A 57,291-nucleotide genomic window follows, 5' to 3' on the forward strand; every position below is an offset into this window, starting at 1 on the left:
CAGGAAAAACCCTCCTATTTAAAAATTTTTTAAATTTAAATTTAATTTCTAAAGTTATTTTTAATTAATTTTTATTTAATTAATTTAATGAAATATGATTAATAAATAAATAAATGATGATTGGTTTTTATAACTAAATTAAATTAAATTTAAAATGTTTAAACATAAATGGATGCTATTTTTGGTTAAAACTTTTTTGAATCTATTGACGCTATTAATGGCCCTGGCAGCAAGGTGGGCACCCACCTGCTGACCATTATGGCTCCTTGTCATCCTCCACTGGCCACATAATCTAGGTTTGAAGCCAGGATCTCTGCCATTCTCCACAGAGCTAAATAGTAGTTCTAGAGACTGGAGTTTAGAAACTTGTCTTTTCCACCTTTTCCTTTCCCCCTCAATGTGATCCTAATTCTATCCTCATGGGATGTGGTATCCTCTCATTCCAGGTACTCAGGGTAGCAGTGAATTATTTTATAGGCCCTAGAGGGGACTTTCCTCATCTCTAAAATGGGCATAATAAGGCACTTATCTCCCAGACTTGTTGTTAAGATTAAATGAGATTCTCTTTCTAACGAGCTCATTAGCACATGCAATACCTGGCACACAGTAGGTGCTATATAAATATTAACCATTATTATTATGAGCCAACATTTAAGCAAATTAAAAAATGCAACTCAGTAGTAGTACAGAGATAAGTTAATATTGTTTTTATAATTTCTCCTTTAGCTCAAGTATTGATTAATCTTTTTGAAAATTACAAGTGGATCCATAACTCTAATTCTTATTACTTTATTGTATTCATCAATCAAAACAAGCATTTAGTGCTGACTTCAATGAGCTCCGTACTCTGCTAGAAGCAGCGGCTACGAGCACAGAAATGAAATTCTCCGCTTTCCAGGCATCCATTAAAGGTAAATGCAGTTTATACAATTTCTACTTTTCTAAATTTCCCTGGAGCTTCTCCACACACGGAAATATGGTGAATTTCTATGAACACTTTAAGGGCATTTTTTAAAAAAATTACTGGGGATCTGGGAAGGTTTAGCTAAAAGAAGATTGGGAAGGATATCCATTCCTTGTATGTTAGCTTGCCACCATCAGAATAGGAGATCCTCAGGGGCAAAAGCTGTCTACTTTTAGTTTTTGTACTCCCCGCACTTAATCAATGCTTTTTCATTTCTTATTTAATGCACTCAGGCTTGACACTGGTCCTTCTTTAAGTAAAGGCCTGTCGATCTGATCAGTCTTATTCTGCTTGGCCCCAGAAAACACAAATAAGAGCAATGTGGGCCAGGGGGGAGTGGGAGGTACAGGGGGATGGCAGGGAAGCAGATTTAGGCTTGTTGTCAGGAAGGAAGGGTCTCCCAAAGTGGGCCAGGCCGCATCCTGTCCCTTCCACCCTGCCTTTGGAGGCCTTCACGCAAAGATTCAACCAACACTGTCAGGGATCCTGTGGAGATTGGTGGGCAAGTGTAGACTTTGGGGACTGGCTAATCCAACCCCCTCATTCTGCAAAAGAGGAAATTGAAACATGAGGAAATTAAAAGACTTGGCCATTGGGGAATCAGAGGCAGGAGAGGAGTGCTAGTCATCTCCTGCCTAATGGAAGGAAGAGCAGTGAGTCATTCAGACAGTAAATGTGCATTCAATACCCTGGGCAGGCCTGCCTGTGTGCTCTGAAATCCTCCAAGAGCTACCAAAGTTTGTATTAAATTCAATATATTTGTATAAGCAAACACAGGTACATATTTTATTTTCTAATCATTATATATTATAATTTATATTATATATAATTATTTTATTTTATAATACATATATAATATACATATAATACACACATATGATACATGTATAAAGGAACTGCTACTTGACCAGCTCAGGGAACCACCCGAATAGGTGTTCCTTCTGCCTGTGCAGGGTGCAACACATGTGTGATTTTTAGGGAGCCCTACGAGTTGTCTGGAACACACAGAGGATCCCAACCTGCCTTGAGCTCACCAGCTCTGGAGGATGAAGTTAGCAGGTTCTAAGAGGCAGGATTTGAATCCATGTCTTGTGCAAGATACATGTATGTATCTGTGTGTACATGTGTACACATACATAAACATATATGCATATGTGTGCACAAGTGTGTGAATTTTTACACTCTGTCATCCCTTTCGCCCTTTTTCTTTAATCTTGCCCAGCATCAGGGTCTTTTCCAGTGAGTCCCTTCTTCTCATGTGGCCCCAGTCTTTCAGCTTCAGCTTCAGTACTCGCCCTTCCCATGGACAGCCTGAATCCATATCTGACTGATTGGAGCTTCTGGGATTCTCCTAGAGATTCTTTTCCAGCCCCACAATCCAAAGGCGTCGGTTCTGGGCTGCTCAGCTTTCCTTACAATGCAGCTCTTGCAGCGATCCACTCCTGGAAAATCATAGCGAGCAAGGGGGCGTCTCTGATTTTCCTACGTTGCTCAGACAGGCCGGAGCCTCCTTCCGAGAGCCTCTCCTGGTTGCCGGACCCCAGCTGTCATTGCCGCAGCCTTGGAGCCCACGAATACACCACCCGGCCCCGCTGCCCTTTCTTCTCTCTGTTGGTCAGGAAGTGGCGGGACCAGTTGCCAGGACCTTAGGCCTTGGATGTGAAGCTTCCAGCCGCCTTTTCCCTCTCGCCTCGTCCAGAGGCCTCATACTTCTTCACTTCCCGCCGTCAGAGAGATCCTTAAATCGGGATTGTCGGCATCTCCCCCAACAGCTTAATCCCACCTCTCCGCGTGCCCGGAGTCTCACACGTGCGTGCGCGGTAAGCCACGACCCCGCTCTTTCCCATCAGACGGACCCCGCTCGGTCCTAACGTCGCCTCCTGGCCTGAGCGCGGCTCCTGGGGAGGGTCCGGCACTCCCGCCGCCGCGTGTGGTTGTGATTCCCAGTCAGGCTTTGCTGTCGGCAACGAAGCGGGAGAGAGGATTTGCTGGAGCCCCCTTGTTGGAGATTGGGGGTCTGGTGCACAAGTGTGTGTGTACCTAAATGTGGTTTAAATGTGTGCATATAAATATACCTACACACATCATATGTGTGTGACATATATGTGTCTCTATAAAGATCTATGTACGTTCAACAACTGCCCACGTGCAGCCACGTGGTCAGTGCATCCGTGTGCCCCGACACCTTCCGCCGATCCGTCGGGACCTTCCCTATAACTCAGAGCCTTGGACGGTCGTCGGGGTCCTGGGAAATCAAGGTCGCGCAGCCAGCCTGCGACATTGGGGTCCTGGCGCTGACTCCGTTTGGGGTAACCGGCCAGAGTCCGTGCGAGGAGAGAACGCTGCCGGCTCGGGGGACGGCCGGGGCAAGCTTGGAAGGATCGCAAGGCCTGACGCCGAAGGGAAGGGCCACGAGGGGAGGGGGCGCCCCCCCATTCTGGGCCCGGGGCTCTGGGGGCTCACCCACGGGCCGCGCTGTTTACAACCAGAACATGGTCCCTAGAACAGGCTTCCCACCGACAACAATCGGATGCGGCCCTCGGTAAAAGGAGGCGCTGGAATTTCCAAAGCAGCGCCAGGGGAAAAGGAACTCCTGGCAGGCGGGAGAAGGAGGCAAGAGGGGCTCTGCTCAGCAGGAGGGCCAGGTTGCCACAGCAACCAGCTACCTCCCAAGTCCACTCATTATATGGCTTTTGAATCAGGTTTCCTCGTGGGTACAAATTGCCGCATCCCTGGCTCCCCCGCCCACGTGATCGCCTGCCAGGCTGCCCACTTCCCACCCACCACCAGTCTGCCCATATTCGGGGAGGGGGGGATGCCCCCCCATCTAGCATCAGTCTTCCCTTGGCTGCATTCTGCTCCTGAGTCATTTAAGAAAGAGCCGGAGACCTACATGGGATCCCAGAACCAGGGTTGGAAGGGCAGCCTGTCATTTACAGAGGGGGAAACTGAGGCACAAGGACCCCACACAGGCAGTAGGTGGCAGGGGCAGGTAGGGAGGGGGTCCCTAGCCACTCGTCATGAGAAGCAGTGACCACTGGGGGACCGGTGTCCAAATCTAAACGTGGGTACCCACTAAATGTGTGACCCCGGACAAGTCACCTGGTCCCATCTGAGCTGTCAAACCAGCATCCATGTAGTGGCAGCACCTGACTGCTCGGTCAAGTCCAGGAACATTAGATCGGTTTTCTGAGGTCAGAGAAGTTAGACGTGCTCAGGAGGGAACCATTCCAGCCTCCCATTTCTCTTCCCTGAGGAATCCAGCCCTGGAGAAAAGTACCCCCCTCTCCTCACCGTTGTCCTTCACACCCTAGAAGCAGAAATCAATTTATCAAAGAGTAAACTTATTTACTGTGTGATCCCCCCTCAGCAAGTCACTTCCCCCTGTCTGCCTCAGTTTCCCCATCTGTAAAATGAGCCAGAGAAGGAAATGGCAAACCCAGTCCAATATCTTTGCCAAGAAAATCTCAAATGGGGTCATGCAAGAGTCAGCCACGACTGAACAACAAGAACAGGAAGGTCTGTTTAATTGGATTTCTTGACATTTTAAGCTGAGTGCTTGTTGAGTCATTTCTCCTTTCCCACCCACCCCCAAGGACAGCAGGGCAGATCTCAAGTTAGAAAAACATTTTGCCCTTTAACCCCACAAAGCCTCCTTCACTGGTATCTTCTTTTTTCAAGGCAATTGCTCAATAAGTATTGATTCCATTGATTGTTTTTCTCCTTCTGTCCTTTCTCGAGGAAGGATAGAAATGTCAGAAAAAGTTAAGTCAGAAGCAAGCTAGAGCTTGTTTCTCAGGGAATAGGGAAGGGGTTAAATGGGAGAACGCTCTCTCCACACTTTTGTAGGTCTGTCTACTTGCAGGAGTGCAGCACCTGCTGTTCCCCAACGCCTTCCCTTCTCACAGCGTGATAGCGGCCGAAGAACTTCTCAGATCAGTGGCTCTGTGACCTCCCTGAGGTGCATAGTCTGCTCTCTAGATCATGTGCATCTCCAGACCATGAGAATCCAGAGGGGAAAAGGAGCTAGGGGCCATCTGGTCTAACCCCCACATCTTATAAAAGGGAAAACTGGCTTAGGAGAAACAGCAAGACCGAGTTGACCCTGGTCCACCTCCCCTCTGCCTTTCTCCACCTCTAATTCATCTTTATTCAGCATTTACTAATAAGATTTTTTATCTCATCTGATCTTCCCAAAAGCCCCCTAAAGTAGATGCTGTTATTATCCCCATTCTACTGATGAGAAAACTGAGGCTCTGAGACATGAAGTAGCTTGCTTTTCCTGCTTTAATCTTTCTGGTCCTAAGCAAGCCCTAAGACAGGGACTCACAATTCATCAGAGTCACTTACTCCTCCAAAGTGGAGCCCACGGTGAGCAGGGTGTCCCTGGAGTCCACAGGGTCCTCCTGATGCTCCCAGTGACCGATGACATTGTATGGATTGTATTATCCTGCATCAGACCCTTAATTCCTGCAAGGACTCCAGCCTAACTATCCACACAGGGAAAACCAAGTGGATGAGAATGTTCAGTGTCTAGTCATTTATATGCAGTTGAAGCCCTTTATTTTAGTGAGCTGAAGTATTGCCCAAGGTCACACGGGGAATTTTGGGGGTAAGATTTGAACCCAGGTTCTCAGACTGCAGAGTGAGGGCACTTTCTACTGGACCACACTGATCTTTGTGCACTCCTACTCTCCTATTCTCTTATTGGTGTCAGGGCAATCGGAAGGTCTAGGAACCCCCTGGGAATTCTGGCCCTACAGCCCTCCCTCGGACTTGGAATCAGAGACCGTGGTTTTCAAAGGTTTTCAAAACCTTGCCATTTATTATCTTCAAGACCTTGGACAAGTACTTAGCTGCTCTGAGTGAACTAACCTTACAGGTGGTTGGACTAAGTCACCTTCAAGGTTCTTCCAAGCCCTAAATCTAGAATCCTATATTCTCCCTTCCTTTTTCCTTCCCTTTCCTCCCTTCTCTTCCGTCCTTCCCTCCTTCCTTCCTCCCTTCTTTCTCCTTCCCTCCTTCCTTTCCCTCCCTTTCTTTCCCTTCTTCCCTTCCTTCTCTCCCTTTCTTGTCTCCTTCCTTCTTTCTTTCCTTCCCTCATTCTTTCTTTCCTCCCTCCTTGCTTTCCTTCCTTCATCTATTCATTCATTCATTCCTTCCTTTCTCCCTTCTTTTCTCCCTTCCTATTTCCCTCCCTTCCTTTCTTCCTTTCTCTTTCTTTCTCCCTTTCTTCTTTCCTTTCTTTCTGTCACTCTCCCTTTCTTTCTTTCTCCCTCCCTCCCTTCCTTCCTTCCTTTCTTTTTTCCTTCCTTCCTTCCTTCCTCCCTTTCTTTCTTCCTTCCTCCCTCCTTTTTCTTTTCCTTTTTCCTTCTTCTCTCCCTCCTTTCCTCCCTTCCTCTCTCCATCTCTCCCTTCTGCTGTATCAAATTCAGTTCTGTGCTTGGCTGGAATCCATGGTCCAGCCTCCAGAGAGGGGAGCCTAGTGAAGAGGCAGATTCTGGAGCCCAATGGGAGGTCTCATACATCACCAGGCCCAGGTTCACTCAGTTAAGCACTTATTGAAACCCCCCCTCATTGTCTATCTGAGAGGCAATCACAAGGGGAGAGGAAAAGCTCCCTCTTTCTGCATCAAAAGCATAATCTCGATCAAAGGGATTGTTGAGGGAAAGCCGAAGTTGATATTTTATTTTCTTTGAGGAAAGGAAGATGGAGAGTTGTAGTTGTTCAATGGAAAGTCTCAGAGAAATCTGGGAAATTAAGGCATCGCAAGTATTCCCTTTCAAAAATTATTGAGGCTGCTGATGGCATAATGGGTAGAACGCTCAGCCTGAAGTCAGAAAAATTCGAATTTAAATAGGATCTACCGGGGACCCTGAGCACGTCAATTACTTCTGTTTGTCTCAGTTTCCTCATCTGTAAAATGGGAATAATTATGACATTTACCTCTCAAGAGTTTGTGTGAGGGAATATTTGTAAAGCACTTGGCACAGTGCTTGGCACCTACAGGTGCTACATAAATGTCTATTTTCTTCTCCCTATTACATGAATAAGTTAGCCAGCTGGTGGGACTGAGTGTAAAATGGGGCATACACTGGGGAACATAGTCGGTATCGGTTGTTTTATTTACCCTTTTTGTGAAGAGGGAAGTTCTTTGGGGGATGTGAAGTTAATGGGATGTTAAAAAAATTGCTTAAAAATGTTTTTTTTTTTTAAAACAAAAAGCTGACTACTTTGAAATTCCACTTACTTCTGTTCCCTTCCCCTACACACATTCTTTTCCTCTAAAAAAACAAACAAATGAAACCCAAATCCCCCCAGCAAAGCCTGGAAAAGGAGGAGGAGGAGTTCTCAGAGACAAACCTCGTTATGGGAATTAGCTCCATTGCCCTTTTTCTCTGAGTCAGTCGCTGATGGAGCTGTTTGTTAATAGCAGGGAAAGTCTGAGGCCTGTTTAACGAGATCCCAGTGGGCCTGGTTTTTAATCTCCTTTCCTTTTTTCTTAGAGCTTTTCTCCAGCTTCAATGACCCAAAAGCATAATAAAGGAAGGGAATGACTCACAACTCCTGAAGAGAGAGGAGGGAAAGACAGGGGAGAGGCGAGGAAGGGGAATTCAGTCTTTTTAGGCTTTCCTGGCTGTGTCTACACCTTCCCACTCCCTCATCCTCACAGAAAAATGAGAGGAACTTAGAAAAGAGAGAAAACCATTCTGGAAAGTGTGAGGACCAGAGCTGTCTGGTCATTATTAGGTGCAAAGCCCTTCAGTGGATAATGAGACATAAAGGGCAGTCTAGACTGCAAAGAATAAAAACAGGAGGCCAAAGGAATATTCGTCATCAACTAGGGTAAAGTCCGTAAAGTGTACACTTGCATGAGGATTTAGGGTTTAAAAAACAGTTCCACAGAATGTGGATCACAACTTAGCATTTTCACCTTTTTTGTTGTTTTTTGCTTGCTCTTTCTTTCTTTCTTCTTTTTCTTTCTCTCTTTCTTTCTTTCTCATTCCCCCCTTTTTGATCTGATTTTTCTTGTGCAGCATGATAAACGTGGAAATACATACCCCAACACAGCAAGTAATATGATATAAATTAAATATGTACAATTTTTAAAACCTGTTTCTATATTTGACATGTTGTGTAAGAAAAATCAGATCAAAAGAGAAAAATCACGAGAAGGAATAAACAAAGAAACAAACAAAAAAGGTGAAGATAGTATCCTTTGATCCTTAGTCAGTTAGTTCTCTTTCTGGGTGCAGATGGCATTTTCCATCGGAAGGGGAATATTTTAGATTTGGGATAATCCCCCATGGCCAAGGCAAGGTGAGGAATGAAGCATCAGAGAACAGAGAACATTGGCTGGAACGTAGTTAGCCTGAGGGGGAGTGATGTATCTGGAAAGATAGGTTGGAAGCAGATTATTAAAGGTCATAAGTGACCCAAGAGTCACTCCTCCTAGGAGCAATGGGGAGCCACTGAAGCTTCTTGAATAGGGGAGTGAAATGGTCACTCATGGACTTTAGGAATATCACAGCTGATGAGCTGTGAAAGGCATAGAATAGAGAGAGGAAATAGTGGAAATAAGTAGGGAGTCTGGCTAAGAGGCTCCTGTACTAATCCAGGAGAGAGAGATGAAAGGACCTGAACTGGGACAAGGAATGGAGAGTAGAAAGGACCAGAGATACCACAAGGATTGTGGGGTAGGACAGATAAGCCAGGATAATAAGCCAGTTTTGGATGGCTTGTAGAGGGAGTTACTACTTAGCTGAGATATGATGTTTGTAAGTCTTCAAAGACAATAACAATGATATTATTATTACTGTAATTCATGTTTGTAATCCATTTGATTGGAAACTCGTTGAAGGCAGGTACATTTTAAAAGCATATAGATTTTATTTTATTTTATTTTTTAATGATAACTTCTTTTTTAAATGTATGCAAAGATAGTTTTCAACATTCACCCTTGAAAAACCTTGTGTTCCAAATTTTTTCCCTCTCTTCCCCCCACCTCCTTCCCCAGATGGCAAGTAACCCAATATATGTTAAATTCTCCTACACACATTTATTTACCTTTATCATGCTGCACAAAAAAAAATCAGATTAAAAAGAAAAACAAAATGAGAAGAAAAAAAAAGCAAACAACAAAAAAAGTAAAAATGCTATATTGTAAGGGGACTTTTTTTTTTTTACTCCCCAGTGCTTAGCATACTTCCAATTACCTAGTAAGTGCTTAATAAATGTTAATTGATTGATTAATTATGGTTGTTCAGGGAAAGAGCCTTTTGGTATTTTCTCACAATGTCTTTGGACCTGAAAGATTTATTAGGGCCAGAAACCTTAACCTTTTTTATTTTCATCCTGGACCCCTCTAGCAGTTTTGTAAATCCCATGGACCCCTTCTTAGAATCATGTTTTTAAACTCATAAAATATATGGAGTTACAAAGGAAAGCAACTAGTCTGTACATATTTCCACTTTTATCATGCTGCACAAGAAAAATGAGATCAAAAAGAAAAACAAAATGAGAAAGGGAAAAAAAAAGCAAGCAAACAACAACAACAAAAAAAGATGAAAATACTATGTTGTAGAGGGACTGTTTTTAATCCCCAGTACTTAGCATAGTTCCTGGCAACTTACTAAGTGTTTAATAAATGTTAATTGATTGATTATGGTTGTTCAGGGAAAGGGCCTTTTGGCATTTTCTCACAATGTCTTTGGACCAGAAAGATGTATTAGGGCCAGGGAACTTAATCTTTTTTTTTTTTTTTTTTTTGCATCCTGGACCCCTCTAGCAGTTTTGTAAATCTCATGCATCCTTTCTCAGAATCCTGTTTTAAACCCATAAAATACATGGGATTACAAAGAAAATCAGCTATTCTGAAATGCAGATAGCAAAAAAAATCTATTTTTTCAAGTTTATAGATTCCAGATAAAAAATGCTTTCTTGCATTAGGGCAAGGGCCCAAGATACCTGTTGCAGGTATCTTCCTGCATCAGCTTGGGAGCTGGGAGAGATCTAGTCCCACACCCTCCCTTTGGCAGGTTGGGGCCCGGAGAGGCTTTTTGCTTTTGATAAATTGTTGCCCCCTTTTTCTTTTTTTCTTTTTTTTTTTTTTTTTTTTTTTTTTTTTTTTGATGCTCAGAGGGATGGATCCTGAAGCTTAGGGTGCCATGCATGGACTTCCCAGGATCATTGTGTAGATCAAATGAGTTAATAGATACTGTGACTTTGTTGTTGTGACTGTGGCTTACCACAATCCAGAGATCAAGGGAGTAGAAAATCGGGGTCTCAGAGCAGTGACTCTGAGGAGATATCAACCCAGAGATAGGCACAAAGGGGGGACAAGGCTCAGGGGCAGGATCATAGAATGGTTAAAGGAACATCATCGGGAAGTGTGACCCCGGCAGGGCAACTCCGAGGGTCCCGTCTGAGCCGCCAAGGCACGCAACTGGACCCTGAGAAGCCCAAAGCCAAGAGACATCGCTTCCTGCCTTTGTGGAGCTCACCTCCCCCACAGGTCCATTCTTCTTATTCCCCAGAACATGGCTCTCCCATGACGCATCCCTTATCATCAGACCTGGGGCTTAGCAACAGAAACACAAAGTGTAAGAAGGAAAAATCCAAGCAAACCCAAGAGTACAGTTAATCCCTCCGTGGTCCTCCAGGCTTTGGAGCCCATCGCCCAGAAAAAGGAAATTATCGTTAGAAACGTCCCAGATGGGGCCCGGTGAAGGCTGCGGTTACTATGGCTACGGGCCAGGGTGCTGAGGGAGCCATCCAGCCTGGCCCGGCACACTTGGGTCTGGCTCCAAAAGGCCGCCCGTGTCTGGAAGACAGATTTCGGCTCCCCGGGCCGGACGCCCGCGTCTCAGCTTCAAGCAGGGATGCCCCTCCTGCCGCCCTCCAACTGTAATTAATAACAAGGCGATGGAAAATATGGGAATGACAGCACTGGGAACAATAAAAATAATGGGACCGTTTCACTCAGGGATAAATCAATCAAGTGATCCCATTAAAGGAGGAGAGTGAACACAGGGCCCTGTCACTCATCCAGTAATTATCCGATGGGCAGCATCTTCAGGCCCGACAGACGGCCCCCTCAGCCCCTGGAGGCCCAGGAGGCAGCTTTTTGTGTGCTGCCGGTCCTGACCCAGCCCCACAAGGTCTTTTCATCATCAAATCATTTCAGGCGGTCCAGCAGCAGAGGGAAGAGACTGGGAAGCAGGTGACCCAGGGGGAACTTGCTGAGCAGTTCTGGGGCTCATGGGATTTGGAGGATACTATGGCTAGAGAAAGACCCTAAATTCAATCCCCCATTTTATAGATGAGAAAAACGAGTCCCAGAGAGAGAGAAAGGGACTTGCTGTCACGCTGTAATGGTGTCCGAGGCAGGATCAGAACCACGTTAGAGAATTTAGAGCTGAAAAGGATTTCAGCCTGTCATCACTTTCCAGAGGAGGAAACAGGCCTGGGGATGGTACGGGGCAGGGGGATGGTGGGAGCAGTGCTGAGGACCAGTTCCCTTCCCCAACACCTACACCAGGGTCACCATCTTCCTTCCCTCCTGAACTCCCTGAACTCTGCACCTGGGAGCCTTGTGGGCTTCCTTCCTAGAACCTAGAACCAGGATTCTCTGTGACTTCCATTCATTTCCATGTTATGTCACCCCATGTTTACTCCTCTGTCTCCATCTTTTTAATTATCTCTATCAGTCTCTTTCCATTTTTCTCTATCTTTCTATCTTTTTCTCTCTATGTCTAGTTGTCTACCAGTCTATCTTTCTCTTTTTATCTATCTCTATCAGTCAATCTGTCTTTTCTATCTTTTTCTCTCTTTCTATCTCTATCAATCTGACTTTTTCTCTTTTTATCTCTTTCAGTCAATATGTCTTTCTATCTCTCTCTTTCTCTGCCTGTCTATCTGTCTTTCTCTTTTTCTCTCTCTTAATTTATCTGTCTTTCTCTCTTTATATTTCTATCTCTTTCAGTCAATATGTCTTTCTATCTCTCTCTTTCTCTACCTGTCTATCAGTCTGTCTTTCTCTTTTTCTCTATCTTAATTTGTCTGTCTTTATCTTTCTATCTCTATCAGCCAATATGTCTTTCTAGCTCTTTCTCTCTTTCTTTCTTTACCTATCTTTCTCTTTTTCTTTGTCTTTATCTATCTGTCTTTATCTTTTTCTCTCTATCCATGTCTTTCTGTCTTTTTTCTTTCTATATCAATCTGTCTCTTTTTCTCTCTTTTTATATCTGTCTTTCTCTTTTTCTTTTTCTATATCTATCTGTCCTTCTTTCTGTCTATCTCTATCTTTGTATCATCTCAAATGAAGGAACTGGGACCAGCAAATGACAGAACAGCCATTTAGTCCAACTCAGTCCCACAATTTTCCCCACAAAGGCTAAGGAGGAACTTCAGACAGAAGAGGGATTGGGAAATCTGAGAAGAAACCATAGGGAGCCTCTTTTCCAGCCCACACACGAGACAGGCTGCAGGCAGTGGGGTCAATCCAGCCTGGAGATCCCACCGAGCATCCCAGCATGGGGACGGAGGGGAGGCTGGGAATCTGCAAAACGCCAAAGGAGAGTGATCAGATGACATTTTCACACAAACCAGGGAAGACTTATATGAACTGATCCTGAGTGAAGTGAGCAGGACCAGAACAAGGTATACATATAATGACCAAATACTACAGGGACAGACAACTTTGAAAGAATTCAGAATTCTGATTAATGCAGCAGTGAGCAATTTCCAGAGAGGCGACGGACTCCAGATGCAGAAAGAAACAGACATTTTTTGATATGGCCGTGGTCGGAATCTCCCTTGTTTGACCTGTACCAGACAAAATAGAAATTCAAAAAAGTTTTAAAACTAGGGTCTCTTTGGTCCCTTCAAGCATGACATCTATAAAAGACTTGCGACCTGGGAACCACACTGCCTTACCACCTAAACCACACTTAGATAGTGGAATGCATAGAATGGTGGACCAAGAGTCAGTTTGAGTTCAAATCCAGCCTCAGACACTCACAAGTTATTTGACTCTTTGCAAGTAGATCAGTCAATAAGCATTTATTAAGCACCTACTATGTACCAGGCACTGAAACTACACTGGTGATACAAAGAAAAGCAAAAGACAATATCTGTAATCTGGTAAAGTAGACAACATGCTAAAGACAGGATGAATAGGAAGTAACCCCAAAAAAGAAGGCACTAGAATTAAGTAAGATTGGGAAAGATAAAGTTTGGCCTGGGACTTGAAGGAAGCTAGGTTGGGAGGTCAGGAGACAGAGATCCAGAGGGAGGACATTCCAGACTTCAGGGACAGCCAGAGAAAATGTCCAGAACTGAGGAATGGAGTGTCTCATTCATGGAACAAACAGTCTGGAGGACAGTTCCACTGAATCAAAGAGTGCACCGTGGGGAGTGAGATGTAAGAAGACCCAAAGGGCAGGAGGAAACCAAGTTCTGAGTGAAAGGGAGTCACTGGAGTTTATTGAGAAGGGGATCACTTTGGTGGCTGAAGGGAGAAAGGGCTAGACTGGGGAAAGCCTGAGGCAGGCCCTGAACAGGGACATGTCCTTCCTCCTGGCTGGCTCGCCTTGTCAAGTGAGGGGGTTGGAAGACATTTCTTCCAAGGTCCCCGAAGCTTCAGATTCTCTAATCTAATTATTCTGTGAATCAGAGGATATGAGGTGGGGAGGGGCCTTGGAAACCATCCAGCTCCAGGTTTTTCAGAGCCCTGCTTGGGTTCTGGAGCTGAGCTTGCTGGGCCTTAGGGAAATTATTGATTTGTTTTCCATGCCTTCAATCTGCGTGAATCCAGTTCCCATCTCTCTGTCTCTGTCTCATCTGTATCCTGCAGCATATATTTGTCCCCGTTTGTAATGTCAGAAAAGCGGGGAGTACATCACTTTGGAGTCAGAAAGCCTCTCACTTCTTAGCAGTCGTGGTCATAGGTGAATCATTTTTCTCTGAGATCTCTTTCCTTCCCTGTAAAATGAGATAGAGGGATTAATGGCCTTTAAGATCCTTTACTAGGGCTGAGTCTCTGATATTGAGACCCTAAGATACTTCTCGATTGCCTGCTGTGTATGGGGTACCAAATGTCTGCGTGGTTTCCGAGGTCCCTCGGTGGAAGAAAGCTTTGACGACATCAGTTCCAACCTATTCTACAAACCCAGACAAGAGAAAGAGCCTTGTTCGGCATCAGACAGCTATTAACTATTGTTGCTAAATGCAGCAGTCTTTCAAACGTGACATACTCACATCCTCTGGCCCATCCAAGCAGGTCTAAATGATGCACCGGGATGCTTGGAATTCACCCTCCTCCCCTGAGGTTATTGTGAAAAAAGCATTTTCTTGGTCGGATCAACGAGCAAAAACGAAACACTTACTATGTCCCAGACGCTGTGCTGAGAACCGAAAAAAAATAAAGGAAAGACAAAAATAGGTGCCCATTGATTGGGGAATGACTAAACAGACTGTAATCTGTGGGGGCAGTGGAATTGTATTACTGGGCTGTGAGAATACAGTGATAAGTGTGAAAAGACCAGAGAAGCCCAGGAAGAAATGGAGCCCAAGTCCTAATGACCAAGCTTGGCTTTGGAGAAGAAATAAAAGGTCTTCCCCAGTCCCCCACTTTTTCTGCAGAAATAAGGATGACAGGTGTGGAATTCTGCATGGAGGGCTGGATTCAGTGGATGCTTTGGGTAGTATTGCCGAGATGCTTTTATATTCTATTGTAAGGGATGGTTCTCCAGGAAGGGAGGGGAGATAGCCATATTGGAAAATGTAGGTGATATAAAAAAGATAGCAATTATAATTATTATTATATATAATATTTATATAATAAAATGGTTATTATAATTATAAATAAAATTATATAATATAAATATATATTACATATGTGTGTTTATGAATATATATATTTATATATATGTATACACACGCACATATATTTTTGTGACTCTCCTCACTTTTCTAAATCTGTTTCCTCATCTACCAAAAAAAAAAAGTATAATACAGCTTCTAGTTACTAATTCCCATGAGGATCGGGGAAGACAATTCTCTGTCAACCTTAAAGCTTGATTGACGTGAGCAGCTGCTGTTTGTTCCTTGAAGCATTTCTTCTAATTTCTTGAAAAGGAACGCTTTTGGTTTATCGAGGAAAAGAGAGCAAGCTTCCTCCCACTTTTCCTTCTTCTATCTTCTCCTCGGAGAGACAGCTCAGGCTGGATTTTTGTCCTCTGTCCCACGGCCTCTTGTCTCTATCTCTTTTTAGCCTCCTCTTCCATAGCCCAGGACATGTCCCTATCTCTGCTTCTCCCATCCCTGAGAATTATCCCTTCTGCAAGCTGCGATGGTCAGAGACAGCTAATTCTGAAACCGTGGGAATGACCTTAATTATTAACAGGGAGAAAATGCTTTTTAGTGCAGAGGTTGGAGGGGGGTGGGGGAGTATGGTTTGGGAACATTTCATATTGCCTTTCCTGAAGTTTTTTCAGTCTATCTTGAGCCAGAGAGTGGTCTATGTCATCAGACTCTGTTCAGAGGCTTGGTTTTATGTGGTTTTCAAGGGAAACTGGGGGAACTCGAGCAGCTTCCTGACTTTACTCCGCCATCTTGAATATTTCATATTACCATCAGACCTGGATGGCACAGAGAACTCCCGACTGGTGCCCCCGATGTGGTCTCTGATGCAAACCCCCACCTCTGGGGACCAGCCAAGAGTTCCCTGTGCCGGGCTAGCGGCAAGGGGCCAGAGGGCAAGTCCACGGGGAGGTGTCCCGGTCCCACCCATGGGAGCCTCCCCACCCGCCCTTCCACAAAGAGAAAACGCAAGAACTCAAAGATCAGGCGTCTGAACAGATCCTTGCACTGCAGCATGGCAGTATGAGCACAGATGTTCAGCAGTGATCAGGGACCCAGAGAGGAACAACACTAGTGGCGTTCTGAAGTTACCTCTCATCATCCCTAGGACTTCCCTGACCACTGCTCCTGTGTGTGTGTGTGTATGTGTATATATATACAATATATGTACTATATACTATATATATATATATATATATAGTGTATGTCAATATATTTATTGACATATATTGATATGTGTGTATATATATATATATATATATATAGTGACAGACAGATAGATAGATAGATATTGACTTCCCCGTTCGAATGGAAGCCCCTTGTGGGCAGGAACCATCTTGCTTCCTCTGCTTGGATCCCCATCACTTAGTAGAGCATCTGGTACAGAGCAAGAACTTAATAAACACTTTTTTATTCATTCACTCATTCAATTAGGTCTTATTTATCACGTTTAAGATGGAGTGTAATGTACTCAGGAAAGATTTTTGCCCCATGTGACTAAAACAAAAGCAAGCCCTGGGAAGCAGGGCTCTGGAACATTTGCCTGAGAAGAAAAATTCAGATGCCGAGGATGTCAGGTGAATGAGACACTGCTCTCCCCTGAGGGCCTGATGGAGAAGGGCACATGACGTTAGCCGACTGAAAGCGGAGAAAGAATAATGCCAGTGGAAGCTTTGATGTCAGGTGTCAGATGGCGCCGGGCCAACGCCAGCCTCAAACTGGGCTTCAGTCTGGAGGGAGTAAGTGGAGTTGGCAGAACTAAGGAAAACTGAAGCACAAAAGCAGGAACGGGCCCAGGGCATAGGGTAAGGAGCGAGCCCGGGAAGCCCACCTGCTGTCAAGGTCCAGAAACTTACAGGGTAGCATCTTAGAGCCAGACCCAGAGAGGAATTAGAGGGCATCAATCTGGCTGCTTTCTTTTCCAAATAAGGAAACTGAGACCCACAAAAAGACTTGCCTCTGAATCTTGGAAGCCAGCTAGACCAGCCTCCTCATTTTTACAGATAAAGGAACTAAGATTAAGTGACTGGCTCAGGGTTACATTATGAATATGTATCTGAGGCAGGATTTGAATTTAGGGCTTTCTGTACCCAGATTTAGCAATCCATTAGCTACCTGTAGCCAGGATTCTGGCTGGGATTCAATCAGCATCTCAGCAAGAGACAGAGACAGAGTAAGACCAAGATGTAGTGACAGAGACAGAAGGAGGGAGGGACGGAAGGGGAGAGACAGAGAGACAGACAGAGACAGAGAAGAGAGATAAAGAGAGAGACAGAGTGAGAGACAGAAAGACAGAGACAAAGAGAGAATCAGAGATAGAGAGAGATAAAGAGACAAAGACAGAGAAAGAGAAAAACACAGAGACAGACAGAGAAAGAGACAGAAAGGCATAGACAAAGAGAAAATGAAAGAGAGACAAAGACAGGGAGAGACAATGAAGAGAAAAGTAGAGAGACAGAAGGAGAGGGTGAGAAGGAAAGAGAGACACAGGGACAGATATAGAGAAAAGAAGGAGGAAAAGGAGAAAAGGAGGAAGAGAAGGACAAAGAGGGGGAGGAGCAAGAGGAGGAAGAGAAGGAGGAATAGGAGGAGGGAAAGGGAAAAGAGAAGGGAAGGGGCAGAGGAGAGCACATTGCCTATAGGGATGTCAAGACATACCAGAGAGAAACAAAAGGATTGGGGATACTTGATCAGGAAAAGGAGCAGTATCACGTCTCAGCCTGCCTCTATAAGGAGATAAAACAGGTTTTAATTAAGTGGCTGATAAGGACAATCTTGTGCATACCTAACCAGCGGAGCAGGTTGTTTTACATGCAAGAACACCAGCTGGGTAGGTGCCACTTGGGGCCTGGAGCCTGGCCAGGCCCAGGTGTCTGCTGCAGCTGAGCTGACCTGTCCCTGCCGGCCGCCCTGCTGCTCTGGGCTCCCCAGTTCTCCTCCTCCACTTTTCCCACCACACTGGGAGACTCCTGGGCTCAGGCAGCCCGTCAGAGCCGCAACCTGACTTGGCCGGCTATATTGTAAACTCTTTGAGAACAGGGCCTGAGTGGGATTCATTTTATCCCCAGGAGACTCTCCAACCATATTTTCTGAACTGTAATGAATATACTGGGAGTCCAAAGAACAGGAGAGTTTCTCCTTTGGGATGAGACCTGAGACCACAGGATCATAGGATTCAGAATAGAAAGACATCTCAAGACCAGAGTCACACAGCTAAGTAAGTGTTTGAGGCTGGATTTGAACTCAGTTAAAAGTTGAAAATCAGTCATCAAGCATATTCTAAGCACTTACTGTGTGCCAGGCAGTGTGATAAGCCCCGAGGGTTACAAAGCAAAGGCATTAACCCAGAATCTATGGCCCCTGCCTCCGTCCCACCCAGAATCCTAAATCTCATCACTATCCTTCGGCTCCCTTCTCATCATGGGTATTTTATTCCATGCATTTAAAATCATGATTCTGAGAAGAAATTCAGAGGCCTCACCACCCTGATGTCCAAAGGGGCCCAGGTTAACATATCAGAGATAGAGAGAGATAAAGAGACAGAGACAGAGAAAGAGAAAAACACAGAGACAGACAGAGAAAGAGACAGAAAGGCAGAGACAAAGAGAAAATGAAAGAGAGACAAAGACAGGGAGAGACAATGAAGAGAAAAGTAGAGAGACAGAAGGAGAGGGTGAGAAGGAAAGAGAGACACAGGGACAGATATAGAGAAAAGAAGGAGGAAAAGGAGAAAAGGAGGAAGAGAAGGACAAAGAGGGGGAGGAGCAAGAGGAGGAAGAGGAGGAGGAATAGGAGGAGGGAAAGGGAAAAGAGAAGGGAAGGGGCAGAATGTTAATGGTGATGATCATTGTGATGGTTATGGTAATGAGGATGATGAGGATGAAGATGAAAATGATAAATATGGTAATGGTGATGATGGTGATGATGATAGCTTACAATCTCTCTATCTCTGATTCTCTCTTTGTCTCTGTCCCACTATTATTAATTCAGTTTTACAGAAGAAGAAACTGAGACTTACATTTGGATCTCAAATCTGAAGCTGACAAGGACCTCACAGGCCTCTGACTCTCTCTCCACTGTACCAAACTGTCTTCCATAAGTGACATCAAAAGAAGTGACTTGCCCAAGTTCTAGAATATCATGGGATCCCAGATCTAGAAAAGGCTTCAGAGACTATCTAGTCTAAGCACCTCAGTATATTGACAAGGAAATTCAGGGCCATGCAGGTCATAAATATAAGAGAAGTCTAAGAACTTCCTATTTGACAAAAATTGCTGAGAAAACTGAAAACAGTATGAAGAAACAAGACATTGACCAACATCTAACACCTATACCAAAATAAGCTCAAAAAGGGTCCAAGGGTGGTACTTATAAGCAAACTAGGAGAGCAAGGGAAAGTCTACCTGTCAGATCTGTGAAGAGAGGAATTTGCAGTCAAATAAAAACCATAAAACATTATGAAATGTAAAATGGATAGTTTTAATTGCATTAAATTAATAAGATTTTGCGCAAACAAAACCAGTGCAAAGCCAAGATTAGAAGGGAAGCAGAAAGCTGGAAAACAATTTTATAGCTAGTGTTTCTGATAAAGGCCTCAATTCTAAAATGTATAGAATTATATATTTTATATTTAGATTATAAGAATACAAGTCTTTCCCCAACCGATAAATAGCCAAAGGATATGAACAGACAAATTTCAGATGAAATTAAAGCCATCTCTAGTCATTTGAAAAAATGCTCTAGATTACTATGGACTAGAGAAATGAAAATTAAAACCACTCTGAGATACCACTTCACACTTCTCAGATTGGCTAAGATGACAGGAAAAGATAATGATAAATGTTGGAGGGGAATGTGGGAAAATTAGGACACTAATGCATTGCTGGTGGAGTTGTGAAATGATCCAACCATTGTGGAGAACAATTTGAAATTATGCCCAAAGGGCTATAAAAATAGACTTATCCTTTGAGATCCAGCAGTCTCAATACTGGGTCCTCATCCCCAAAAAATCATAAAAGAGGGAAAAAGAACCCACATGTGCAAAAATGTTTGTAGTGGTGGCAAGGAACTGGAAAATGAGTAGAGGCCCATCTGTTGGGGAATGGCTGAATAAGTTGTGGTATATGAATGTTATGGAATATTATTCTGATCTAAGGCAGATTTCAGAAAAGATTGGAAAGACTTTCATGAATTGATGCTAAATGAAGTGAGCAGAACCAGGAGAACATTATACATAGCAACAAGATTGGGTGAATGTCAACTATGACAGAAGGTCAACTGGCTCTTCTCAGCAATGAGGTGATTCAATGAAATTCCAAAAAGACTTGGGGTGGAAAATACCGTCCACATCCAGAGAGAGAACTATGGAGACCAAATGTGGATCAGAGCTCAGTAAAAAGCTCTTTTTTTTTGTTTGTTTGCTTGCTTTTTCTTTCTTGTGGTTTTCTTCCTTTGGTCTGATTTTTCTTGCAAAACATGACAAATATAGAAAAAAAAATTATCTTTACCTGTATTTGGAAAAATAAAATATTATTGAGAAAAAAATAATAAATGTAAGAGGCAAGATTTGAATTGGGTCCTTCAACTCTGGAGCTGGTGAGATTTAGGCCCCTGATTTCCAACTTCACCCTTCTCCATTGCACTAGGCCTTGTATCAGTCTTCAATAAAAACTCGTGTAATCAAGCAGCTAGGTGGCACAGTGGATAGAGTTCTAAGTTTGGTGTTCAAATCCACTTATTAGCTCAATGACCTAGAACAAATTGACTTGTTTCCGTCTCAGTATCACCAACTGTTTTAATAGTCCCTACCACCTGATATCCTGATAATATGTGTTCATTAATTACTTTAATGATTATTTTATATAATTACATTTTTATAACATGTTATAATTATTATTGATTATTATTAATATATTGATAATTAATGTAAATACAGGTGAAATGAGAATATTTGTAAATTATTCTTTGTTCAATGACTGGATAATCCTGGTGTTCTGTACTCTAAGGCTTAGGAGAGGTTAAGTAACTCAGCTGGGTCTAAATTCTAGAAAATCTGAATTCAAATTCAGGTTCAAATGGTTACTAGGTGAGTGAACCTAAGCAAGTCATTGAACCTCTGTCTGCTTCAGTTTCCTTAACTATAAAATGGGGAGTGCTACTTGAGTACCATGACATCAGGAAAGTGAATTGGATTTAAGTGAGACAGAGCCATGCAAAATCACCTGCCTCACTTCCTCCTTCAGAGCCATCTGGATCCAATGGCCAGATCTAGATCAAGATAATTGAAGATGGTCCGGGATACAGTGGGAAACCTTGATCTTTTTAAGCTAAGGTCTTTTACAGGGTTCTGTCTGACTAGGGCAACACCCATTCAGTGCTTAAGCCTAGGTAAAAATGAGGCAAAAAAAATGGCCTCTTTTACCTACTCTAAAAAAAAAAAAAAAATGGGGTGGTGGGGGAAGGTGGATAATGATAGTTCCTACCTCCTATGGTTGTTGTGAGAATCAAACGAGATGTTTGTATCTCATTTTCTTGGTGTATTCATAGGTACTTAAAAATGCTTGTTCCTTTCTTCATTTATTACAGAGTCTGGTATATATGAGGCAGTTAATAGACGCTTTTCTGGTTGATTGACAGAACTGGGTGTTGATTGATTTGTATAGATAGAAAGGTAACACTAAGTTCCTATAATATAGTCAGTGGCCATCTCTGCCTGTCAAACAACCATTTATTAAGCACCTGCTGTGTACTAAGGTCTGGGTTAAGGAATGGTGATACAAAGAAAAGCAAAAACAGTCCTTACACTCAAGGAACTCTCAGTCTAATGGAGGGGACCACTTGTCAGTAACTAGGTATACAAGATACATACAAAGAAGGTAAATCTCAGAGTTGGAGACCAGGAAAGGAAAGACCTTCTGTAGAAGATGAAATTTGGCCTACAGGAAGCACCTACTTCTCCTTTCTCACCTCCAAATCCTTTCAGGAATGACTATTTCCCATATGGGCTTTCCCTTGAACCCAAAGGATCCACTCTCTCTAGAGATGCTCTTGAATCATATCAACATGGTGCAAATGAGAACAGTCGTGCAGTGCTCTGGACTTTTCCTGGCAAACAGCAGGCATTTAATAAGTGTTTGTTGACCAAATAACTTGCCCTGGGAATCTTTAAGAGTCCACAACTTTTCTTGGTGATGGGGGAGGGGAGGGAGGAGTGAGGGAATGGGCAAGGTCTATCAAGACCTACATAGCCCAATGGCAATAAGAACTAGGTTCTGGGAAATGTCTAGCTTGCTCAAACTCATTTGGTTTTAGCTGCAGCCTCCTGATGCTCTCCACCTTTTCATCATTTCACTTCTTAAAAGAGCCTCTCCCAGAGGCTAGGAAGGCAGGAAGGAGGCTGACAGTAAATCAGTCAATTTAGGCAGCTTGTTAGTAGCTGTCGCGTCGGTGGCTGGGAAGCAGCGCTAATGGACTAAAATGAGATTCTTTAAACTCAGTCCTTGTCCCCAAAATCCTCAGAGAGTGGAATGATGCCAGAGGCCGACAGAAGCATCCTCTCCAACAGCGAGTGTTTGGGTGAATGAGCGGCTTGCTGTTTCAGGGGAGGAAACACTCCATCCCCCTTTCTGGCGTTCATGCAGGAGGTGAATTGAGTAAACGCTGTTGCCCAGCTGGCTCCCTGAGCCCATGAGAGGGCCCTTTTCAAGCTAGAGGATCTTTCTTTCCCTGCTTAATTGGGATTAATTGTCTCTTTTTCCACTCCAGCCATTTACCTGAATAAAGCATCCTGTACCAAGTGCTAGCTCCAACTGCCCCCTGGTGGCTTTAAGGATAGGAACAATTTTCAGATGAAGAATTAAAAGCCATAGGAAAAAAAATGCTCTAAATCATTATTGATTAGAAAAATGAAAATTAAGACAACTCTGAAGTACCACTACCCACCTCTCAGATTGGCTAAGATGACGGAACAGGATAATGACGAATGTGGGAGGGCATGTGGGAAAACCAGGACACTGATGCATTGTTGGGGGAACTGTGAATAGATCCAACCATTCTGGGGAGCAGTTTGGAACCATGCCCAAAGTTATCAAACTGTGCCTACCCTTTGATCCAGCAGTATCCCTATAGGGCTTATATCCTAAATTATTAAGTACTTACTACACACCAGATAGATATATTGGTAGGTGGTGGGATCCAAGTTCAGGTCACAAAAGTGGAAAACCATCAGCAAATTTGCTCTTACTGAACCCTTCCCTAAAGGACTAGGGAAAACCTTTTAGCTTTTTACTACATTTCTCTGATTTCAGCCAAACCTATTCAACCCAACTATTGGTTGGAAAAGATCCCCTGAAACAGAGGAAATGGGATGCTAAGAAACCTTAATGACAAAACCAACCAAAGAAAAGCAATGAGAAGGTTTCCGTCTCTGTTTCTTGCTGGAGGTAGGGGATTATGGGTATGGAATAGTGCATAGATGACTCAGCTAGTCAGTGGGTTCTCCACATGTCCAGGCTATCTGTTGTGAACTTGGATAGGGAATACATTCTGTTAACAAAAGCCACAGATGATAATGAGAAGCCGGGAGATCTGTGGTCTCCCTCCAATGTGGCAGCCCGAGAGCAGGAACTGTCTCAACTTTCTCTCGGCATGCTCAGAGCTTAGCACAATGCTTGGGCATACAGTAAGTGCTTAATAAATGTATTTTCATTCCTTCATCTTCGAAATTATACCTCCCCTCTTCTGTCTATTCACCTTCCTGATTCCCTTTGCCGCTCCTGTGTCTTTTACCTTGTTCCTTCCCACTGAAGTCACACTGAGCATGCCTTCGGGGGCCAGGAGGGATTGCCCCCTTAAAATCTTGCTTTTTGAGATCCGGTGTATACTGTGGCGAACACTGACATGAGTTTATTGTGCTATAAAATTAAGCAGTCCCTTTCTTTACCCAAAATCCTGACAGGGCTGGCTGCTCCAGTCAACTCCCCAGTGCCCCGGGCAGTGCCAGGCCCACTCCGAGCATCCATCAGACCTTCGGATGGGTAGCGGGCAGGGGAAGGGCAGGAGGAAGACAGCAGCTGCTGAGGAAGCCCTGGCCCCGATGGCTGACCAACCATTACAACAGAGCTCTGATTCACTGGCCCAGCTGGAGGCGAACTGCTCTGTTTGTTTTATTGTAAATCCTGCTTCTATTTCACTGACTCAGAGTTAAATATGGTGTTTTATTTGAATATTAAGTAAGTTTACTGGTAGTAGAATTGGGGGCATTCTGGGAGAAATCCAAGATTGAGAAATAGGGACTTAGGGCCTGTCTGGTCCTCTCCATGTGGAGAAGCCCTCATCACGTCATCTTCTCAGCCCTCGATTGCTGCAATGGCTGCTGGGGTCTTCCTGGTCCTCTCCATACGGGGGAGGCCCTCATCACGTCATCTTCTCAGCCCTCAATTACTGCAGTGGCTGCCGGGGGCCTTCCTGGTCCTCTCCATGTGGAGAAGCCCTCATCATGTCATCTTCTCAGCCCTCGATTGCTGCAATGGCTGCTGGGGGCTTCCTGGTCCTCTCCATGTGGAGCAGCCCTCATCACGTCATCTTCTCAGCCCTCGATTACTGCAGTGGCTGCCGGGGGCTTCCTGGTCCTCTCCATGTGGAGAAACCCTCAATTACAATGGCTGCCGGGGGCCTGCTTGCCTCGTCTTTCTCTTCCATTTGGCCATTAAAGTGATTTTCCTAAGCACGGGTCTGATTGAGGTACCCCACTCCCCACCCCCCTTTCACCCCCACTCTCGTTTGGTGTCCAAAGTCTTTCATGACATCCTTCCTCCCCACCCACCTTTCTGGCTTTCTTTCACCTCACTCCCCCAACTCTATTTTTCAATGCAGTGACCTCGGCCTCACGGTGGTCCCACAAAGGAGCCCCTCCATCTCTCAGCTCTGCCATTTTCTCTGACTGTCCTCAGTACCTGGACCTCTCTCCCTCCTGGCTTTCCTTCAGTCTACACTAAAATCCCTCCTTCTACAGAAAGCCTTTCTTAACCGCTCTTCAATCTGTCCATGATTCCCTATTTCTTCTAAAACTTGCTTCTATCTCTCTGTTATCTTCCCCATAAGACTGTGACCTTCTTGGCGATTTTATTATTATTTTTTTTTTTTGCTGAGGCAATTGGGGTTAAGTGACTTGCCCAGGGCCACACAACCAGGAAGTGTTAAGTATCTGAGGCCAGATTTGAACTTGGGTCCTCCTGGCTTCAGGGCTGATGTGGCACCTGGATGCTCAGGGAGTGTCTGGGCACACAGTGGGCACTTGCATGTTGGTCTATGGACAGACTGGAAGTTCAGGACGTTGCCTGCCCTACCACATGGAAACCTAAAGGGAGACCTGTTTCACGTGCTCAGGCTCAGATGGCTTCCGCCGAGGCTTTCCCCACCAGACCCAGGCTCAGCTTTTCTGCTCCCCACTAACACGAAGCTGATGTCTGGGACGGGAGAAAATTGCTCAGGGGCTAAAGGCCAGAATTCCCGGCTGCTCCTTAGGTTTTTCCCAGTTTAAGAGATCGGGCTCTGCATTCTACAGAGACCGGCTCTGAAGCCAGGGAATGGAGACGGGGAGGAGAAATTTCCAGCTGGTGATGCTGTCATTTCCAGGACCATCAATCCTCTCTTCAGGGAAACGCGCATCCCCAGATAGAGGCTGAAGGAAATTGTTTCTGTCACCCGGGCACAGTGACACGGCGGGCGGCGCCTCATTCTGCCCAGTCTGCAGCCAGCTGTCCGCTCCGGACCAGCCGTTCCTTTAAGTGATCCCAGAACTATCATCCTCGATAAAGCAAAACGGGCAGAAAAAAGAACAGCGGAATCGCATGCAGGGAACAAGCGATTTGGGAGGAAGCCCGGCCCGGGGAACTAATAATTGCTCTATGACAAGATGGCTTATGTTTCAAAAATGCAGAGCAGTTAGCAAAGGCTGGGCTTGGGGATGGATGAGGGGAGGGATGGAAGGAGGAAAGGAAGGGAGAGAGGGAAAGAAGGGAAAGGAGGAAGAAAAGGGAAAGAGGAAGGGAAGAAAAGAGAGGAAAGGTGAAAGGAGAGAGGGAGGGAAGGAAGCAAGGAGAGATGGGAAGGTGGGGGGAAGGAAAAGGGAAGCATGGGAGGGAAAAGGAAAGGAAGAAGAACATTAATAGCGTTTTTATGCTGCCTTTACTATGCAACATTCTAGCCATTCCGGCAGTTTTGGTTTCATATTTTGGTTTTATAGGCACAAGAAATGAAGTCTGTTAGGTACATTTAGCAGGAAGTGAGGGACAGGGTCTCCTTTTCAGCATCGGTGGGCAGCTCGTTTTTGCTCAGCTCAAGATCGCTAATTTTACCTAATTGCAATTTTCTGGAAGATTTAATAACCGTGAGACAATTCTTCATCTGATAATTGCTCCTGTTCCAATTACTATAGGAACCAAAGCAGAGAGAGGGGAAACTTTCCACCTCCAGACGAGGGCAAATGGCGGGGCCTCGTTATCCTGTGGCTGATTGCCACTGAGGGCCACGGGCTTCTCGGGAACAATCAGAACACAGAAGCCTGGAACTGCCAGCCACGTTCCGGGAACACGCGCCTGGAAACCGGAGTTGCTTTGCCCAGAGCCGCCCGCCATCCAAGCCCTGGACATCCCAGGCCCGAGTTTGCTTGCGAGGGATCCGGCACACTTAAGCGGCCTTGCTGCCCGGGCCGGCCTTAATGGCGCACTGGGAGCCAACGGAGCCTCTACAGGGGCCCTCCTGGTTACATCAGTTGCCCTTTCCCTGGCTCTGAGAGCGAGGGCACCGGGCATTTCTGCAGCCGGAGAAGAGAACAAGGTCTCAGAAAGGGCCCCAGGGAACCGGGCCAGGGGCTGACTGCCGAGGGGAGCCGAGGGTTGGGGCTGAAATCATGTCTGCGGCCATTCACAGCGCTGCCTGCCACTCGGGGATGGGGGCTGCGCCAGCGTCCAGAGCAAGGCCTGAAGTCAGAAAGATCCAACTTCCTGAGCTCAGCTGTGGTCTCAGACACTCACCTGCTCGGTGCCTGGAAAGTCACTTCGAGGCTGTTTGCCTCAGTTTCCCTTTCTGTAAAATGAGAAGGGAACGGCAAATCCCTGGGGGCCACGTGGGGTCACAAAGAGTCCGACATGACTGAACGACTTCCTGCCTGAGTGATCTTGGGCGAATTACATCTCTCCATGTGTTTTGAAAATAAAGTTTTATTGAAACAAACCCAAATTTTTATCTAGAATCAAGCCCAAAGCCTTTCACAGACCAAATCTGACCCAGCCTCAGGGTTCAGGATTGTGCCTTATCCATTTGTCCTCCATCCCAAGGATCAGTCTGCACGTGAAAAGTGTCTTGACAAGACTTTATTGGAAAATCATAAAGTGCCATATAAATATGCCCCATCTGATGGCTCCCCCTGCCATAAAGCACGCGGTAAAGGCTCCGTCTCAGGAGGACGTCTCTCCCGCCTCACGGAGCTGGCCCTGGAGCCGGGAAGTCCTGGGGTCCAGTCTCACACAGGTCAGCCGTGGGAGCCGGGGTAAGCTAGCTCCTGGCCCAGCCCTCCAGGCAGCCTCCCGACACCGACAGCAGAAGGAGCTCCCTCTTCTGGGAGCCCCCAGCAACCGGGGCCCAGGTCCAGGGGGGAGAGGGCTGGGGGAAGCCGGGCCCAGGAGAGAAATGAGCATGGGGTTGGAACACAGGATCCAGGAGAGGGCGAGGGGCAGGGGCTGGAGGCCGCCGTCACACCGGGAGGGGGCAGAGACAGGGGCACGGCCATGGAATGAGCCCAGCCTCTTAGCTGGAGGAGAAAGTAGGAAGGAAGGCTAGGGTCCAGCGGTGGCGCCCCCTAAAGAAACCATCCAAATCCCGGAAGAGACGAGTGTTTACATCTGCAGATCTTTAATAAAGTTTTCTTAGAGACCTTCGGTCCACAGAAATTACACCAACCATGATAAAAGTTGGCAGCAGTCCGGCAGCCTCAGGCCATGTGCCCCCGGCTGCTTCCGGAGCCGGGCGTCCGAGAAGGGTCTTCTCATCCACCATGGAGGAGGACCCCTCGACCTTCCCCTGGGCCCTTCCCCCGGGGCCCCCTCTCAGCGCTTGTGCCCATTCCTCAGGCCCATGACCTTGAAGGTGGCGGCGGTCAGCTTCTCGTAGACGAGGAACATGAGGGCGGCCGTGAGCACCGTCTGCAGCAGTTTGGCTTCCAGGCCTTTGTAAAGTCCCATCACTCCAAAACGCCTACGAGGAAACAGGGTGGGAGGTTGGGGCACAAGCAGTCTTGAAAAGGAGGGTGGGACGGATGGCCAGCTGGGGGGGATGAGGAACATGGGACAAGGGGCCCTGACAGGATCTGCGGGCAGCCAGAGGGGAAGGGGCCCGGCCACACCAGGGGGCCAGCGCTGCCTCTGGCCAGAAGTCCGGCAGGCCCCAGGAGGTACCGTCTTGCCGTGTCCTGGGACACATCAAGCAGCCAAGATGAGTTTGTGCTACCCCCAGTATCCAGCCTACTTATTCCACTGAGACACCGCCCCCTACAAAATTCTCCGGCAAAGGGAGAGGCCCTAAGCGGAGAGGGGACACTGCTGGGCACCCGCCTGGCTTCTGCTGGCTGGGGAGGGCCGCATGCTTCCTTATGCAGGCGCGATGGCGGGGCCCCCACGCCCCTGGTCTCAGCAGCAGAAATCTCACAATGAGGCAGAAAGGAGAGTTCTCGCAGGTTGTCTCTGTGTGTGCACCCCCAGTTTAAGTCTGGTTTATTTAACAATAAATTCTAATCTGTACGTGAGCAGAGAAGTCGGCAGGCTCCCACCCCCACAGATCCTGGCAGAGGTCTCCTTGCCCCGAGAGAGCGCGGGGCAGGGCGGGGAAGGACTCACCTCACTCGCTGGTGAAGAAGGTAAAGAACGTTCCGAAGGCTTCCTAGTGTTCGGTTCTCGGGGTTCAGCCGGTGGCGTCCAAACTGCAGAGAGAGACCCCAAGCGGTTATTTGGCGAGCTGTACTCACAGAACAAGGAACTGGGAGACGCTGGGAAACGCTGGGAGACGACCAGAGGCAAGGAAGACACCTGCCAATGGCAGGGAAGGGGGCAGAGAAAGCTGCCCTGTGATGAGAGCTGGGGGAACCATCTCTCCTGGTCTCTGCTCTTCCACCAGACGCCAATCAACTGAGAGCCGGGAAACCAATCCCCTAAGAGTTCCCGTCAGCTTCTCTGGAACCAAGGACTTCCCTCTTGCCAGGGCCCCTGAACCCCTGGCAAATGTCCTATGGCTGAGCCCCCCAAGCAGACTTTTCTGCTAAGTGGCCATTTTGGAAGCTAAGTAGGACCAACCATGAGCTAAGCAGGGGCAATCAACCAGCATCCCACACGGCTCACACACAAGTCAAAACAAATCTACTTCATTCACTCCTAAAATGAAGCTCTGACTTCATTAACTCCTTTGGCACTTGGGTGAGAGACGTGATTATTTTTCTTTCACATTAACAATCAATTATTAAATGAGGATTAAGATTTTTCTTCTCACTTGCTCATTCAGGGTACAGCCCCATAGGCCATTCAGTTAGTCTCTGAAGAAGCAAGCTGACAGAGGAGACAGGCCTCCTCCTCCTGATCCTGGGCAGGACCCACCCAGCCCCAAGTGTTAAGTCCATCTCCCTGTACCCCTGCAGGAGAGTTTAGGGGAACCCAGCTCATGAAGCAGAGGGGTCTCTTCGAGAGGGATTCCCTTGTCCAGCTGCATCCTAAGATGCAGGCCCATGCTTAGCAGAGACATAGTAGCCCACCACCTCACCTGAAAGCCCCCCCTCTTGTTAACTGTTCACCAATCAGGCTTAATGTTCACCTTTCAGGGGACCCTCTTTTCCAAAGGTACCCATGATCTCCATGATTTTGTCTATATTTACCCAGAGAGATCACTGACCACTGATTATTAATTACCCAGAAACTCTGTCTCTTGGGCTTTTCATGATCTCAGGGGCAATGACGTAGGGTTTGAGAACTCTGTGTTCTCAAAATGTAGACACCCCCAGTTTGAGTCTTCTAAACTTGGGATTTCTAAAACCCCATGTCTCAAGAAATGGCTCAAAACGAGACTTCCTCCAACACAGTGGAGACCACCCAGAGAGAAGTGCAGAACAACCATGGTCCACGTGTGGTCCTGCGGCTCCCGGCCAGCCCAGATGCCCATCAGTGTGTCTGGGGAGAGATGGGATGGGTCTAAACACCTGGGAAAAGCAAGGACCCATGATTCTGGCCCATGATTCACTCAGTTTTTCCCAGTTAATTGTTTCCCTTCCAGTTTTAACTGCACTGATTTTCAATGTACAAAACCTTTTCAATTTTTATCACCCAACCAGTCCATGGCATCCCCCACACTCTTCTGTTTCCCTTGTGTCCCCACCCCCACCCCCAGGTACGAAGCTCATCGACTCCAGCGCCTTCTTTGGGATGCTGGGTCATGGCTCCATTTGGACACTCTGGGACGTGACGAGGTCTTCTGCCTCCCAGCAGGTCTATCAAAGGTGAGGCCTTAACCCAGGTGGAGTTGGGCAAGCCTCTGCTCCTGAGACATGCTGGGCTATGGGCAGAAGGCCATACTCACCCTCAGAATGGACTGCACTGTCTGCATCGGGTAGGTGACTGTGGTGGCGATGGCCTTGGCAATGGCCCCAATGATAAACACGTCCAGAGAAGTAAGCTGCCCAGCAGAGGAAAGAAAAGGGTTGAGACCCCCATGTCTGAATGGCAGGGTCAACAGTCAGAGGCCCACACACCTGCCCAGCAGGACCACGACCCAGAGTGCCCACACTCCTGCTCGGCAGGATCGGGACCCAGAGGCCCACATGCAGGGCTGGCAGGGCCAGGACCTGAAGACCCACATTCCTGCTCAGCAGGACCGGGGCCCAGAGGCCCACCTGCTAGGCCAGCAGGGCCAGGACTCAGAGGCCCACAAGCAGGGCCAGCACGGCCAGGACTTGGAGGCCCACATGCTGGGCCGGCAGGACCAGGACCCGGAGGCCCACATGCAGGGCCAGCAGGGCCAGGACTTAGAGGCCCACACACTTGCCTGGCAGGACCAGAACCCCCAGAAGCCCACAAGCAGGGCCAGCAGGGCCAGGCCCCGGAGCACCTCTTCCCCCACCTCAGAGGGAGGCCTGTACCTGCAGGCGTCTCTTCAAGAGCTGCCTCTTGAGTCCTTCGTAGAACATGAACTGGATGGCGGGGTTGAAGACCAGCAGGAGGGAGGGAAGTGTGCCGTTCCACAGAGCCATGATCCCTTCGTCTCGCATGATTTGGCGGAAAGCATCTGAGGAAGAGGAGAAGGGATGCTCCAGAACCAAAGGGGCAAAGGGGGAAGGGATCCTGGGCAGAGCAGCTTCTCCAAAAGGCTCAGATGCGCCCCTGCTGGAGGGTAGCCAGAGGCTGTTGCCTCGGAGACCAGAAAATCCGGGTTCCAGTTCTCCCTCTGACTCTCAGTGGCCATGTGAGCTCCAACACGCCCCATCTCCACTGGGGCCCTGGGCAGCTCGGAGGCTCTGAGGTGCAGGGGAGCTGCCACCTGCATTGGAGAAGGGTTTTCTTTCTCTTTCTGCCAAGGAAATCACAGGCACCATCCCAGCCTCAGCCCAACAACTTCAGTGGATACCGAGGGGCCAAGAGACACCCAGCCTGCGGCTGCCCTTTCCCATGGGACAATTCTGCTTCACTCCAGGCAATGCCGGAAGTGCCCGCCTCTCCTCCCCACTGTCTGTGCCCCAGCACAAACGTCACAGGACCAGAAGGGCAGACGGTGCCCTGGGGCAAAATCACCAGGAGTCCAGAACGAGCACCCACCTTGGGGCAGGAAGCCGGTGCAGGAAGGCACTCACCCAAGATGCCCTTGTAGTTGGTGGGCACAATGTCCTCATTCCTGAACTTGGCCCCCTGGAGTTTCAGCCGCGTGTTCACTACCCACAATGGCGTGGTCAGCAGCACGTTCACCACACCTAGGCAGGAGAGGAAGCAGAGGGGGGATCAGGGAACCGTCGCCGCCTCTTGCATCACGGACGTCGGAGCAGAGCCGGGGCCTCTTTGGGCTGGGGTGGGTGGCCACACAAGCCCCTACTGTTAGAAGCAATTCAGGAGGGAACGTGACTGGTGACGGGTGGGAGACAAAGACAGAGACAGAGAGAAACACAGAAACAGAGACAGACAAGAGACACAGAGAAAGAGAGATACAGATGCATGCAGAGACAGAGATGTAGAGATGCATGCAGACATAGAAAGAGACAGAGACAGAGATACAGATGCATGTAGAGACACAGAAAGACAGAGAGAGAGAAATAGAGACAGAGAGGAGGGAGAGATAGAGACACACACAGACACCTGCAGAGACCCAGAGATACGACGCAGATACTCTACAACAGTTAACAGCACCACCTCTGACCATGAAGACTGGGGTTTCCACTGGAGAAGCAGGGCACCCCCCACCCCGGATCCTCACTGTGGAGTGTTTCAGAGAAAGCCTTGCCCGCTTTCCCAATGAGGGATCAGAGGCCAGGCAAGGGGAGCAGCAGTGACCCCGAGCAGACGCGGTCACCCTCCATGCCGCCGTGCAGGCTGGGACAAACCGGGGAGGCGGTGAGAGCCGGGGAGGACGTGGCGAGGTGAAGCCCCGGCCCTCCCCCACATCCTCACGCCCCCTCAGACAGGCAGGCAGCAAGCCGGGCTGGGGCAGCATCCCAAGCAGCGCGCTCCACTTGCTCCTTACAAAGTTCAGGAGGGGCAGGGAGCTGGGTCCTACAGGGAGGCCTTGGGCTGGAACAAGGCGAGGCGGGCGCTTCTCTTTTAAAAACTCATCATCCCCATTTAACATCATCTGGAGACTTTAACATATTCTTTTAAAGGATGGCCTGAAATAATTAACAAAGGAGAGTAATGTTTACTGGGGCCGAGGAGGCAGGATGGATTCTCCCGGAGCAGAGCGGTTCCCTGGGGACCAGCAGCAGCCCTGAAGCTCCTCAAAGGCCACAGGGAGACTCAACCTCCCCTGGCTCCCCTGCCGTACAGAACTGCGCAGCTGAGATGGCACGAGCATTTGATGGCAAAAACGCCAACAAAGTGGCGCGCCCCGTGGCACTGAATCTTTGCTGTGGCCCCTAGGCCTCCCTCAAGCCCCCCTTGCTCGGAGGACCATGGCCGGCCGCCCACCTGGGAAAGGCCTCTAGGATGGACCGGCCCTGGCCATCTTTGAAAGACCAGACCAGCCATCTTCAGAGGACCTCAAGCACCAGGCAATGATCTGTTGCTATAGCAACTCCTCTTCTAGCAGCCTCAGAGATGTGTGCACTCATCTTCCCCAAGTGGAAACTCCCAGAGGGCAGACGCTGGTGCTTAAGACTCGCTTAGGGATGTAGGGATGGGCAAGGGTACAGGCGATTGCTTCCTCTGCCTCCAATCCTGCCCCTCGTGCCAGAACACAGCTCTCACTGAGGGAGACTGAGCAGCTTCCCACCTCCACACAGATCAAATTAGGTTCTATCCTATGGCCAGGACATGAGTCCTGCTGAGAGGTGTATTTTATGTTTCTAAAGGAATAAAAGCTAACGAAATATACCTCCCTCCTCCCAGGAAAGAAGTGGGGAGGGCTCCGGAGTCAGAACAGTTTACACTGTTAAATGCAGAGCTGTATTTGCTACAAGGGTTCGATTCTGGAGCAGGGGAAGGGGCCAACATGCTGATGTTTTAATGAAAATTAAATATGAATCTAAGGCTGAAGATTCGCCCCACCCCAAATGAACATGAAAAGATCCAACTCCTGCACTGAATCAGTCAATCAACAACCAAGCTAGTGAGAGCGAATAACCTGGGGCTGGAGAGGGAAGAGCTGGCTGCCCCCTCCCCTAAAATACAAAGGGACTTCTCACTGAGCCAGGAGCAGCATCCATGGATAAACTGGACATGCTAAGGAAAGGAAGCTCAGGGCTCTAGAAGGAGCCCGGCATTAGGTTTTAACAAAGGGGAGAAGGACTGCTATGAAAAGAGGGGCCACATGTGCCCTAAGCAGGACCCCGCATTTCCCCAGCTCCAGTTTGTTCTTGCAGGTCCCAGACTAGCAAATGACCTTAACAAAAGACCGTTGGGCGCTGGCTGGCTAGTTGCTATCACCTGTATAATCAATGGGGAGCACCTCAGTGGGGGCTCGTGAGCAGCAGCACCAGGAGCCTGGCCCCAAGGGGAGGAGTTGGCCATTTTCTGGCCAGGCCCCGGCCCATCAATGCCATGGAAGCTGGGGAGAGTAGTGGAGGGCGGGTCTCACTGGATCCTGGGATGCTGCCCATAAGTGGTCTGATCTGCCCTAAGCCTTCTTGGCTATAGAGGAAGGACCCAGCCAGAAGGTGGGCAGTTCCTTTAGCTTTAGCTAAAGCCCCTGAAGTGCAGTGTGAACAAAATTATGTTCACCCACGGCCTGTCTCAGGAGAGCAGAGCCCTATGGGCTGGGGCAGCTCCGGGGCAGCCCCAGAAGAGAGTTCTCCCCCCACTGCCAAGCTCCAGAAGGGTTCTGCTCCCGACAGCTGACTGCCGTGGGTAGGAGGCACATACGGTCACAAGAATAAACTCCCAAGTTTAATGCAGAGTCTGAATAACAAGAGCTGGGTTTCTGCTGTTCTCAGGAGAGAACAATGCTCCGGCTCCCACACAGCTTATTATACCACAACCAGGCTGCCGGCAGGAAAGGCAACATTTTCTTTAATTACTTTGAGAATATATTGGCAATAAGATTAAAAAACCCCAAACAACAGTGATTATGGGAAATAAAAAGGCCCAAAGCAAAGAACAATCTTCTTCAACAGCTCCACCCCTTCACTTCAGTTTGTCTATCTGTACAAGGAGGTGAGATCAGGTGACTTTGGTCCCTGTATGCTCAAACCCGAGGGCCAGACCACATGGTGCACAAGCCATAGCCATGCCCTTCCAGCCCAAAGGTCAGGAAGGGTCAACGTGGCCAGGCAAGGAGGCCGGACTTGAAAACATAATTTTATTACTACATTGCATTTATTTAACTAATCAACATGGGGATGAACTCCAAGATATAATAAGACTCTCCTGGCAGGAAGACTTGGCTTAAACTAACAGAGTAGTCCAAAACCAGGCGTTGGGGGTTATCAGGGGTCGGGGGATAGAGTCGGTGATATCTGGGCTGGAAGTCTGTTTCCAAGCCACTTAGCAGACCTGTGCCTCAGTTTCCCCAAAGTACTTTTGTGAGGCTCAACAAGGTGTAAGGCATTCCTAACCTTGAGGTGCTAGAGAAAGCCGGTTACTCTATTAGAGTACAAGGAGAAGGGCAGCCTGGGTATTCTCTTGGGTGTCCTGGAAAGAAGTATGACTCCCAACACCTCAGGGCCCAGATGTTAAAGGCAGGGTCCACAGGAGAGCAAGACCCCCCCACACACACAATGAAGTGCCTCCACCGACCAGCACCACATGTGCCGATGAAGTGTGTCCAGGGCCACAAAGAACCTGGAGACAGGAGGGAGGGAGGGGCCGAGCGACCACAGCAGGGCTGGGAGCAGCAGGGCAATCTGCCTGAAGGGGACCGTGCTGTGGGGCCCAACACTCTGAGTAAGGGCAGAAAGAGGCCTGAAACCTGGCAGGGCCACAGAGGGCTGCAAGGGGGCCGTCCTGCCCCTTGGAGGGCTCAGGGCTTTGGACAAAAAACATAAACGATTCTCCATTCAGAATGGATGGAAATTCCAGCACAAGCAAGGCTTTGGAAAGGAGACAAGAGGATGGTCCATGCCCTCATGGCCCCCTGTCGGGCCAGTGGAGGGGCTGAGCCACCAAGTGGGAGGGGCAAAGCTAAGGACTGTGGACAGTCTGGGTAGAGAGGGACCCTTGGCCCCTGACCTCTCTCTACCCCTTGCAATGTCGACGAGTCCTTTTAGTCCAAGTTCCCCAAGCCAACGAGGAGGTGACAAAAAAGAATGGGCAATGTAAGTGCATCCATGACGGGGCTGTGGGTTCCCACAGGGGAGCTTGCAGCAGGCCCACAGTCGCTCCCCTCCCCGCCCCCACACTCTGCCCTTCTTCCCTGGAGCGCCGGCCCCGGGGCTGTCTTCTCCTCACAGAGAGTAGTGACCTTGGGGCAGGCACCATTTGGCTCATGTCCCCCCTGGCTGTTTGCCGGTGTCCTGCCCATCGGACCATAAGCTCCTCAGGGCCAGGGCTGACTTTCTTTGTATCCCCAGTGTTCACACAGTGCCTGGCACACAGCAGGCACTTAATAAATGCTCGCTGACTTGGCTAGCCAGTGGAAGCCACAAGCCTTTGCTGAGCACTAATTAGTGCTAAAGTCTCCCCTCCTACAGTACATGCAGATCGCCACAAGTGATGCCTGAAAAATGGGTATTTCCCTCAGAAACCCTTGTTACCTGCGATGAATCCAACCACCAAGTCCTTTCCTGTTGTTGAATGTTGCCCTTTGACCCAGACAGCTTTGAGGCTATTAAAAGTGTAGAAATAGACAAAATTGGAGCAACAAAGACTGGAGATAACTGGAAACCACCCTCGGTATGGTGCCAGGCTACGAGAAAACACAAAGAAATCGTCAGCAACAAAAATTGTCAGAAATGGGCCCAGACTGGCCCGCTCCCCGCCCTTCCTGAGCTAGTCAGAAGCTATAGATTCTATTCTTTCTGTGTTCTTTTGGGAGACTTGCCCAGGGTCACACAGTGAGTAAGTGTCTGAGGCTGAACTTGAGTCCCTCCTGACTCAGGGCTCATCGCACCAGTTTGCTGCCCCAGAAGTCCTTTATTTTTTAAAAAGCCAAATGCTCAGGACTCTGACAGGAGGGTGGCGAGAGCACCCACAAACAAAGATGACTAAGTCCGTCTGACTCCGTGACTCCCACTGCCCAGGCTGGGATGGACGCCGTGGCGGGCCCAGGCTGCTATTGCTCTTTCCCAAACGATTTATCCTGGTTTTCAGCTACAATAAGCACATGCAAAATGCAATGCATAAAATGCCCACTTGCAGACACATCTGGTAAGTGGGACATGTGTCTAGGAACTCCCTGCAGAGAGTCAGCCCCACCTAAGGGAAGCCAGGTCTTGATTTTGCCAGCTGTAGGCCGACTCCTGACTCGAGGGGCAGGCCAGGATCACAAGGAAGGCCTTGTCCCAAGGGCCACCACCGCCTGTCAGCAGGTACAGTCACGCAACAACCCTCCTCCCCGCAGCACCATAGGGCCTCAGGGTCCCACACTTACAGGCCTTCCTCTTTAATGATCTCCATCAGCACTGTGTGTGTGGTCTTGGATTTCCGCTTCTCGTCAACTAGCAGATCAAAAGAGAGACCATTAGAACCCTCATTTGCATGTACCCATGGGCTCCCCTGGTATCCCTGCAACTTCAAAGAGGACAGGCTGGATCCTCCTGGATTAACAAAAGGAAGAGGAAGGAGCAGGAGTGAGTGGACAGGCAAGGCTGGTCTGCAATCTGTACTGCTGGAGGGAATGTGCTCACAGATCTATGTCCTCTAGGGAAGAGAGAGGCTTTATCATAAGTCTTCTGAGATCAATAATTATACTCATCAGATCAAATTTAAGAAAAACATTTTAATCAGCATGAATTCTTACGCTGGGGGTACAAGACCCCAAAATTTCTGAGGCTCTACTAAACTTAGATGGGGAAAAAACTATATCTTTATTTCATTCTATTTGGTTTTCTACAGAATCCTGTCTATCTTATTTCATTTATTCAAAAACACGACTCTGAGAGAGGCTCTAGAGGCTTTGCCATTTGGTCTGAGAGCCCCAGGACACAAAAATGGGGAGAAGGCCTGTTTTACAGTGTGGGGGTCACTACGCTGACTACTAATTACTGCCCTGGTGGTTCACCTCATTCTGCATCAGTTCATGCAAATCTTCCCAGAGTTCTTCACTCCATTCATAGATCATCATGTGTTCAGTCATTCCCCAACTGATGGACAAGCAAGCAATAAGCACTCACTAAGGAAAAGGTGAAACAGCTCCTGTCCTCAGGGAGCTCACATTCTGATAATGGGGGGGAAGGGGAAGGGAGTGTGCACACATGCAGGCGCGCGCGCACACACGTATATCAGTGCATCCTTTTTGCTACACCAAAATGCTGCAATTATTTTCTGAGTACAGATGGGCCTTTTCCTTCTTTCTCCAGGCTCTTCAGGGTATACATCTGCCTAGCAGTGGTATCCAAGGGTCAAAGGACATGTGCAGTTGAGGGGCTGTGAGAGTAGAGTTCCAAATTGCTTTCTATCTTTTGCAAAGCAGCCAATGTGAAAATAGTCAAATCCCCAAATCTGCCAGTTTTCTGAGAAGTCAAGTGGCTTAACTTTGTGAGGTAGGAAGGGTTTATTAAATCCAAGAACTGATTAACTCAAAGCTCAATCATTCCCCTCAGCTGTCGCATATGCGCCTTCAGTCTTCTGGCATTGGTAAGAAAGGGCAGAGCCCACAGATGGCAGGCACGATAGCCGGCTCTTTTCCTGCAGTAAATCAAGTAGCCATGTCCAGACCAGCAGAAGGCAGAGAGTTTCCTGCTTTTGTCTCCACTTGGTGGTGTGTCCCCCTGGACTCAATGCTGACTTTGTTCAGAAATGACTGAACAAACAAAGGCCATCAGCCACACAGTTATTTCCCAACAAGCCCCTGCTGGGAAGGTTGACTTGGCTGACAGGGTGCCCAATGTCTAAGAGCCAGTGATGCAAAATACTCAGTGATCTTGCATTTCTGCATGTGCCTCAAAGCCTTTTTCACAGATTTGAAAATCATTCATGCAAGAAAGCAAGCAAGAATGAGAGGAAGAAAGAAAAGGAAGAAGTGCAAAGAGTCCCAGCCCGAGAGGGACACCCTCAGTTCTGGGCATCTGGGGGATGCTGCCAAACAGGGTGGCAGGGGACCGTGAAGACAAGGAGTATGTGAAGGGAAGGGAGACATGAAAACGAGAGAGACCCAGTCAGCCGTCTGAGTCACTGAAGGGTGTGCCAGCGCAGAACAAGATCCGTTCTGCTTGGCCCCTGAGGAGGCCTGGCCAGGCCCACTACACTTTGAGGAGGAGAACATGGCCTAATGAGGAAAGCTAATGAAATCAGAACGGGCTGGCATCTAGTTCCCGGAGGTTCCTGAGTTGGGGCTACTGCCCACGGTGTGCACAGTGGAGAGCCTGTGGGCTGGCCTCTGCACCCCTGCATGATAGATGGGAGTTGAGCCATCTCACTCACTTTCTTTGCCTCAGATTCCAAAATCCCTCTGGGAAAGCTCACTGCTGCTCATCAACAGGGGACCCTGACAACAAAACCCCAAGCTAGTGGGAAAAGGCCATAGCAGGGCCTCAAAGGAGCCCGCCCCCGTGTGCTGCCCCAGACAGGATCGTGGGCAGCTGCCTACCATAGAGCAAATCAGCACGAGCTCACCCAGAGCAGAGGTTTACTCACCCTGAAGTCGAAGCCTGGCTGTGTCCAAAGGGAAAAACACCGTCATGGCAGTCACACTTCCCTGCAGAGTAGAAAGAACATTTAGCTAGTAGTCTCACAAGGAGCCGGAGCTGGCCAAGAACCCCCCCCCACCACGGACGAGGTGGCCCCTGCCGGCTACCCCCAATCTCCAAAACCCAGGCTTTGGATTTTGGAACCTTTTAGTCCCTCTGGAAAATATTCCTTCAGAAAACTTCTATTAAGCATAAGCATAGTAAAGGCAACGGCATTTCTATAGAATTTTAATGATTCAGGGATGAAAGAAGTGAATTCTCTAAAACAAAAATCATTCCACAATCAAAACAGATTCTAAAAATGCTGAGGTAAGTTCAAGAGACCCTTGGGGGAGAATCAGTTTTCTCTGGAAACATCACCAGTTGCTCCCTACTATCGAGAGAGGCACCAAATAAGACTCAATGGGAGGGAAACTGATCATTTCCATACTCCTTAATTAGGCACTCAACAATTTCTCTTCCTCAAATAGGAAAAACAAGGATAATAGAAAACCCAAAAGGAACCTTTGGGACCCCCCTGAGTCCATCCCCCTTATTTAGCAGATGAAGAGCCTAGGGCCAGGAGAAAGAAAGCTGCCTTCCCCGAGGCCACATGGTAAAGCCAAGATTAAAATCCAAGTCTTTTCCCATTCAATTTACATAATTTAATTGCTCGGCATTATTTTCCATAACAAACTTGAACAACTGTCCTCCAAGATTTCCTTTAAGTTACTGTGTTGCAAAGAAAAACACACAAAAGCTTCTTCTGAGAAATAAAAAGGAACTCCATAAAGATTCATCAAAAAATTCTTATCAATGCTCTGTGGGAGGGATTGTCAGTCATTTGTATCTTAACTCTCCTGATTCTGAGGATCATAACAGTCATGAGGCTTTCTTAGGGAAGATACCGTAAACAGAAATGAAGTGACTTGGCCATGTTCACACAGCTGGGAAGCATCTGAGGACATGTTTGAGTATCCTGAGTCCAGGCCAGAGCCCTATTCATTGGGACATTTAGGTGTCCTAAGGCCGATGCAAGGAAAAGAAAGAAAAGGAAGAAAAGGAAGGAAGAGAGGGAGGGAAGAAAGGAGGAAAGGAGAGGGGAGGGAGGGAGAGAAGGAGAGAAGAAGGAAGGAAGGAAGGAAGAAAGGAAGGAAGGGAGGGAGGAAAGAAGGAAGGAAGGAAGGAAGGAAGGAAGGAAGGAAGGAAGGAAGGAAGGAAGGAAGGAAGGAAGGAAGGGAGGAAGGGAGGAAGGAAGGGAGGAAGGGAGGAAGGAAGGGAGGAAAGAAAGAAGGAAGGGAGGAAAGAAAGAAGGAAGGAAAGAAGGAAGGAAGGTAGGAAGGAAGGAAGGAAGGAAGGAAGGGAGGAAGGAAGGCTGTATCTGTGCTCAAGGAAATGAGATATATCCAAAAACATGAGAATTATAATGTACAATGGGGTAAAGTAGAGATCTTGCAAAAGGCTAGGAAATGCAAAGAGGAAGATGCAGGTTTCAGGGGAGGACATCAGGAAAGGCCTCCCCAAAGTTATAGTCCCCGCGCTGGGCCAGGGAACAGGAGGAGTTTGAGAGGTGGAGAGGCGGAGAAAACATCCCAGCACTGAGGATGGGTTGAATGAATGTAGGTCAGCAGAAAGTGGGAGGTCAAGTTCAGAGAGCAGCTTGCAAGCTGATTTGGCTGGAAGGTGGGGGGAGGGGGGTGAGAGCCAGACCACCAATTTTAGGCCTCAGTGACCCTGTGTGGAGTGTGTGCCTTGCATGTAGTAGGCACTATGCTGGACGTACAAAGTGCCACAGTTGCTTACTGACCACTGCTCCTACCAGGAAAGAAGCCTGGCCCCGGCACTTGTGGGCAGCTGGGCTGGAGGGCAGAGAAACGGGCCAATCTCTCTTGGGGCCTGTGAAGTATGAAATGAAGAGTCGAGGATTCAAAGGAAGAAGATGGGGCTCTCTATCCGTGACACTTCCCCAGCTCTGACCAAGTCCCCAAAACTCAGCTGAGAGGGAATGTACACTGGCCAGTCTGGGCTATCCCCCGATGGCGTCCCAGGAAGGAGCCCTCCAAAGGGAGAAGGGGGTGAATATGGTGAAGATGCACCACTGTATGAACACGGGCTGCACAAAAGCTAGACACACACGTGTCCCCCTACAAACAGCCCTCCCTCAGGGCCAGCAGACAGACCCAATGTGCTCCCACCGCCTGGTGTCCCCCACAAAGGAACAAAAGTCAGGCAGGCAGGCAGGCAGCAGAGACGGTCCGGTTCCCCAGACACACAAACACAAGCTCCCGGAGGTCTCACAGTCGCTGGTTCCTTCCAACACCTGCCCGGTTGCAGAGAGCCAGAGTCAGTGAAGTTCCCTGGGCCTCAGCCTCCTGACTGGCTTTTCAGACCCAGTCATTTTAGAGACGATGAGTCTGATTCCAGGAAGCCCAGGATCCAGCCTGTGCCACTGTCCTGGCTGATGTTCCAAAGTAAGATTCCGACTACACCACCTCCCTCTCCCCAGCAACTCCAGTGGCTCCCTACTGCCTTCAAAGCAAATCTAAACTTCTCAGTCTGGCATTCAAATCCTCCCCTTTCACAGTCTTCTTATATCCCTCCCCTACACACAGTCTGAGAGCCTCCTGGCTGTTCCATGTCCTCCATCTCCAGACTCCGAGCATTTCCTCCTGCTGTGATCCATGCCCGAAATGTTCTCCCTCATCTCAACTTCTTGGACTTTCCCAGTCCTCCTCAATCTCAGTGCCTTCCCTCTGAGATTCTCTCCAATTATAACACACATAATGACTTACAGGAGCACAGAATTTAGAGCTAAAAGGGACCTTAAGAACCATCTTCGTTCAACATCCTCCTGTTTAAGAAAACCGAAGCCCAGAGAAGGGATTGGACCCACTGGAATATAACAAGCTCCTCAAGGGCTAGCTTCTAGCCCGATCCCACCCAAATAATTGTCAGTTACCGAATGTTTGTTGGGCTGCATTGTACAGTGATGGATGGAAAGTATTCTGTACACATGTAAAAATGTCAGCCCTGATTAAAAAGCCAGGACAACCTGTATCACTCATCCATCCCTATTTCTATCTCCAACAAACATCACATTAGGAAACAATGATCAGCCTGAGTCAGCCATCTGGTGAATGGGAAGAGTGGGTTGAATTGCCTTTGGGAAATTACAAGTTCCTTTAATAAAGACCCTGTACTTCCCCCAAGAAACAAAAGAATCATCTTTTAAAATATCAATATTCCATCAGTGTTAATGTATGGCCATGAGTCATGGAACACAAAAGTCTTCCAGGAATTAAGCGTATCACCCAGAGGGCAACAGTGGGGGAGTGAGCAGATGCATCACAGGACAAGAGAATTATGAATAAGAACAGGAGCAAAGGATGGCTGAAAACGAAAGGACGGACTCATCCCATGGCAAAAAAAAAAAAAAAAAGGCAACAAATTGATGGTTAGCTGGTAGGCTGGCTAGCGTGTTCAAGGCATCAAGAGGAACAAAGAAAGATTCCCTAACAGGGGAGGATGGCCTGCAATCTGCACTACTGAAAGGAATACTCATCCTGATTAGTACTGGAGTATTCTACTGGTACCCAAACAAAGATACTCACAACCTGATTCACCAGTGCTCCCGTCCCAAGGTCCCTGTTTACTCAAGATTCCTTCTTGTCATCCCCTGCCCAACAATCACCATATATTTATCAAGATGCCTGCAGTTCTGAGCTATTAAGATCCTTTTATAGGGTCTTAGGTAGAAAATAACTTGCCAGCCCAATGAGCCTGCTCATTACTGTGTTTTCTTAAGCATGAGGAGTAAAGACTAAGGTGGTGGTGTAGAAATACTGATGGATGAGTGATATAGGTTGTCCTGGCTTTGTAATCAAAACACTGGTTTGGAAGCAAAAGACCCGGATTCAAATCTTGGCCCTACTGCTGACCAGCTGCGTGATCTTGAGAAAGTTATTCTCTATAGGCCTGTTTGGATCAGATACCTTTTTGGCTCTAAATCCAAGATCCCAAAATTTTTTTTTGGGGGGGAGAAGAAAGGTGTCGCTCGAACTTTTAGATTTTCAATGTACAGCATTTCACTTATATTATGGTAGTCTGGAAAACTCACCACCATTTAGAAGGTTATTTCCTGTGGCAGTTGTTTCTAAATCCAAACTTACAAAGAACATTTCAAACCCTGATGGCTGAAGGCTAGGGAAGTGGAACTGGAGATGGCCTGTAGCTGACTTAATGGATACTGACTTCCTTCTGCCATAGATCCAAGGGTGCTCTTGAACTCAGGCCCAGAGAGAGAAGGGTATAAAAATTAATTCAACAAGTATCTGAAATCATTCTGAGGACAGTCTGCTGGAGCTCAGAGAGACAAAGATTTATCCCAAATTGGCCTTCCAGTTTTTCTCCTTCATCTTCAGCATAAATAGCTCTAGTATCCAGCTACAACTTCATTGTCGGGCTGGGGAAAGTGCTAGACTTGGGATGGGAATACCCAGAAGTAAAGAGAAGCTCTGAATGACAGGGGCAAATCAAGTAGCCACCTCTCAACCTCACTTTCACGTTTAAGATCCTTTCCAGGTCTATGATCCTACAATAAAATGGACACTGTGTACACTCATCTTCTGCCAAAGGCTGTATAAACCTGTTTTTTTTCCAACAATGGTTTAGTCAGATTGATTTCATCATGTCATTTTTCCCCAGAGAACTATCTCTGCCAGTTTGCAAGGGGGTTACTCTTATGCATGGAAGATAAGGCAGAGTGTGATAAAATCCCACCAGTCATGAATAAAAATAAATTCATTATTTCTGTCCTCCAGCTCTAAGAACCTGAGTGGGAGTTGGGTTGCCACCTCTGAAGGAATGGCCCCCAAAGCACCAAATATCCAGAAAAACAACGCTTTCTTGTCCTAAGCCCTGGAGGGAGCTGGCACCATGAGTCTGGATACAAGAGAAATTGAGTCTGAATATCTTGAGAATTAGCCCAGAAGGGCGGAGAGACAAAGCCTTGACATTTTAAACTATTTTAAGAGCTGGTTTGGCAGTAAGACACCCTCGAGAACCTTTGGCTGGATGAATAAGAGCAACTCTTAAGACTATATTTGGTGATTCTGGCTGCATGTTCCCTCTAAATGGGAGCTAATGACAAATTTGTAGCATCTAATACTGCATCCAAGTCCCCCCGCTGTGGTATTTGGCCTCCTCTCTGGCTCTCCCAGAGTTCAGGACATGTTCTAAAAAATGGCCTCAGAGCAGGTCACAGGCATGTTGCATCCCTAGCACAAAGAGCAGGAAAAGGACCAACACATGAGGCTGGAACCAGGTAGCAGGAGCTTCTGATTGAGAGGAAGTGCAGGGTGCAGGAGTGGGGGCCAGACTTCCTTCTGAGGGAACTCTGAGATCCACTGGTGATGAATGAAGGCCAGACCATCCATCTACAAAGGCCTGGAGAAGCTGAACAATCCATCAGTGCTGGACTGGATCAAAAATAGGAACAGGGAGAGGGAGCAGAGGGGTCAAGCTAAGTTTCAATGGAAAATTAAGATGCTAACTTCTGTAGACCATCTGAAGCGAGTCCTTCACCTTCAGGCTTCCCCAGAAGCTCCTACCAGAGGACATCCTATCCCTCAGTTGCTCCCCATCCGCCTCTTGGAACCCAGCCTCCCCTTGGAGGCTCCAAAACCAAATAAGGCTTAGGTAAGCCCTCCCGGAGCTTTAAGACAAAACAGAGATAAATGATTCAGAAAGTCCCTGGGCAAAGGCACAGGAAGTCACAAAACAGTGCTAAGAAATCCAAGGGAGGAGGTTTCTGCTCTCCAGAAGATGACAGTCCAGGTAGGAGGCACTCAACAAGCATTTATTAAGTGCCTACTATGTGCAGGGCCAACCACAATCCCAGTGCTCAAAAAATCTATACACAGGTAAGAAAACACAAAGCGATTTAGTAAATCAGGGAGATAACCCAGGAAGCCAGGCTTTGCAGGGAGAATCAGGGCAGGCTCAGCAGACCCAGCAGCCCCTCAGGTGGGGAAGGGGAAGGATAGCTTGGCCAAGCTTTGGGAGATGATCTGGTTGGATACACATACAAGAGATGAGTCACTGACTTCCAAGAAGAGATCAATCAGCTGGGACACAGGGTACGTGAGTAGGAGTCTTGTGAAATCAGGTTGGAAAGGTGAGGTCATGATGCAGTGGGCAAAGGCCTTAGTGTCCATATGGGAGGCAGGAGGCAGCTTGGATGGCCTGTGAGCAGGAGGGACATGGGACCTCCTCTACCTCAGAAGGACTATCTTGGCATCTATGAGCAAGGTGAACTAGAGAGGGGAAAGCCTGGAAGCCAAGAGGCCACAGGGGGCCTGGGAGTGTGGAGGAAAGGGGAGATAGAAGCTAGGAGAAAGGATGGAGGGAAAGGATGCAAGGGACTGAACTGAGTGGTCTTGGTCACCGGCAGACAGCAGAGACCCCCTAAGTCATGACACCATGAGGGATACAAGCAGGCTGTGCTTCAGAGCCAAACACTTCCCAGGCCTTTGAGGGAAGGGGAGATCTCTGTGCCCTGGGGATGGGCGATCCAAATAACCATCAAGAAGCACTTCTGACGCCCTTCAACTATAGGGTTGAAGAAGGGTGCTCTTACACCAGAGACTGAGAAAAAGCGAGAACAGGCCTGGCCCTCAAGGAGTCAATATCCTAAGGATCGGGGCCAAGAGTCAGTTGCAAGCAACGGGCTAGGGTCCTGAGCCCTGACAGAGGAGTTAGAGGATCTGTGTTCCAATCCCTCCGGATGCTCCAAGCTGCTGACTTCATAATGCTGGAAAAGCAGGCGACTGAGGCTTCTCACTCATGTTTTCCTTTACCTTAGTATGGCCATTAAGGAAGTTCTCTTGGTTCTGCTGACTTTGCTCAACGTATGGTTCTTCCCACGTTTTTTTTTTTTCCTGGACACTTCTAAATACATTCAGCCAGATCCCAGAGTGTGGAATCCAATTTGTTTTCCAATTCTTGTTCTCCAAAACATTATTCTCAGGTAAGAAAGTTGCTGAAGCTTTTCTATTGGTCTGCTCACGTAGGAGGCAACTTCCAGTTAAAACACATGAGTGTTCCCAGAGTGTCCCAGTCATTCTGCTCACCTTCCCCTTACCTCCCGACTTCTGTAACTGGGAACAGGAAGAGCTGCTGCTCAGCACTTACATCTATCTGAAAACACGTCTTCCCTTGTCTTGGCCGAGCACAAAATGCAGAGAACTGAGGGGAAGAGGAGCAAGACTTCTGACGTGCCGAGTTGGAGAAGCCTGTGGCGCATCAAGGGCAGTCTACGGGAGCTCAGAAGAGAAAGGCTGGCTCGATCTAGAGGTTGGCTCGATCTAGAGGTCCAAGCCTCAGCCTTCTTAATGTGACCTGCTAATAACCCACGACTTACGTCACAGGGCTGTGAAAAGCAAATCAGATACTGCCTGGGATGGACTTCTTCTTTGTAAGCCATTTTAGGAACAATTCCCATCTTGTACCAGAATGCCAGGAAATGTGGTGCAGTGTCCTCGAGTCCCATAAATGAAAATTCTTGAACTGACACAACCGATAAGGGAATATTCCCTCCTCTTAAAGGAGGAAGGGACAGGAAGCCTCTAGATGCAGTATGGCATAGGCTATCTGACATGGTCACTAGTTTTTATTTAAACGTTTTTTCCACATCATAAAGGAAAGATTTAGTGGGGTAGTGAAGAGACCATGACTTCAGTGTCAGAATGAAAGAGAACAATAAAGCATTTTTTTCAAAAACAAAAAGAGAGACCTTCCTTTTAGCAAGAAGTCTGGCCAACTTCCCAAGACTAATCCAGACTGTTCCTCTCTTCAGTGGGAAATTGCAGGAGAGTTGCTGGGAAATGATTTTGTGAAAAAATAAAATTAATGTTAGTAATAAAAACATGGATATTTAGACTAGGAAGAAGTCTAGGAAAACTAGGCCATTTCCCAAAGGCTGCTTCGATCCTGAGCTGAGCTCACTGCACCCCTCAAGGCCGTTCATCCAATGAACTATCAGAATGCAGACGGAGTTCCTCTTTCCAGATCACCCTGAAATAAGGTGCTGTCATCTTTCTGGCCTTGGAGCAATCACCATGAACAGGAATATGTGAAGGGATTTTGCCTGGAAGAGCTTCTGATGATGGCCCACAAACATGTTCGTTTTCTGCATCATCTGATAGCAGTAACTTAGGGGTCAAAATCGTCTCTGCTGTTCCAACTTTTAAGGAGTCGACTATAGTTGTGATGGTGTGCTGGAAGAGGGTCCGTCTCCCTGTGAGCCCCTTGTGGGCAGGGTCTTGTTTGGGCTTTTCCTCTATATCCTCAGCACTTCACACAGTGCCTCCCATTTAAACAAATGTCAACAATCAATAAGGACCTGAGGAACCTGGGCTCTCTGCTCCTTACAGGAGGAGTCTGCTGGGGCTCTCAATCAGTTCTACTTGGCACCCTCAGCCCCCTTTCCTGCAGTCTTCTCATCCTTGCACACCAACGGGTGTCCCCTGACCAGGAACACCAGATGCTCTGTTGCTTGGCTCCAAGCATTCTGACTGGCTGTCTTCCACCCCTGCAATGACCTCTCTCCTCACTGCATCCTCTCAGCTTCTCTGGTGTCCTTCACATTCCAGCTGAAATCCCAGCACTTATAGGAAGACTCCTCCACTCCTCTCTTAATTACTCCAAGTTACCCCATATAAAGCTTGTTTGCACCTATTGATTGTCTCCTGCACTACCGGAGCACCTGAGGGACGGGACTGTCTCTGGCCTCCTTCTGTATTCTCAGCATTTTGCACAGGGCCTGGCACACAACAAGTGCTTATTGATGGAGATATACATGTTAACTTAACAGATTATCAGCAATCAAGGCCGGAGATTGGGGAGAAGGGGTTAGCAAAAGACTGAACCCCAGCAGGTCCTCCAAGCAAACATTCCCAGAGCTCACAGCAAAACACAGCTGAACTCTGAGAACAGATAGTGATGGGGACTACAGAGTTTGGAGTTCTGCCGCCAGAAAAGACAGGCGATCTGCCCTGACGAGCACACACAGCTCTGTAAGGTAATTCCGAAGTTCCGAGCTGCTGGCTTTTATTCCCCTCCTGGAGAAGTCAGTGGTGGAAAAAGAAAAGCCCTGCCAAAGAGCACTGAGTTTCCAAAAGCTGTCTTAGGAAAACAGGAATCAGCATGGCATGGAGTGTGAATACTCTAAGAAAGCTAGGCCTGTATTCGGAAGGGTAAGTGAGAGCACCAGGGAGACATACATTACACACTCTGGAAAGCTGTGGACAGCTCTGCAAAAATACACTGAATGAACAAGAAAACATTCATTAAACATATACTGAATATGGGTGAAACAATCGAGCTTTAGTGGAGCAGGGAGTTCTGGGTCAATAGTTTGGTCTAGCAGAGAGCTGGAGAAGGAAATGGCAAAGCACTGCAGTACGGCCACAGACAGTTGGACACGACTCAACTAAAAAGCAGAAAGAATAGCTCTGCAGTCAGAAAACTTGGGTTCAAAGACTACCTCTGAGAGCAGATCCCTACCCTGTGACAAGTCTGACCAGTCCCACCCTTCTGAACTCCAGATCCTCCCCCATAAAACAAGGGCTCAGGATGTGGATCACCTATCACCTTTCAGATCAAAATCTCTGACCGAAACAGTCAGGTGACCCAGGCCCTTGTGCTGTTTCTGCTACTGGTGCTCTGATCTTATATTACCGGGATCCTTTCTGAGCCTCATCTGTAAGATGAGAAGACAGAAGGCAATGTTCATGTTTGATGCTTTTTAAAAATCATGATAAAAAAGACAAATTTTAAATAGATTAAATGAGTTTGGATTAGAAAATAGCTCCAAAATTCAACAAAGTCCCATCACATCTTATGAAGTACTCCAGGTAAAGTGGGAAGCATAGGTAGGAACATTTTTCTGGCTTGAAAATCTGTGATCCCACATAATATTTGATGCCCCTTCTTTTCTAAGAACTAGAGAAATTAAGAGGCTGGCACAGGCCTGATCACAGTAAAAGACTTTCAAGATCCTTCATTCAGGAGTGTGCTATTCCCTCGGACATGGGATAAACAGGAATCCCTTCAGCAATATTCCTTCGAGCACTCATGGAACCCCTGCTTCAAGGCCTGCCCTGGAAGATCATGACTCCACAAAGGAATCCGTTCCAGCTGTGAGCAGCTCTGTTAAGGAAATATGGCCTTTTAAAAAAATAATAGCTTTTTATTTTTCAAAATACGTGCAAAGATAGTTTTCAACATTCACTGTTGCAAAACTTTGTGTCCCAAATTTCCCTCCCTCTCTCCCTACCACCTCCTCCCCCCTAAACAGCAAGTAATCCAATATAGGTTAAATATGTGCAATTCTTCTAAACATATTTAATGTAGCCTTATTGTAAGCAACAGTCTCTTCTGTTTAAATATTACCTACTCACCCTCCAACCCTGTCCCCTGGGTTCTAAGCAGAACCAAGCCAACAAACCCAGGATTTCCCTTCCAATGTGCACATTCATTTGGGCCTCCATCTAAGTCTGCTCCTTTTTAACAGTTCTGTCAGTGACCTGGTTAAGGACAGAACATGGAGCTAGGAGGGAGCTACCCACAGAACGGACTCACCCAAACTTTCAAAAGCTCCTGCTACTAAGAGAACACGCCAATCCCTTGAGGACTTCCACAGCCTAGTTCCAGATGACTTTCCCAGTGCTCCTCTCCATGCACTCAAAGCTCCAGCTCACCTACCCTATCATCACCTGCCTCCCTGGGCCTCCTCAGCTCCTCCGAGGCTCAGCTGCGGGGCCAATTCCTCTGTGAAGTCTTTGACCTGAATCTTTCTGGCATACACTTTCAAACTTGGTTGATATGAGTTAGTTTTGCTGAATTACTTACCACCTCCTTTCCCCAGCCTTTTGTTTTATTATTTGCTGAGGGAGGGTTCTAGGAGGGGAAGAAACACATTGGTCCCTTTGATGTAAAGGTCAAAGACAGCAACAAAAAGCTTTTTCAAGTTCTCTCCCTCCCCAATTCTATACAGCAGGGTGTCAAATCTTTTCTATTTGCAATCCCTTTCTGCCCAAGAAATTCTTACATGATCCCAGGTTTATAAAACAAGTATACAAATTAAACATTTACTGATAAGTCATAATTTTGCAATTCCCATATTCAGTTATGTGACCCTGTATGAGTCGTGAACTAAAGTTTAAGAAGCTGAGTTTTAGAACATTTGGGGACCTCTCCTTTGCTCCTTACACCCAACTTTGTACTCTGATCATCTGTGTAGATGCATCCCCACTTAATTAAGTCATATGAACTTTTAGGGCAAGGACTAAGTCCTATTTGATCTTTATGTGCCCAGCACCAAATACTGTGACTCTGCACAGCGAAGGCACGATCCAGTGCAATCAGCAATTAACTCGGGCATCATTGGCAGGAGCCTGGGAGGAACAGGAGAAACCCTGCCCCTTTCCTGACAAAGGTCTGAGACCCCTCTCTCTACAGGCCAGAACCCAAAATGTTTCCTGAAAATTACTGATTAACATCATAATTATTCCAAAACTGATTTGATGTTGAAACCAGGGATTGCTCAATCTTTATTATATATATATTTATATATTATATATATTTTGCATATATATGTGGGTATATATATATATATATATATACACGCGAAGGCAGTTGGGGTTAAATTATTTGCCCAGGGGTCTCACAGCTAGGAAGCGTTAAGTGTTTGAGACTACATTTGAACTCGGGGTCCTCCTGACTTCAGGGCTGATGCTCTATCCACTGCGCCATCTAGCTGCCCCTTTTCAATTTTTCTTTATATAAAGCTTTTTATTTTAAAAACACATGCATATAGTTTTCCACATTCACCCTTGGAAAACCTTGTGTTCCAAATTTTTTTTCTCCCTTCCATCCCTCCACCTCTTTCCCTAGATGGCAAATTATCCATTATATGTTAAACATGCGTGATTCTTCTATATATATTTCCACAATTATCATGGTGCAGAAGAAAAATCAGCCCAAAAGGGGGAAAAAAAAAAAAATGACAGCTCAATCTTCTTGAATGATTCCAACAAAATAAGGTACTTATGGCATCACAAGGCACTAGAATCTAGTTTTTTAAAAACAGTCATCTGGGTAAAATTCCTTTTAAATTCCAACTTTCTATTTCCACAAAATGAGTCTTCTAGTCAATGCAAGAGACCTAGATAAATAAGGCCAGACCTGTCTGCAGCATTTACTTCTTTGGAGTCTTAACAGATTCTACTTTTTGGTTTGACAAAACCAAAATAAAACAAAGAAATTTCAGTCATCAACTGGGAAATGCCTGAATATAAGGGAATATTATTGTTCTAAAAGAAATTATGAGCAGCAAAAAGCTATCAAACTGTGCATACCCTTGATCCAGCAGTGCCACTCCTGGGCTTAGATCCCAAAGAGATTTTAAAGAAGGGAAAGAGACCTGTATGTCCAAGAATATTTATAGCAGCTCTCTTTGTAGTGGCAGAAACTGGAAACTGAGTGGATGCCCATCAATTGGAGAATGGCTGAATAAATTGCGGTATATGAATATTATGGAATATTATTGTTCTGTAAGAAATGACCAGCAGGAGTTATTTCAGAAAGGCCTGCAGAGACTTACACGAATTGATGCTGAATGAAATGAACAGGACCAGGAGATCATCATATATTTCAACATCAATACTATATGATGAACAATTCTGAATGAGATGAACCAAATCAGTTCCAATAGAGCAATAATGAACTGAACCAGCTACACCCAGCAAAATAACTCTGGGAAATGATTATGAACCACTACATAGAATTCTCAATCCCTCTATTTTTGTCTGCCTGCATTTTTGATTTCCTTCACAGGCTAATTGTATGCTATTTCAAAGTCCGATTCTTTTTCTACAGCAAAATAACTATTTGGACATGTATGCTTATGTTGTATTTAATTTATACTTTAATATATTTAACATCTATTGTCATCCTGCCATCTGGGGGAAGGGGTGGGGGAAAGGAGGGGAAAAATTGGAACAAAGGTTTGGCAACTGTCAATGCTGAAAAATTACCCATGCATATAACCTGTAAATAAAAAGCTATAGAAATGATGAGCAGACTGATTTCAGAAAAGTCTGAAAACTTACAGGAACTGCTGCTGAGTGAAAGGTACAGAACCAGAACATTGCACACAGTAATAACATTATGTGATGATCGACTATGAGAAACTTAGTTCTCAGCAATGCAGTGCGCCAAGACAATTGCAATAGATGGGAAGAAAAATGTTGTCTGCATCCAGAGAGGAAATTATGGAACCCAAATGTGGATCAAAGCATACTATTTTCATTTTTTTTTCCCTGTTTGCTTTTTCTTTCTCGTGGTTTTTCTCTTTTGAACTGATTTTTCTTTTCCAACATGACTAATATGGAAATGTTTTTTTTTTAAAAAGGATTGTATATGGGGCAGCTAGGTGGCGCAGTGGATAGAGCACCAGCCCTGAAGTCAGGAAGACTTGAATTCAAATTTGATCTCAGACACTTAACACTTTCTAGCTGTGTGACCCTGGGCAAGTCACTTAACCTCAATTGTTGGGGGAGGGAGGGGGGATGTCAAAAAAAAAAGGAACTCAAAAAAAAAAATCTTACAAAAATGAATGTTGAAAACCATCTTTACATGTGATTAGAAAAACAGGATACTACTAAGGGAAAAAAATAAAGGCCATTTTGCCAAAGCAGGGGGGAAATTCAGTCCACTTTTTATACATGTTTACAAGATGTAGCCTTCCCTAATGTCGCCCATTCATTCCACAAAAATGCAACAGTAAGGAAAGTGTAACAAGATGTTTTTCTGAGCATGTTCCTATGGAGATGATGTGGCTGACAAGCAGCATTAGTGAGGCGTTACTTGTGGCTGCAATTCTGTCTGCACTTGTCATAGCTATAGCCCACATGTAAGCTTGGATCCCATGCTGTTCTCAACATGGCATGTGCTATTCCTCAAACCGCTCTGACTTGTACAAAACCAGAAATGTAGTCAGTGATTATTTGCCAATATATAACAATGTGGTTTCTTGTTTTCAAAAAGAGCCGCTTTCCATTAATACCAACGTGGTACTATAGAGCTATCTTCAAATGTTCGAAAATCTGTCCCGAAGAAATGGACTCAGTCCAATGGCAGAACCAAGAGAAATGGGTAGATATGGTGGTCAAGAGGCAGCACCAGGCTTGAGCTGGGACCAAACTCTCTCAGTGATGACAGCAACCAGAAAGTGCTTCGGGCAGCATTGGGAGGTAGAGTGTCTCTCATGAGATGTCTTCAAGCAAAGGCTGAAGGACTATTTGTCACAGAAATAAAGGGAATTCAAGAACAGATCCAGATGGATTAGGTCTCTTATATCACTTCCCACTCAAAAACTCCACATATGATCCATGCATATCTGCCATGAGGGTTTGTGGAGAGATCTGAGGGCAGAAATTTCCTAATTGTAACATGGCACATGGTGTTTAATGCATGCTTGTTTACTCATTCATTCAATATGTAGTGCAATCATATGCCTCAAAGGTTTTTTTTCAGTGAAAAATCGTTTTAAGTGGAATCAGCAGGCCTATCTCCTGGTCTGGCAAGTTCATCTACTCAAGAGCCACACGACAGCTCATTGAAGCTTTTATGATCCTAAGCTTAGGATGTTTAATAAAAACCCAGTTACCATCTCACTGGAGTTCTATCCCAAGCAAAGCTCCATCCTCCCTGACCCTCGGTGACATACCGGGGGGGGGGGGGGGGGGGGGGGGGGGGGGGGAAGGGGTTGTTGCTAAGGAATGGATATAGTCCATGTAGACTTTGCTTATGACATGAAAAAGTAAGAACAGCTTTTCTATTTGAGAGCTAAAGGAGAAAAAATAGAAAGCAGCCTCTCACTGAGGAAGATGTTCTGAGGACAGGCAGGGGTGCCCTGGAGGCAGAAAGAAGGCTAAAGCAAAGCATTTTACTATAGGTTTACATTTGTATTTGAGAGTTTTTATGGGGACAATGGGAAAAATAAAAACCCAGCAACACATAAGTTTTGAAATATATAAAGTGTCACATAAGGAGGATTATATAAAAACAGTGCCACATTATGAACCATGTACCTGGAGGGAATACCAGGAGAAATCTTGTTCTAGGCAGATCTAAAGCAGCCCTTGCCCCACTTGCCCTCAATCCAAGAGTGAAGCCCAGGAGCCCAAGAGAAGCCATACCTCCACTCCCAGCCCACTTAGCAGCATCAAGCAGGGAAACATGTCTCATGTGGGCACCCGCTTCTGGGAGTGCTGCAGCCAGAGGCACTAAGGAAAAGCTGGAAAAAAGGTCCCCTCCAAGGGACTGTCAGAGTTCAGCATCATAGTTTCATCCTTGGAAATGACATAAGATGACGTGTTATCATTTGCCGTTGCTGCCTGGAACGTCCACAGGGCTTTCCACCTGCTTCATACCTGAACCCTCACCTAGGTGGTGTCTCTCCTACTCAAACAGGGACTCCTCCAGGACAGAGGTTGTTTGTTTATTTGTACTCCCAGCTCTTACTGAAGTGCATTACACATAGTAAGCACCTACTAAATGCTCACTTCCTTCCTTCATTCATTGGTTGTCACCAATGTCAGGTCATCACCAGGATCCTCATCTCCCTAGGGGTCTGAATTGTACCACTTCCCATCCTTCATTCACTCTATCTCCTCATCTCAGTGCCCTTCCTTCTACGCTCCATCATCCTACATTCTAGCATTTTTCTAGATGGGGATCACCAGGTGGTTTCCCTTCATTTTCCCCAAATGAAATTCTTCCTTCTTCTGAAATCTCTCAGTTCCTGGCCCTCTTGACTGCACTTGTGCTGTCTATACATCTCAGCTTCTCTACCTGCTCCATGAAGCAGCAGCTGTCTTTTTATGGGTTCCCCCAGCCCCCACCTTCCTCACCAACACAGGGTACTGCACAGAGCAAGTGTCCAATGTGTGGCTATTGAAGAGTTCCAAATTGCTTTTTGGATAGTTTGGTTTTTATGACTCTGATGTTCCTTCCAGCTTGAAGTTTGAGGCTCAGAAACGAAAATCATTTTATGGAGAATTAACGGAGGAGAGACCTACTACTTCAGCAAAGAATGTAAATGAGTCTGTCCACTTTGAAGGCAGAGGCCAGGAACATAACACAAACAAAAACTGTGGTCCCAGCACTTTCGATCTAGCTGGAACTCAAGTACATACAAACTTTCTAAAACTACATGAACCACCCGGGAGAATTGATCTATCTTATCTTGGAACCCAGAACCACCGAGGGGGGGTGGGACTGTATGAAGAATCAAGGTATGTTCAATCATGAAATGCTTCTTTTGAGTCAAGTTTTGCAGGAGGAGAGCAACAGCGATGGGTGAAGAGGAGGGTGCTGGGGGGAGAAAATGAGGCTAGTGAGATTTGAGGAGAAAGCAGAAGTCTACAGAGAACCCCGAAAATCTAAGCAAAGGAGGGGCAAGTTCGGAAAAGGCCAATTTTACTTCTAGTCACCCAAGGGCCAGGGTTACCTGGGAAGAGAGGCCCGGGGAGCAGCGGGGACGCAGGGGACAGACTGAGGCTCCCAGCAGCCCCGTGGGGAGGAAAGAACAGAGCCAAGTCACAAGGGAGGGAGCGGAGCACCCCAAACCAGGGGAACCAGAAAAGCCAGAAGGAGCGCCCGAGGAGCCCTGGGAAGGACAGTAGTGTGTCCGGGAGCTGACCCGGGCCTGGGGAGCTGCGGGTAAAGTACCGGGAGGGAGATCTCGGGGAGCCCAACTGGGGCCCCTTGCTCACCAAGATCTCTACGCCTCTGCAGGGGCCACTAGCTGGCCGCTCTCTCGCCCTTCCTTTTGTCCCCCTCGCTCCCCAGCAGCAGAGAAAGGGGGCGCGGCCCGGGCCACGTTGCCTTTCTCCCCAGTGCCCCATTGGGAGAGCCCTCAGGGGCCATGACACAGCAGGGAGGAGCCCTTTTAATCTGCCCGCCCAGCACCCTCAATGCAGTGAGGCGAGGGGCTCAAAGCAACCTCGCGTCCCCTCGGAGGAACGCTCGACTCCTGCCCAGCCGTTTACAGATCGGGCCTCAGTTTCTTCTTCTGTCAATGAGGGGTGGCCCGGATCCCGGAGCCGCGTTCTCCCCGGGGTTAGGGGGCCTGCCTCAGTTCTCCTTCAGGCCCCTTTCTCTAAATGCCGGGATTTCCAAGGGCCCTATGGGAGTCTTCCCTCCCTCTCGCCCGGAACATCCGGGGGCCCAGGGCTCGCACTCGCCACATCCGGGTCCCCCCGCTCGCCCTCACATCCGGGTACCCCTAAGCCCACTCCGCTCCTCCCCACCCCCCACTTCCGGGCGCCCCCAGCCGCCCGGGCGCCCCGCCCCCTCCTCACCACGGCGCCGGCCACGGCGTGGACCAGGCTCTCGTAGGATAGCACGGCTGCCATGGGCTCGGCTCCCGTCCGACCCTAGGGGACGCTTCGGCCGCAGCTGTCCCGGCGGGTGGAACTAGAGGAGGGCGTGCTGTGGGTAGAGGCGGTGAAGCGGCAGCCGGCCCAGCGTCGGGCTCCCAGCGTCCGCAGGCCCCGCCCTCGTCGCCGGCCTCCGCCATGGCAACCACTTCCGGGTCGCCTGGCGCCTCAGAGAGGGAAGGCGGGACCCGAGGAAGCGTGTCCTCGAAACAACCAATGGGTACCCGGCACTCAAAGCACGCGCACTAGCCGATTTTCGCTCTGTATACAAATCTTCCCGATCGAGCTTTCTTCTTTTTAGTGGATTTTTGGTCCCCCCCTTTTTAAATGGCTGCCAACTCCCTCGGTCCCTCGAGATAATGAGAGCCAGGGCTGTTGACAGGCGAGGTACATCTCATTCTGCCCCTGCGGCCCACCATCTTTTCGGGGTTTGGGGTTTTGTGTTGGGTTGAGGTACACGA

At 47.3% G+C, this 57,291-nt stretch overlaps 1 protein-coding gene across 2 annotated transcripts; it reads right to left on the minus strand.

Annotated features, from left to right (window-relative positions):
* Positions 1–27,186: 27,186 nt before the first annotated feature.
* SLC25A17 (solute carrier family 25 member 17) lies at positions 27,187–56,959 on the minus strand. 2 transcript variants are annotated; one of them, XM_051962095.1, is made up of 9 exons: positions 56,753–56,959; positions 39,292–39,352; positions 37,088–37,154; positions 36,252–36,403; positions 31,710–31,826; positions 31,002–31,147; positions 30,443–30,538; positions 28,720–28,802; positions 27,187–28,081 (listed from the first exon to the last, which is right to left on the minus strand). In XM_051962095.1, the coding sequence occupies exons 1-9, from the start codon at positions 56,804–56,806 to the stop codon at positions 27,934–27,936; spliced, it is 924 nt and encodes a 307-aa protein (XP_051818055.1). In that variant the 5' UTR covers positions 56,807–56,959; the 3' UTR covers positions 27,187–27,933. The 2 variants fall into 2 exon arrangements, with proteins under 2 accessions (XP_051818055.1, XP_051818056.1); XM_051962096.1 differs by lacking the exon at positions 56,753–56,959 and adding an exon at positions 54,587–54,718.
* Positions 56,960–57,291: the final 332 nt, after the last annotated feature.

Source organism: Antechinus flavipes, chromosome 5, assembly GCF_016432865.1.
Source record: "Antechinus flavipes isolate AdamAnt ecotype Samford, QLD, Australia chromosome 5, AdamAnt_v2, whole genome shotgun sequence".
Lineage (NCBI taxonomy): Eukaryota > Metazoa > Chordata > Mammalia > Dasyuromorphia > Dasyuridae > Antechinus > Antechinus flavipes.

Excerpts from the sequence above, each read along its gene's own strand:
- SLC25A17 (XM_051962095.1), bottom strand. The coding sequence starts at position 56,806 with ATGGCAGCCGTGCTATCCTACGAGAGCCTGGTCCACGCCGTGGCCGGC. Across the intron at positions 37,155-39,291 it reads AGCCAGGCTTCGACTTCAGG|TTGACGAGAAGCGGAAATCC; the intron begins GTGAGTAAACCT and ends TTGATCTGCTAG. Across the intron at positions 36,404-37,087 it reads ATCATTAAAGAGGAAGGCCT|CCTGGCACCATACCGAGGGT; the intron begins GTAAGTGTGGGA and ends GTTTTCTCGTAG.